We start from the raw sequence: 72,089 nt of genomic DNA on the forward strand, positions 1-72,089 counted from the left end.
CGGCAAGTGAACATCTACCGCAGCAACAAGAGCCTCATCTTGTAGGCTTTGGAATCTCTTCAAGGGTGAGACTCGATACCCCCTCGTTGCTACCGTTTTCTAGATTGCATCTTGGCTTGGATTGCGTGTTCGCGGTAGGAAATTTTTTGTTTTCTATGCAACGTTATCCTACAGTGGTATCAGAGCCGTGTCTATGCATAGATGGTTGCACGAGTAGAACACAATGGTTTTGTGGGCGTTGATGCTCTTGTTATCTTTAGTTTGAGTACTTTGCATCTTTGTGGCATAGTGGGATGAAGCGGCCCGGACTAACTTTACATGACCGCGTTCATGAGACTTGTTCCTCGTTTGACATGCAACTTGTATTGCATAAGAGGCTTTGCGGGTGTCTGTCTCTCCTACTATAGTGAAGATTCAATTTACTCTTCTATTGACAACACTAGTATCACCGTTGTGGTTCATGTTCGTAGGTAGATTAGATCTTACTCGAAAACCCTAAACCACGTAAAATATGCAAACCAAATTAGAGACGTCTAACTTGTTTTTGCAGGGTTTGGTGATGTGATATGGCCATAATATGATGATGAATATGTATGAGATGATCATTATTGTATTGTGGCAACCGGCAGGAGCCTTATGGTTGTCTTTAAATTTCATGTTGAGTAGTATTTCAAAGTAGTTGTAATAGTTGCTACATGAGGTGAACAACCATGAAGACGGCGCCATGAACCTTGACGCTACGCCGACGATGATGGAGATCATGCCCGTTGATGATGGAGATCATGTCCGTGCTTTGGAGATGAAGATCGAAGGCGTAAAGACAAAAGGGCCATATCATATCACATATGAACTGCATGTGATGTTAATCCTTTATGCATCTTATTTTGCTTAGAACGCGACGGTAGCATAATAAGATGATCCCTCACATTAATATCAAGATAATAAAGTGTTCTCCCCTCGTATGCACCGTTATATGAGTTAAATGCGTTTCAAAGCATCTCGTGATGATCGGATGTGATAGATTCAACGATTCACATACAACGGGTGTAAGCCATGTTGCACACGCGGAATACTTGGGTTTGCTTGACGAGCCTAGCATGTACAGACATGGCCTCGGGACAACGGAAACCGAAAGGTTGAACACGAGTCATATGGATGATATGATCAACATGTTGATGTTCACCATTGAAGCTACATCATCTCACGTGATGATCGGTTTTTGATGTAGTGAATTTTGGATCGTGTACTACTTAACAACTATGAGGGATGTTGTATTAAGTGGGAGTTCATTAGTAATTAGATTAAAACATGAACTAATTATCATAAACATAGTCTGAGTAGTATTTTGAATTAATTTTGTAGTATTGGCATCCGTTTACTACTATGCGCTAGTCTTATAATTGAGATAGAAATACTGTTAAAATCTGACAAGAAACTTTACGGATTGGTACCGTATTGTTAAAGAATCAAGAAATTAAGTCCTATTGCAAACTTTTAGTAAACCTCACATTGTTGATTCAAAGAGCTATGGTTTCAATTAGTACCTAAAGTTATCTTGTCTCCGTGAAACTTGAAGTTCAAATCTGTTTGAAAAGTAAGGAGCTGAAAATTTAGTTTTCAGAAATAATCAAGGTATGAGATATATGTGATATCTAAGACCTTATTGCAAGATGATAGAATATAATTTGGTGAGACTACATGAACTCATAAGTTTGATGGGAATGTACGAAGGTTGAAGACGCAAGGCGTCACAATCCTCCAACTATTGGGGCACTAACGATATTCGCATATCCATGAAGTGACCATCCTTAATATGCACCGTTACTAAAACTCGTCGTTTCGAAGCATCACATGATGATCGGGTGTGATAGATTCTACGTGTGCTTACAATGGGTGCAAGCTAGATTTGCACATGCAAATACCAAGGTTAAAACTTTACGAGCCTAGCATGTACAGACATGGTCTCGGAAAGTCGTCATGATATGATGGATAAAATTATGAGTGAAATTGTTCATCATATTACAAAGTTACTAATAGTGAAATCTGGAACACTTGTCATATGATGATCAACTTCAAAGTAAGAACCTCAAGGTTATTGGTATTTGACCAACAAACCTAGAAGTCATTAATGTTGAAGTGTTTTTCTGAATAATGAGGAAAGCTAAAAGAGAAACTGCAAAAGATATTTTGGCAAAAAGAAAAGAAAAGAAAAGACTAGAAAGTCTAGCTCAGGTGTATATAAATGATATACATGTTATGGTTGTATTCCTAGTTAAGTCACACAATGAAATTCTTGGGTATTAGTACCATATTGGTTGGTATGAAGTGTCATACAAAATAACGCAATACAAGAATACAATGGCCTAAGTGACTGACAAGGAATATGATAGGAATGCACGTCTGGAACAAAATAAAGTGTTATTATGTTCGTCGTTGGCATCCTATCTAGCCCTTAGAATTTATAATAAAGAACTTAATAATTGTTATTTTGCTCTGGTCAAATGAAAACAATGAGTTGTTCAAATTATGACATTACTCCATGTACGATGGATAAGTTATTATAAATCTTAATGGTGAAACACACATACATAAAACTGACGCTAAAGTGCCATAAGGCAAATGATTTGAATTCCACTTATTTGTGGAACCGCCATTTAGGTCATGTTAGAAAGGAACGCATGAAGGAACTCCATGCAAATGGATTTTTGGAGTCATTTGATTTTTGAATCATTTGGCGCTTGCAAATCTTTTCTAAAGAGAATGATTAAAATACCGTTCATAGGCCAAGAGTTGAACGGGCAACAAACTTAGTGGAAAAATACATAATGATGTATGTGGTTCACTGGGCATAGTTGTGTGCGGGAGATTCTTCTACTTCATGAAAACTTTTAACAATGAATTGAGTATATATGTGGATATATTCAATAAGGAAGAAGTTTGAAACATTTGAATGGATTCAAATAAATTTCAGCATGAAGTGGAAATCATCGTAATAGAAAAGTCAAATATCTATGATTGGATCATGGTGGAAATATTTGAATTACGAGTTTTAGCGAATATCTAAGAGAGTTATGAAGTTGTTCTACAACTCATGTTTCTTGGAGTATCATAGTGATGATGAAGTATCCAAAAGACGTATCCAAACCTAGTTGGATCAATGATGAGATAAAATATTGATGCCATTATATTTTGTGGATTATGCTTTAGTGACTACCGCTTTTACACTTAATAGAGCATCATCATGATCCGTTGAAATGACACCATACGAGTTATGGTATGGGTATGAATCCTAATAGTCTTTTCTTAAAATTTTGGTATGCATAGCATAAGTAAATAAATTTACAACCAAAATCGGATGAATGTCTTTTATCCCAGAGAATTTAATTGGGAATTCTTCCCACGAGACAAAGACAAAAGTGTTTGTCAATGTTTCTTATTTCCGAGAAATTGTTTCTAGTGAAATATTTGAGTGGGAGGACAATATAATTTGATAAGGTTTATGAACCTGAGCATAATGATCAGAGTAGCGCAGCATCGGAATTGGTTTCGGAAGCGGCCACGACGATCATGGCTCCCATGACTACAAAGTGTTTTAGCCATGGAGATCGAAGTACATATTGAACCTTGTAGGTATGGTTTACTTTGTGATCAAATAAATGATTTGTGGACAAAGGATTGATTGTTAACAATGATAAACCAACTACAAACAAAGAAGTTATGATGGGCCCTGACTCCATTAAAATGACTATACGCCATGAAATCCAAGATAGATAAATACTTTTTGAAAGTAAATGGATCTATAAAATTGATGGACTTGGATGGAATATCCTTAAAGAAGCTCGACTTGTCAAAAAATTGTTTACGACAAAGTTCAAAGAGTTTACTACGATAAGATTAGATCTTCCGTAGCAATGCTTATAGTCTATGTGGATTATTCTAGTAATCACTACATATTTCTTTTATGAGATATGCTAGTAGGATGGCAAAATACATTACTTATCAGAAGTATGTATTAAAAGGTGTATACAAGATACAACCAAGAGTTTTGCTAGTCCGTGGAATACTAGATAGGTATACAAACTTCAATTTGATGAAGTAAGTATAGCGGAGTTTGAATCTTCACTGGATGAAATAGTCAAAGAGTTTTTGATTTCATCAGAGACGATGAAGAGGCTTGCATTTGCAAGATATTAAGTGGGAGCGCTAAGACATATTTATAATACTTTATGTAGATGACATATAGTTGGTTATAAATGATGTAATTATATACTTGATTAAAAAGGTTTCATTGAGAAATTAACTTCAATGAAAAGATATGGACTGAAACAAATTTAGTGTCAAGATCTATGAAGATAGATTGAAACACAAAATAAGTTTAAGTCAAAGTACATAGAATGAATATTGAAATAGTTCAATATAGAAATATTCTTGTCATGTGAAGTTTTAACAAGACTTGAGTGTATCTGACACTCAATGAGTAAAAACACATGAGTGATTATAGATCACGAATAATATGTACACAATCAGATATCATGTGCTATAAAGTGTTATGAGCATATACCAGAATGATTCATATGATGATCATTGGACGACAGTAAGAATATTCTTGAGTACTTTAGAAGAACTAAGGATATATATATATATATATATTTGTATGAAGAAATGACAAACAAATCGCTGTAAGGTGTTACACCGATATTGGTTTTGTCACATATAAAATATAATTTCAATCTCAAATTAGACTAAGTGTTGTTTAAAAGGTAGCACAATGAGCTAGAAGTTGTCTATGCTAGATTTAGAAGAGTTCTAAATATTGTGACGGATTCTACAAAAGAAGGCAGAGTATATCATTGTTTTGACAATGACAAAGGATGTTGAGTCAAGAGGTTCTTTGAGAACTTGGTGTAGTTCCGACAAGTCAGAACTTTGAAGCTATATTGTGTGTGACAATATTAGTGACATATTTCAGACCGCGGAATTAAGGTTCCACCAGAAGACCAAATACATTTAATGCCGACTCATTTGGAAATGAGTGATGCGTTGAGACGCAAATGAATTACAAAATACATACGTTTCTGAGCGTGTCAGATCCGTTGACTAAAACCTCTCCCGTGAGCAAAACATGATAAAGCACCAGAAGGCCAAGGTGTTATATCTTTACAAATGTAAACTAGATTATTGACTCTAGTGCAAGTGGGAGACTGAAGGAGATATGCCCTAGAGGCAATAATAAAAATGGTTATTATTTATATCTCTATGTTTATGATAAATGTTTATATATCATGCTATAATTGTATTAACCGAAACATTAGTACATGTGTGATATATAGACAACAAAGAAGTCCCTAGTATGCCTCTTAAACTAGCTTGTTGATTAATGGATGATTAATTTCATAATCATGAACATTGGATGTTATTAATAACAAGGTTATGTCATTGTATGAATGATGCAATGGACACACCCAATTAAGCGTAGCATAAGATCTCGTCATTAAGTTATTTGCTATAAGCTTTCGATACATAGTTACCTAGTCCTTATGACCATGAGATCATGTAAATCACTTATACCGGAAAGGTACTTTGATTACACCAAACGCCACTGCGTAAATGGGTGGTTATAAAGGTGGGATTAAGTATATGGAAAGTATGAGTTGAGGCATATGGATCAACAGTGGGATTTGTCCATCCCGATGACGGATAGATATACTCTGGGCCCTCTCGGTGGAATGTCGTCTAATGTCTTGCAAGCATATGAATAAGTTCATAATAGACCACATACCACGGTACGAGTAAAGAGTACTTGTCAGGAGACGAGGTTGAACAAGGTATAGAGTGATACCGATGATCAAACCTCGGACAAGTAAAATATCGCATGACAAAGGGAATTGGTATCGTATGTGAATGGTTCATTCGATCACTAAAGTCATCGTTGAATATGTGGGAGCCATTATGGATCTCCAGATCCCGCTATTGGTTATTGGTCGGAGTAAGTACTCAACCATGTCCGCATAGTTCACGAACCGTAGGGTGACACACTTAAAGTTGGATGTTGAAATGGTAGAACTTGAATATGGAATGGAGTTCGAATATTTGTTCGGAGTCCCGGATGAGATCCCGGACATCACGAGGAGTTCCGGAATGGTCCGGAGAATAAGATTCATATATAGGATGTCATTTTATGTGAATTAAATTGACACGGAAGGTTCTATGGAAGGTTCTAGAAGGTTCTAGAAAAGTCCGGAAGAAACCACCAAGGAAGGTGGAGTCCACATGGGACACCACCTCCATGGCCGGCCAACCCTAGTGGGGGAGGAGTCCCAAGTGGACTCCCCCTTAGGGGGCCGGCCACCCCCCCATATGGGAGGTGGAACTCCCACCTCTAGTGGGAGTCCTAGCTTGGCTAGGTTTCCCCTCCACATGGAAGGTTTTTGGTTCGGGTCTTATTCGAAGACTTGGAGACCAACTCTTGGGGTTCCACCTATATAATGAGGGCCAAGGGGAGGGGGCCGGCCACCCTAAGCACCACAAGGTGGCCGCACCACTAGATGGCCGGCGCCCCCCTCCCAAACCCTAGCCGCCCCTCTCTCCTCTATAGTTCCCGCACGCTTAGCGAAGCTCCGCCGGACTTCTCCACCACCACCGACACCACGCCGTCATGCTGTCGGATTTAAGAGGAGCTACTACTTCCGCTGCCCGCTGGAACGGGGAGGTGGACGTCGTCTTCATCAACAACCGAACGTGTGACCGAGTACGGAGAGTCTTTGCCGTTCGTGGCGCCGGAAGCGATCGTGATCAAGATCTTCTACGCGCTTTTGCAAGCGGCAAGTGAACGTCTACCGCAGCAACAAGAGCCTCATCTTGTAGGCTTTGGAATCTCTTCAAGGGTGAGACTCGATACCCCCTCGTTGCTACCGTCTTCTAGATTGCATCTTGGCTTGGATTGCGTGTTCGCGGTAGGAAATTTTTTGTTTTCTATGCAACGTTATCCTACATAAACTAACATTTATTTTACAAGCACAGACCCTAAATATGTTAGACTCACCTAAGTCAACAACAACAACTAGAGCTAAGCAAGATGTGCACAAGATGTATGTAGCACAAGTGATAGCAAGATATATGTACTTCAGACACGATGGCTATCACAAGGAAAGTAAGCTCGGGTATAGAAATAACCGAGACACGCGGAGACAAAGATGTATTCTCGTGTTCCCTTCCTTTGCAAGAAGGTACGTCACGTTTGTAGAGGTGGGGGTCCCACGAAGGATTCTCCAACGCCACGAAGGCTCACCTTCTTCTTCGAGCCAAACCTATGAAGGATAATGGTCATTTCCTTATGGTTAGCTTTTCCTCCACTCCGGAGATGGCAAGCTCCACAACCACTTCACAAGCTACATGAAGGAGAAGCCCGGCCCTCTTCACAATCTTCCTTGAAAAAATCACCGGAGCACCAACCGCCAAGCCAACTAGGAGGTCTCCCTCCAAGAGTAACAAGCTCACCGTCTCTCACTCGAACTAATCGTGGTGGAGAGCTCAACACTATGCAATAATGCAAAGCAAGAACACTAGAGGTGTTCAAATCCTTCACACTCAAATTCCACCAAAACAACAAATGCTAGGATGAGATTAGAGAGGAAGAACAAAGAGGAAATCAACAAATGACTCCAAGATCTAGATCCCAAGAGTTCCCCTCACAAAGAGGATGAATGGATTTGTGGAGTTGTAGATCTAGATATCCTCTCTTAGATCCCTCAAGAATTAGCAAGAATCATAGGGGAATCAAGAGATAGGGCAGGTTCTTCAAAGTCAAAAATGGATGAGAGAGAGTCAAAGAACTTGTTTTGCCAAAGGTGGAAGAAGGCCTATTTATAGCCCAAGCCGAAATCTAAGTTGGCGAAGGTTCAGCTCAGCACAGTCGACGAGGCCGGTCAACCGGGCATGGGTCCGAGCCATCCGGTCCAGAGGCCGGTCAGACCGGGCCACATGCCAGACCATCCAGTCCAAACCGGACCTGGCGCCGGGTCGTGGCCGGGGCGGATTGGGGACATACAGAACATGTCCTCGGTTGTCACCGAAGCAGGAGCTGGTCCGCGCCGAGGAGGCCGGTCCACAAGCCGGCGTGGCCGGGCGTGAGGCCGGACCGGCCGGTCCAAATCGGACCTTACGCCGGGCGTGGAGCCAGAATACGCAGGACCCGTGAAGACCTTTTCTTTTCCTTTAAAATAGAAAATGCTCCCGAACTCCGATTAACATGAAACCAATTTTGTTGATAACGACGAATAGAACCCCAACAAAAATAGGAAATATGGAGACTCCTCACATGATATTTTTAGATGATTCTAGAGAGGTAGTCTCCACCGTCAAGAAATGGTGAAGACGTCCAAACTCGAAAACGCAATAGAAGATGCATGCGGAATCCATTTTTGATGAACTTGGGATTGTTGTAAAGCTAGCAACAAGATCAAGAACCTCTCACAGAGAAACACCAAGAAGTAATAGGGATATGCAAAGTATGTAAATGGTTGAGCTCCCTAAGACGATGTGATCAAGTTACCCAATTGAAAGCCCCTCTTGATAGTGCGGCTATCTATCCTATAATACGGTCTCCCAACAACCACCTTGAGACCGGTAAAAGGAAAACCTAGCAAGACCATGCCTTTGCCTTGCGCATCCCGCTTGATCGTGATGATAACTCTTCAAGCTCCACTCAAGCCAGAATGGCTTACTTGATCATCGTTACTTCGTGAAGACTCACAAATGTTCCCCCATACATCATGATGGGAAAGCTCCATTGATGCACATCTTCACCAAATGGACGGCAAGCTTCAAGCATATGATCCTCTTGAGATGCTCAATTTGAACTTGCCCAACTCAACCTTGATGACGATCACCACTTGACGTCATCCTCTCATGGGCTATATGTATAAAGAATTCTTCATTTGTTTGCATGCTCTAAATCTTAGTCAACCATAGCTCAACTCATGAGACTATCATGACACCGACTTAGAGCCATAACTTGAATGCTTCACTTGGAATCAAGCACTCAAGATCTTGATCAATCATTATTTATCACATAAGCTAGAGCATGGCTAATATTGAGTTCCACATAAGAACTCCATCTTCATTTCTTCTTCTTGATCATATCACATATATGTCTTCAAATCGATGATCTTGATGCCAATACCTAAGGTATATCTTTATCTTCATGGCATCCATCATTGAATCCAACACATGGACTACAAGTAGTACCTATGGAATATTCCTTCATATAAACTCAATGAAAACATTAGTATAGGGGTTGTCATTAATTACCAAAACCAAACATAGGGGCAATATACCCTTACATTATTTAAATAGAAAATCCCAATAGCATCTACTCCAAATACTATAAATACAAAATTTATTAAGAAAGGAAGGATCACATACGGTGCAACATGAGCTGCAACAGCGGCGACGACAAAAAAATGTTTGCATCAGTGTTTTCACCCAAGTTGAAGTTGCCGAAGAGGTCATTGATGTTCAAGAAGAACTTGTCAATGGGGAACTCGTCATCGGATGGCATTGTGTTGCTAGTAGTCGTGCTAGAGCGCTCGCCAAAAACCCGATCGTCCCTCGCCCATACAGGTCTACAAGATGCGGGGTTCCGGAGGCCTACTGTTCCATTCTTCGATGCACGCCAGAAGACAGGATGATGAAGATGATGGTTGTGATGCAACGTTCTGGAAGTATGCAGCCGCATGTGTCTCACACATGCTAGGTTTTTTTAGCGCTTATATAGTGCAGGTCGGGAAGGTCGTGAGCAGCAACCCACGTTTGAGTCGAAAGAACCCGCGAATCAGAAAATCTGAAAACAACTAAGTTAACGCGTCCAATAATGACTCGTAATTAATTGATATAATAATTTCCTAAATAGAAAAAATGTAAATAGGATGCATAGCTAAGAGCTCAGCTCGGCTCACTCCAGCGACCCGCGGAGCATCTTGAAGACGAGCGGGCGGCGGTAGAGGGGAAGTACGTCAGTGCTTATTCTCTTCTCACACCTTAGTGGGAGTAGATAAGGTTCATTTTATAAAACATTCCAACTAGCTATGGAAGACCACAAACAAGTAGGATTTTACGGAGTAGCCACAAACAAATATGAAAGATTTAACAACTCTCAATGGAAGACAACTGAAAGGACATGGAGCCCCCCAGGACGGCGTAGAAGATGGATGAAGAGGGTGAAATGAATGTTGGATGAAGACGGTGGTATGTACAATGTTAAAGACGGATGAAGACGGAGCTTGCCGTCTCGAGTGTAGTGCGCAAGGACAAGGTTTGTGCTCGATCGGATAGTTGGCCGTATCATCGGAGAGAGCTCAAACCTTGCATGCATTGCATCGTCTTTCTTGGTTGTTGTTGGCTCTTATCCATGAGATGTTTTAGAGCTTATGTTCATCCTCATGACAAGTTCTAACTCTTCGAAAGTGGATTCCGGATGCATCTCATGTTGCGAGTTCGAGTTGGATGATTTTCCTGGTTTACCGTATTGAGAGGTTGCACCTCTAGATTCATAGAAAATCATCCTCCACTCATTTTCATGTTTTAAACTTGTGTGGAGGTAGCTCTTGTTGTTCTCTTTTCAGCAAAATTGGTTTCACCTTATTTGGAGTTTCCTATCTCAAGATATGCATTTTACGGTTGCATCATGTTTAGAAAAACAGAAAAAATCATGTTGGGCCGGTACTACCGCCTATCGTACCGGCCCACTACCGGCAGTTATACTGCAAGCATGGGAGCAAATTAGGTTTGGCAATGGGTACCAATGACCCGCGTACTCGTCGGGTAAAAATTCAATAGGAGCACGGATATGGGACAAAATATTACCCATGGATTTGTAAATGGAAATATATCATACCCATCAGGTAGGACGGGTACGGGTATGGGATTGTAGAACCCATACCCACGTACCCATCTACCCATCTAAATTTGACAAGTAGACCGCTGTAATATTCTAAAGTACTTAATTTCCCCCCTAATCATGCCTTCGTATAGCTACGTTGAACCTCACGCTTTCTGATCTCATAATTAGTGGTAGGTTGGTGACGATTAGGCCCCATCTCGAGTCATATTTTTTTTGATCAATTTGATGTGTTATAAGCGCGGTTATTTTTACCTGCGAGTACCCATTTACCGTGCCGGGTGACGGGTATGGGAGTGGGATGGCTCTACCCGCACCCATACCCTGCGGGTGCCATCCCTTGAGCAAATCCTGGTATCAGGCCGGTAGTTGGGCCAAAACTACCGGCCGGCCCATCTTCTTCCCAGCTATTTTCCTTTTGGACCCGAACTGGGCCGGCACAGTTACTTCAGCCCAACTCGCCCCGCCACCCAGCGCCCGCACCTGGGCCGTGCTCACCCAGCCCGCACTGGGCCGCCACCCGGTCGGGCCACCCGCGCCTGGCCTCTCGCCCGCTCCTCCCGGGCCTGCATCGCAGCAGGCCGCCGCCATCGCTCACGCGCGTGCGAGCTCCAATCGCTGCGGCCTCGCTCGCGTGGAGAGCAAGCGCTCGACGCGCTCTCCCTGGACCTGGCCGCACGTGCTTCCTCGCTGCTGCGTTGATCACACTGCTCGCTCACGTGCGCGCGCGGCTCGCTCACTTCGCCGCTGCGCTGCTTCCTGCTAGTGCTCTGCCCTGCTGCCTGCCAGCCACGCCGCTGCGCTGCTGATCCTCGTCCTCTCTCTGTTGCGCTGTTTCCTACACAAGCGGTACTACTGGTCCAGCAGTACCGGTTTTGATCATCTTGTTGGATATTTTTATGACTATTTTCTGCATAGTTTTTCTGAAAGAGGTAATACCGTTTTCACAAGAGGTAGTACCAGTTTTTTAAAAAAGAGGTACTACCGGTCTACCGAGAGGTAGTACCGGTTGGGCGCGAATCTGCCAAGAATTCTATCCCAACGGACATATTTTCGGGTACCCTATTTATACTTTTCTCCCACCTCCGCCCACACTAGTTTTTCCCATCTATTCTCTCTCCTCCATTCTTGATCTAGAAAACTTGATCCTCCTCTTGATCCCTCCATTACTTGTAACACCCCATTTTTCAGAACCTGCATTTTTTTCCTACTTAAAATTTTGAACCAGCAAAAACTTTTCAATTTATGTCTGCTAGAGTTTTTAAATGTGCTCATGCTTGGTCTGGTCTAAAAATTTCCATTAGAATGTTTAAATCAGAGAGTTACCTTGGTTAATATTTTAGTGCCTCATTTTAATCCAGTAAGGTTTGCCCCTAGTATGTTGACACCAACCCTAAGTATCTTTCCCTCTCCACGAAAAACTCTAGTTTTTCTTGTTCACCATCACCACCTTAGCTAGGGGGAACACTTCCCTCTCTTATTTTGGTGATACCATCTCATCACCTAGGGTTACACCACCAACACCAACACCCCTTGTTTGATCATTTGATTCTTTTTCTTCAACACTTGTGCTTTTGCACTTAGTACCAAAACCTTGGCACATGCAATGGCATGGCCCCCTTCTCTCCTTTCACCCCTACCCCTTTATTTTCTCTTTTCTCCTTTTCTCTTTGGAAATTGGCCGAGAGGTGAGAAGAGGGGAGACTTCCCCCTCTCTTCTTTTTTCTTCTCCCTCTCTTCTCTCCTTGCTGGTTTGGGCCGTGACCAACACCACCTCTCCCTCCCTTGCCCTGGCCCAACCCTGGCCCTTACTCCCTCTCTCTTTTCTGGCCCGAAGGCCACCGGCCCCCTCTCTCCCTCGCGCCCAAAAACCCTAGCTCTCCCCATCCCGCACGCCTGGTCAAGAGACATGATGGCACGGAGCCTCGCTCGACGCGCCATCATGCCTCGTCTGCCGCGCAGCGCAGCGCCTCGGCTCCCTCCCCTCGCTGACACTCCAGGGCGACGTCATCGTGGGGCCAGTGCGTGACGCCAGCCCTCGCGCGCCCGTTGGCCATCGCCACCGCCCCACTCCACTGCCTCGCGTCCCTCCGCCTATAAAACCCCACCCAGAGGCATGCCTCCCCCTTCAGCTCCCCCACCCACTACGCCGCAAGGCTGCCCCACTCCACCCCTGGCTGCTTGAGCAGCAGCTCAAGCCGCTGCCACCGCCGCCCGACGCCATCACCGCCGTGGTCACCGTGAAGGTGACGAGGAGGAGCCGTCGACGACGCCACTCCCCTGCCGCTCCCCTCTTCCCTTCACCGCCAACCCCACCACCTGCATCTCCTAACCCCTCTCCCCTGCCCCCGACGCGCAGATCAGCAGCGGAGCGACGACGCCCACGATAAGACGACGCCGCCCGAGCTGCCGTTGACGTCGCGGGAGGAGGAGCAGCAGCCCCTGGACATCGCCAGCACGCGCACGCGACGCCCACCTATGCCGCCACGCCACCGCCAGCCGTTGGTAAGCCGCCGCGTCGCCTCTTTTCTTCCTCCGCGCCGGCGAGCGCCACGGACGTCGTGCACGCGCCGGATCTGGGCCGTCGGATCCAGATCGGACGGGCGCATGGCGCATGCATGGCCACGTCGGCATGCATGGCCACGTCCGCCGGCCTGGCCCGCCACGGGCCCCCGACCCTTTTTCCTTTTTTTTTTGGCCACCGGAGAGCCCCCACCGGGCCGGCCCATCTGCACAGCACCGCACGGCCCAGGGCGTTCCCGCCCATTTTATTCGTTTGAAAATTTGCTAAATAGAAATTAAAAATGGAAATCTGCCAGTGTACTGTTTTGCTAATAAAAATAGTTTGGTAGCTCCTATTGATGTGATTCCAATTGCATTAGAACCAGTATGAAATTATCTTTCAGATGCCACTGGCCTTGTATTTTAGGATTTATATGCGATTTTTAATGAATAAAACTTGATCACTGTTTCTGGTTAGTATTTTGGGTCTCAAAAATTGAAAAATAAATATTTTTGAATGATTCCAATTGTGTTAGTCTTATTTTGTTACTATGCATCTAGGAAAAATACCAGTAGCCTCTGTTAGTGGTGTTTCGTCTCTGGTTATAAGTGTATGTGTGTCACATGCAATGATAGGATTAGAGTTTGATGTTTTTAATTAAACCTTAATACTTTTTGTTTATCAAAATGGCCAAACCATGTTTTGTTACTGCCAAACTACTCCCCTGCATATTTTCATCTTGCTTTTATTATTCTTGGTTCTTGAGTATATGTTGATTGTATGCCTCGTTTATCTTTGCGACGCTAGATACGAACGATGGAGAAGTTGAAGGGGAGGACTTTGGAGAAGGATTTGAGGAGGACCAGGGACAAGCCAACCAAGGCAAGCCATCTTTGAACTCTGTTGATGCCTAGTTGGATGTCATTTGTTGATGTCCTGAAGCATCTTGTTTCCATCTGTGTTGATCTCTCTTTTGTTGTTGTCTATGTATGGTTGTAAGTGGGGTACTCCCTTGTGGGGTTATTCCACCCTTGCTCACATGATGGAGGGATGCATGGTATCATGGCCGTGTTGTTCCCTTTTGTCTACTTGCATGCTCAACTTGAGCATATCTTATTCCAAGATGGAAGCCTACCTCACACCCACCTCTTGATTACATCTAATGGTATCAAAGTCATGAATCTTGGTGTAATTCTCAAAATGAGAGAAGTATGCCGTGTACCCTTGTGAGTGATTGGTGGGATGGTGAATCTTCACCATCCATGTTGTATAGTAGTATTCCAAATCTAAAAAGTTTGATCCACCCTAGGTTGTCTTTATACATGCTTAACTTAAGCAAGTATAGCCCTCTTTGAGCCACTCACACATACCCCTCATGGCGTGATGACCCTCATCTCGCCCATAGTGTTGTATTAGTTCCTTCTCATGAAACTATAGGTTGGGAACCCCTCAAGATTTACCTTGTTGTAAATGTTTTTAAAAACCTTGGGTGAGTTAACCCAAGTGTATGGTTTATGAAAGCAAAGGATCTTGATAAAGATGTTTGGAAAGGATGTGTATGGAGGTTGGTTGGCAACCGAGGTGTTGTGGGAAAAAAGAAATGGTTTCTAAAAAGGAGCACTGCGTATAAGTGTACACCAGCCCAACTTTATTCGCGCAACCACATTATTCAATATGGGCACGGGCTTAGTCCGTAGTTTGTTGAAATTGGCATGAGCACCCTTCACAACTCTCTAGGGAGGGTCACGAGGACCTCCGACGCTGGGTTGCGCTCTGGAGGAGGCAATACACTGTCTAAACCGATAGCCGGACAACTACTGAGGGTCTTCCGTCATGGCGCCGGAGATACGCTCAAAAGGAGGTATGCTGCCGGGGTGCCGGGAAGGGGTAAGCCCGCAGGGAAGGACTTGTGCCAATGGAGACGGGCGAAAGACTATGACTGATTATTCGAGACTCGCATACTTTCGTATGACGATCCGGGGATGATCCCGGCGGATTTATCAGTTCTTGTGGGGAAAGTGCGCAAACTCTGCAGAGTAAAATCTATTCGAATAGCCGCGTCCGCAGTCATGGACGGGTTGCAAAGGTCTACCTTAACCCGGGCTTGCGTTCTGTTTTGACAAATGCTTTGCGAAGAAAGTGTGGTGTTTATGTGTACCGGAAAGGTACGGAAAAAGGGCGTGTGTTGACCATACGGAGATGGTCGTGGAAAAATGGAGACTAAGTGGGGAACTCTTTCCTAAATGTTTCTTGAAGAGGAACTCTTCTTTAACAAAGATATAGAGATGTCATAGATATCTTTTGAAGTATCTTCTTCAATAAAGATATAGGTATGTCATAGGAATTCTCTAGCATCCCATCAACTGAGATGGACTTATGCTACCTCATCTTCAATAAAGATATAGATATGTCATAGAATTTCCTAAGCGTCCCCATCAATTGAGATGGCGGCATGCTACCTTTCCTCCTAGAAGGTTAGCTAGTTGTCCTTGAAACCCCTTAGTGTCTGCATCACTTGAGATGCCGACGTGCTATATCCACAAGAGAAACTGACGCTCTTGTGCATGCTATATCCACAAGAGAAACTGACGCTCTTGTGCATGCTATATCCACGAGAGAAACTATGTCTCTTTCACATGCTATATCCACAAGAGAAACTGATTCTCTTTCCCAAGCTATTTCCACTTGAGAAAATAGCTCTTCCTTCTTGTCTTCTTAGATTAGCACTTGTCGTCTTGCGCTCTTGCAAATTACCTTTCTTGATGGTTTGCGAGTACAATTTCAAATGTACTCACGGCTTTGTCCCTGGCTATTAACTTGGCCAGACTATGAGGAGGACTATGAAGACGATGGAGGATATCAGGACGACTATGCGACCTAGGACGATCTCCAAGTCAGACGCCTATAGGTCTAAGGCATGACTTGGGCCCGATGACGTTGACGTGTATCCGCTGCTATGATTGTGAAATTGCCCGTTGTGGCATTTATGTAAGACTGGGTCATGTGACCCCGCTTTTGTAAGACTTATTTATTCGGTAATGTAATGGATGATGTAATTCTGGATATTCAGTTCGGTTATGTGCTCACGGTGCACTGATCATGGGATCGTGAGTTGAATGCATAACAGGGTATTTCGGACAGCTAGTCCGGGGTCCCCACACTACTCCTCTAATATTTTTGGAGGAAAGGATAGAGAAGATCTAGATCTATTGCTCCACCAAGTGAATCCCTCTCCCTGTGTAGGGATCTTGCTAGATCTAGATCTTGGAGTAATTTGGTGTTTTTCTTCCTATTTTATTCTTCCTCCCTTATTTTCCCAATAGCTTTTGTATCTCTGTTGCAATTTGGGAGAGAATAACGTGTGCATCTCAGTGGTGTTCTTAACCATTGCATTAGGTGCATCGGTTTGGGTTCTCTCCGGGGTTTCGGTCTAGTGTGAGTTCCCTCTAGAGTTCTTGGAACCCTAGAGGGCTTGTTGATCTTAGTGGTGTCGTTGCCTTCGTGGCCTTGTCGCTTTTGTGGCGTAGTAGCCTTTGTGTCCTCGTAGCTATGTGTGGCGTGTTGTAGCATTTGTGGCCTTGTACTTGAGAGCATCTGATGTTGTGGAGTTTGCCTCGGGCTTGATACTTGGGTGTTTTCCCCAAGCTTGTACGGGTTCGGTGACCACCCTCAAGGGTCCCTTAGTGGATCGAGGCTTTCCCACTCGAGGAGAATACGGTGACCCTATCGGCTTATTGGAGTGCCTCATGCCTCCACACCGCTCTAACGGAGAGTAGCACCCGCAAGGGTGTGAACTTCGGGATACATTGTCGTCTTCTCGTGAACCGGTTACTTCTCAACTCGAGCTCCTTTACATATGTGTTTTATATTATGATAGCCTTCGTGTTTGATGTTCTATATCTTGTTTGCTATCACCTTGTTGCTTATCATGCTTAGCATAGGTTGTTGGTGCACACAGGCAAACCCTAGTTTGTAGGCTTTGTGCTTAACAAGTAAACTACAGTTTTATTCCGCCTTGTTAAGCCTTCAAGTAGAAGTTTTACAACTCGCCTATTTACCCCCTCTAGGCGACATCCTTGTACATTCAACAATGACTATAGTTTTGATACATTTTGAAAAAATCAAATAAATAAAATAAAGAGAAAATAACTTGCCCAAATAGTCCTTTCAAGTGTGCAACTTTGTAGAAAAAAATTCCAAATTTGAGTAATGTAAAAAAAAAGAGTGTTCGCAAAAAACGCTGTTATGCACGACTTATCTTGGCTTCAAAGCCAAGTGATCAAGATATGACCATAACACTAGCAAAGTTCATGATAATGTGCATCTTTATTTGGAAAACAATATTTCCAAAGATGGTTTCCAACTTCTTTTTATCACAAAATCGGTGTTACATTTTCTAAGTGTCAAAACTTGCATTATGCAACTGCAAGGAATATTTTGCAAAAGGGAACCATCCCTATTTTCATGAAAATTAGACCATATGGGATGACCAAGATACAACTTTTCTCTATTTTTATGTACTTGTGCCCATTTATACGAGTTTGTTCCTATTTTCGTGAAGTAATTCGAATTTGAACTACACGTGTGCTCTAGTTTGGTTCTAAAAATTTCAAATATCATTTAGAGGTAGCCAAGTAGGATTCTATGCAATGACCATAATTAGGATTTAATATATTCAACGCCTTCCGATGATTGGCCATGGCGGCAATTTTGCGCTCATTTAAAAACAATCGAAGAAAATCAAAAACTTGCACAAAGAGTTTAGTGTCGATGAACAATACCAAACTTGAGTATTGACAATATTTAAAGGAAAGTGTTCTTAATGAAGGCTATAGTGCTTTCAAGCATATTTCATGATAATGTGCCCCAATTTGGTACAACAGTGTATCTTCGCATGAATAATATTTTCATAGGGTGTTTTCAACTTTTTGTCACAAAAATAACACTTCCATTTTTTAAGTGTCAAAACTGGGCTTTTTATTTGTGAATCAAGTGCAAAGAATATGTAGCAAAAAGGGGCCAAACCAATATATATTCATGAACGGTATATTATATAGGATAGCCAATTTCTTAGTGATGTGATGCTTATCCCTTTCTAACTACTTTTTCATATTTAAATAAGTTTTGGTCGATTTTTGTAAGTAGATAATATTTGAATTTACAATCGTGTTCTAGTTTCGCTCTAAAATTTATCAAAAATCAGTTATAGGTACCCAAGTAAGACTCTATGCAGTGGCCACAAATAAATATGATGGATTCAACCCTTTACTATGAATGGATATGGCAAAAAAAATATTGACCCCATTTTGAAGACAATCAAAGAAAATGAAAAAGGTAGTCCTTTCGCATGTAGTACTTTTTATGTGTAGTAGTTGCTAGGAAAAATATCAAACTTGAGTTATGAATCCTTTCACGTGGTTATTTAAAGAAAGTACATACATGATATTAACTCTATTGTTATTGCATAAACTCTATTATTACACCATTTCAATCGTAAAAATTGCATAAACATAAAACCAACTTGAATTTTCCTCATTAACTTATCTAACATAATTATCATAAACCAACAACTAACACTCTCTTCATACACATAAACCAACTGCAATTATTTCTCACTATCTCTACAATTGTCCCTAGTTCACACCGTCGTCGTCATTCACCTCCATTGAGGCCTTGCCCTGCTTGATTTAGCTTGGGGCGTCAAAGAAATGGGCTTGATCCATCTGCATGGCCTCTTCATACTTCATGGCTCTATCTTGCTCCGACGCTTCTGCTTCAACCATATAAGCGTCTAGAGTTTCTACGAGATGTTTCTCCGCGACATGTCTGGCCCATTTTGTGGCGAGAAAGTTTGCATTGGACCAAGTCAGAGCAACAAGCATCTAATAACGGTCCTCTTCGATGTTTCCATCCTTATCAGATTCAAGATTGATAAAGGGAACATGTTTGATATCGAGTGTGAACTAGCGGCTGACATGGCAGCTCCTACTTGAGCTCGAGCTCGGAGGAGTTCTTCTTGAGTCAAAAGGAGCTAAGATCGGTTACAACGCACCACAGCTCGACTCAAGAAACCATGGCCATCTAACGCAGATGCGGTTGGAGCTACGGCCGCTGAGGATGGAGAGGCAGAGCAATAGCAAGAGGGAGTGAAAGGAGCCTGGAGAATGGTACCAAACTAGAAGATGGTCAAGAAGTGGGAGAGGGACATGCTAGATGAAGATGCACTAGGAGAGATGTGCACACTTGATGCTCTTTGGTGATGATAACGCAGGTCCAAGAACTCACTAAGAAGATGATGAAATTTAATGTGGGGTATTAGTTTGATGATCTTTTTTATTGTTAGTTCGGATGTTTTGTAGTTATTGTGATTTTGGTGATGATGTAAATCAAAGATGATGTCGTGCTTAACTGTAATTCTGGTTTGTTAGTGCAAACTAGAGAAGGTGCTCTAATTCTGGTTTGTCGGTGCAAACTACTACTAGAGAAGGTGCTCTAGTTTACCATCATTTATGCCTATGTACCGAGGAAATATACTTTGTCATAGATTATGTACTGAAGATAATATGATGTATAGTTCCTTGTAACTTCGCAAATTCACACACACAAATTCATGCACACAACTTCAGATTTGATAAAAACATTTAAATTCATACAAACTTACTTTACTCATAAAATACATTTATGGATATTTTGAAAATATACTCCCTCCAATCCATAACAAGTGTCTTCGAGTTATAATAAATCAGCGCCACTTAATATGGTTCGGAGGTAGTAATATTTTTAAATTTTGTAAAAGAACGTGCTTCGGGGACTCGAGAGTCAAATCGACGCACTCGCGTTATGTATCCTCTCCCTCCCGATTCCCGAATATCGATTTGATATATTCATCAATGCACCTTTATTTTACATGAGCAATGCCTACTTGGTTGTTCAATTTTATGCCCTAACATTATCTCGAAGCCCAATCATTGTCCAGTCTGCCCTAGTTCACTCGCTCGTACATTAGTTCCAATCTTGTTTGATGGATGTGGGATCCCGTCTAAATACCACTTATAGTAGAATCTTAAATCTGCTACAAATTTCTTGCGGGCATGTACGGGTGTAAAGCCACACCTAAAGTATATAGATGCCTCAACAACAAAAAGAAAATGAGCTAAAGTATGTAATTCCAAACAAGCATTTCATTTCTGAACTTGACATTCTATAACCTTTGCTTTGGATAGTGGTTGGTGTACTAACGTGCGAGACCCGTTTGTTTGAGTGAGCGGGTTGAAACTCCTTCAGATACCAGTTCATATAACTGCATTGCAGGCTTGCAGTGGGAACTTGTACGTCCAAAAAAATATTTTATCGTCCGTGTAATGAAGAATGGATAATCCTCCATCAACAACACTAGGACCATACTTTCAATTTGGCCGTTAGACTTAACACGTTCAATAATAACAACGAGCATATCAACCACTATATTAAATAACATTGACGATAATGAGTAACCTTCTCTAAGCCTCTTCTTAGTCTGAAAGTATTTACCTTTGACTTTAATGACTACACTTCCTCCTGGGATAAAGCTTTGGATTGAAACATGCCACTTATCAAAAAAGCCTTTCAAACGAGCTAAAGTATGTATTCCAAATGAGCATTTCATTTCTGAACTTGACATTCTATAACTGAATTGCAGCGGGAACTTGTACGTTAGATGTAAATGCAGAGTCTGAAGTCATGAGCTTACTCGAAGCTACAGCCATCGGTCACAGTTCCGTTTAGAAAGATGATGCGAGGAGCAGGCACGCAACCGATCTCAGCTTATGTGCTTCTAGTTCTAACCTCTGCAACCATCCAAAATACGCGTGGATAAAATCTTGTCGGGGCGCGTAACTGATCAAAAACCAGCATCGACGTGGCAATCATAACTCACGGTTGCAACTATATCGATCACCTGCCTGCATGGCTGCACAGCAGCATGCCAACTTCCACGATAAGCATCGAAACGTCAACTCGAACGCGATCAAGCTCTGGACGCTACACAGTTGCACGAGTGAATCCATTGTTATCTTTCTAGTTCTACTCCGTAGATCGACGTCGCCCTGTCCTATAAATACGATCGAGGCGAAGCAGCCAGGCAAGGGCATGCACGCAGTTCACCTGCATTCATCTTCCTCGAGTTCATAGCCCTCCCAGTACTGCTCCAGAGTCCAGCCATGGCGTCGCCTTTCTCCGTTCCTTCTCTGGTGAGTGTTTGTTATCCTGTTGTGAATGCATGCGTTCGTTTTGAAGATCATACGACATGCAAAGCGTGCCATTGTTGGGTAATTTTGTTGTCTGACGATGGACGTGCAGATCATGGAGGAGGAGGAAGGGCGGTTCGAGGCGGAGGTGGCGGAGGTTGGGGCATGGTGGAACACGGACAGGTTCCGGCTCACCAAACGCGCCTACACCGCCCGTGACATCGTCCTCCTCCGCGGCACGCTCCGCCAGAGCTACGCCTCCGGCGAAATGGCCAAGAAGCTCTGGCGCACGCTCAAGGCCCACCAGGCCGCCGGCACGGCGTCACGCACCTTCGGAGCTCTCGATCCCGTCCAGGTACGTAATGCAAGCAATTCGTTACCTCGGCGGCGCGGCAAGGTCATGCCGGTCAAAGCGGCGATTCGTTTCGTTCGACATATACGTCTTGCCTAATTTGATCGTGCGTGCAGGTGACGATGATGGCCAAGCATCTGGACACCATCTACGTCTCCGGGTGGCAGTGTTCGTCCACGCACACCTCCACCAACGAGCCGGGGCCGGACCTCGCCGACTACCCCTACGACACCGTGCCCAACAAGGTCGAGCACCTCTTCTTCGCGCAGCAGTACCACGACCGCAAGCAGCAGGAGGCGCGCATGTCACTGCCCCGCGCCGAGCGCGCGAACGTGCCCTTCGTCGACTTCCTCAAGCCCATCATCGCCGACGGCGACACCGGCTTCGGGGGCGCCACGGCCACCGTCAAGCTCTGCAAGCTATTCGTGGAGCGCGGCGCCGCGGGGGTCCACCTGGAGGACCAGTCCTCCGTTACCAAGAAGTGCGGGCACATGGCCGGGAAGGTGCTCGTCGCGGTCTCAGAGCACGTGAACCGCCTCGTCGCCGCGCGGCTCCAGTTCGACATCATGGGCGTCGAGACCGTCCTCGTCGCGCGCACCGACGCCGTCGCCGCCACGCTGATCCAGACCAACATTGACGCGCGCGATCACCAGTTCATCCTCGGCGCCACCAACCCGCGCCTCAAGAGCCGGAGCCTCACCGCCGTGCTCTCCGACGCCATGGCGGCCGGCAAGAACGGAATGGAGCTCCAGGCCATCGAGGACGAGTGGACCGCGTCGGCGCAGCTCAAGACGTTCACCGACTGCGTCAAGGACGCCATCGCCAGCCTCAGCGCCAGCGAGCAGGACAAGCAGCGCAAGCTCCAGGAGTGGAGCAACGCCACCAGCTACGACAAGTGCCTATCCAACGAGCAAGCGCGCGAGGTGGCCGCGAGCCTGGGCGTGGCGTCCGTGTTCTGGGACTGGGACCTGCCGCGAACCAGGGAAGGGTTCTACCGCTTCCAGGGCTCCGTGGCGGCGGCCGTGGTCCGCGGGCGCGCCTTCGCGCCGCACGCCGACATGCTGTGGATGGAGACGTCGAGCCCCAACATCGCCGAGTGCACGGCCTTCGCGCAGGGCGTGAAGGCGGCGTTCCCGGAGACGATGCTCGCTTACAACCTCTCGCCGTCCTTCAACTGGGATGCGTCCGGCATGACGGACGCCGGCATGGCCACCTTCATCCCTCACGTCGCGAAGCTCGGCTACGTGTGGCAGTTCATCACGCTCGCCGGCTTCCACGCCGACGCGCTCGTCACCGACACCTTTGCGCGGGACTTCGCCCGGCGCGGCATGCTGGCCTACGTGGAGAGGATCCAGAGGGAGGAGAGGAACAACGGGGTGGAGACGCTGGAGCATCAGAAGTGGTCGGGAGCAAACTTCTATGACAGGGTGCTCAAGACCGTGCAGGGCGGCATCTCCTCCACCGCAGCCATGGGCAAAGGCAAGTCCCTGCTAATCCTATGCTAGCTGCGGACATAATCTTATTTGCACATGTTCTTTTTCAGAATTATCTTGGTCATGCATGTTTTATATTTCTTCTTGTTCTTCTAGCTCTCTAAGCAAATCTCTGATACTCTGATGTGCTTGCAGGAGTTACTGAAGACCAGTTCTGGACTAAGCCGGGAGCCAAGTCCAGGATGTGATGAGCAGTGGAAAAGAATAACAATTCCTAGGAAGAAAGAAATCTCTACAGAATATAATAAAAGCGGCATCAGATCACATCAGCTCCCGGAATTAGAAAAATTCACAAATCAATCTACTACTATTATTGGCATCGGTGGTTGGTTTAACCATTGTCTAGCTACATTACATACTCCTATCAATTGTGTCAGGCTCCAATTGGAAATCTGAAATTGGGGTACCTAAACTATATTGATGTCTTTAAAATCATCAATGAGTTGTATACATACATCAATTGCTGTTGAGTACTCTTATATATGCATGTAAACTCAACAAGCATGCAACTTTATCTTCCATTAATAAGTGTTCATTTGTTTCGTGATTCTCTTATCAAGATAGGAACTGTTTCTTGGTTCCACTTTAGACTTAAAACTTTATCTTACATATCACTGCAACTAGCTAGTACATGAATAATCGAACCTTCCACAAATAAAGCATATCAGAAAGGCTCCCTGAATTTGTTTAAAGGAAGTTGATGAAGAATATGTTTGCGACATACATCCCGCAAAGAGGGTATATCTTCTTACTTGGCCCAAGGCTTTAGAACTGAAAGCAAGATGATCCCTGCAATGACGAGAAGAAGGATAATAGCAATCATCATACACTTCCTCGACTTCTTCTGCATGCTCTTGGCGCTGCGCAGGGCTTCAGTACCAGTTTGCACATGGTTTACAGCATTCTGAACCTGAAGTTTGAAATGCAACAGCAAGCATGAATGGCAAACTTTCCTGACACACTGTTCAACTTTAAAAAAATTCCTAGTAGGTAAGACTGGCAAGCAAAACAAAAAGAAGTAACGGACCTGGCTCTCTATGTTGTCCAATATCTCTCCTTGTGCGTCGACGAGGGCTGCCATGTCTAAAAAAATCTGAGTGAAAAGACGTATACCATCAGTAAAGCAAGCGTCGATTTGGGTTTTCAGACATGCTAGTTTGTGGTTGCCAAACTGTGCTCCTGTGATGTATGTATTTACTTGATAGTCTACCAGAAGAAATTAGGAGTGGAAATAATTAAATGCTGGCAAAAATATTCAAAATATAATTAGTCCAACAGGATTGTCATATTCCACCATAATGCCAAATACAACCTGAGTCTAGTAATAACTCTATCTATATGTGCTCAGTTATAAGTATATGAGGTAGCCCTAAATACTTCTACAATCTTTGATCTATAAATCTATAATGGAAGAATCATTTGAATTTTTTTTTACCATGTCAGTAGAAAGTGAAAAAACAGAAAGCCAAAAGAAGCACTCTTGCCAAAAAAAAACAACTACCTGTTGCAATTCTATAAGCTTTTTCTCAATATCCATGACCACATCATGCCGTTCCTGAATTTCTTCAACCGTGGCCAGAATCTATCCGCCGACGACAATTTGTAAAAATAAAGTAAGAATCGACAGACTCAATAATATGAGATGAGGAAGGCACATAAATAGTTCGTGAAATAGTAAACGTTAATTGACCTGTCCTCTACCAATTCCTTGAATTGCTTTCTCGAAGATCTGCTCGCTGCTACCGGTCTCAATCAGGTTGTCAATCACCTAGTCATGTTTTGTGGCACACTAAAATCAGAAATGCAATGCATTTCCATGTACCAAATGTAGTAGAACTAGCATCCTCACCTCATCAGAAGGCTTTGTCCCAGTGACTGCAATTTTAAGATTCAGTTTTGCCATGAAAGGGTGCAAAGAAAATCAAATTCGAAACTATAAATCAGCAAGAGAATGAAGCCATAATTTTAAAAAAGACCTGTGAATATCCTTCTCTCAACAACTTCTCGGTATTCTTGTTGAATTGTTTGCCTTAGATTCTGCAGTGAACATGGATTAGTATACCAGTATACTGGAAGACAATAATTTTTTTTGGCACACAAGATGGGAAGTGATTTAGATAATCTAACCTGGAAATCGTTCATCCTTTCTTTGAGTTTCTTCTTAAGTGCACTGCCGTAAGCAAGAACTAGTCAAAGTTCATACTTTTTTGCTGGAACAGGTTAGTTTAAATCTAAGAAGCTCAAATTGTTTAATCAATTTCATAATTCTCCATCCAATGGTTATGAATAAAGATTAAACTTCCCCTAATCCTCTTTTGGATTCTGAAGACCACCCTCACAGCAGGATACCATATGTCTTGGATTCTTTGTTATCTTATTCGAGGGATTTTTACGATCGTGCAGGCTATATTTAGCCTATGTTAGCTTTTGTTGTTTATGTTTTTAAGGGAGATGATTAAGGACCTCATAAGATAGAAGAGAGCGCTAAGTGCAGATTTTTGGAGTACTTCAATGGGGAAAACACTCCCCATATTATGCCTCGAATCATCTAAAGTATCTCCCAATCAATTTTGAATGCCTGATATTAGAAGGTTTTCAGCGCCCTTGATAATGTTGAGATAAGTATGCATGTCGCTAGAACATCTCAAATAAAAAAATACTAAATATATCCATTCCAATATAAAAAAAGGTATGAAATAGGGTTTGCCGGTAATTAGTCTTAGCCACCTATCTAACATAGTGGTAAAAGTTGACTATCAATATGTCTTAAACAATTTGATCTCATGTTTAATGTTTTAATAACACCGTAATAATTATCACCTACAACCTTCTTTTGAAGTATTGATCATTTTTAGACATGAACTATGATTGTTGACTTTATTTGTTTCATTTTACAATGTATTGTAATAAAATGTTACGGTTCTATTTAAAATATTAGTGTTCTCTAATCACTTTTAGATATTTATAAAAATACCAATGTTCGCAATAATTTTTTTAATCCATAGTTCTAAATCTGGTGGCATTATGGGTATGTTTAGTTCACCGTATAGAAGCCGTACGAATATTTGCCAACGACTGGCTTGGCAATAAATTTGCTAGAGATTCCCATTTTGTCCAAATTTTGGCAGAAAGGATGAATGAAATAACCATAATTTGTACAACCAACTACGCAAGAGACGAAATACCATATGCCCCAATTTGGGCACCAAACAAAAATGCATACTCTACACTGAGAGGCACAATTCATATACTGTTGCTAGTAAGCTAAAAAGTTCCTGTGGTTATAATTTCATGTTTATTAGATTTTTTAGATTAACAACATTAAATCGAAAAATAAATGCCCAAATAAAAATATAACTTTAATTTATATTTATCTTTTTTATATAAATATTCGTTCTTTTTAACATTAAAGTTATTTCAGGAATTACTGGTTAAACTGGTAATAGGCCAGCCATCCCAGAAGATGTAGACTGCTTGTTTGATTTTTTCTTTGCGGTGATTGATGGATCAATCGAAACCCTAGTTGGATCTAGATTGTAGCCTCGTAAGTTGTTATGTTTCCTAGAGATAACATAAATGCTGTTATGTTTTCTACTCCCTCCATACCGGATTAATGGGCAAATACGCACTTTGAGAAACAAATTTGACTACTAATTTGGTCAACAAAATATAAAATATATATTAAAAAATTATATTATTGGATACATTTTTTGAATACGAATCCAACGGTATAATTTTTGTGGCATATATCTCATATTTTGTTGACCAAATTTATATTCAAACATATTTCTCGAAATGCGTAATTGTCCATTAATCCGGTATGGAGGGAGTAGCAAGTTGTAATCGTCTTGTATGATTTATCCTAGCACCAAGCAGTTGTACTATGTACTAGTCTGCTGTCGATTATTAAATTTACTCAAGAAAGTGACAGATATCTTACATGGTCATAGACATCCTCGATCGATCTACACTTGTGCCTTTCCCACAACCTGGCTTCTTTCTGTTAGCAAGATTCTGCAAACAGGAAATGAGAGTGAGCGCTGAACATCATCAGGTGAATTCATATGCTGAAAGGTTAATATCAGTCAGTACATTTCTGTCCATTTGCTCTAACTTCACTTTTATGTTACGTGCAATCTTCCCCACTTCGTCAATGTCTTTCTCCATCCGCCCCTTGATTGCTGGAACATGTGTCATATAAATTTTGCGATTAGATTTTACCATTTAGAAATGCAAGTATCATTTGCCAAAAAGAGAAATCCAAGTAGAAATACTAGTCAACGAGTGGAATTCGCACATTTCATTGCGGAGGCTTTAGTCACTGATTTTGACTCCTCATTTGCTTCCTATAGTGAATCAAAAGAAGGAATTTACTCCAATAGTACAAGTTGCAGGCCAGGGTGATGTAGAAGTAGTCATGGGGACTTAGCATTTCTAGAAACAAAATATACCTGAAGTTTCTTGACTATGTTGGACATCTTCTCCAGCAGCATCTCGATCTCCTTGACCTAGATCAAGACACCTTACTTTAAGAACAATAGGGCGAGGAATTTCTACAGATAATAACACTTAAACACCAATTTCTCTGTGGCTGCGCAATTGTGTTGACATAAAAAATTACATCGGTAATAATTTGGTTTTCAAGGAGGACTAGACAACATACAGACCTCCTCGAAGAAGTCCTCGAGTCCATAATCTGATCTGTTCTTGGAGTCCCGACGCCCCATCTCGATGTCCCTCTCCTTGGGGGGTTTCTCGTCCATTTCAAAAGAATCCTACAATTTGATTGATGGAAAAGCGTCAACAGCGATATCAACAACGATCATACAGTAACTGCTTCCCTGAAGAAAGAATCATAAAGTAATTGCAGGTTTGACTCATTTTACTGCAAATTTCAACAAAAAGGACTAAACGCAAGACAATATGAGGTCTCACATTTGACTTATCAGGAAATCAATCCAGGGTTTTGCAGGCGCCCCTAATTAGCAATTACCGACCTATGATGACACCAGGAGAAAAGTAAAACGAACTGTAAAGCAGTTCGCGTGAACTGTATGTACAGTACTTTTTTGTTTGCTGATTTTTACTGCCGCTGGCAGAGAGAAAACGAAACGCACGAAAGAAAAGGAACCGCATCATCTCAACAGAAATGATCTTGTAAACTGAAAAGAACATTACCGTCAGAAGATTGTTCATCTTGACTTCGCGTGGAGAGAGAGACCCAGAAGAAGAGATCAGAGGGAGAGAGAGCCAGAGGAAGAAGAGATCAAGAAAACGTATGCGGTGAGGGCGACATTGGAATGATCGTCTTGGAGTGGAACGCCGGCCAGCGATGGAACCAAATCATTAACTAGTCCAGGACAGCCGGATTCAGTAACAAGTTAAAAGCGACGTTAATTCCTTTCCTTGCTTTGGGAGGGCTCCACACACCCGTCAGGGCAGTCCCGAAACAGACCCTCCTTCGCAGCGAAGGCAAACTGGCCACAGGACCTATTTCCTGCCCAGCTGCCGAGCGGATTAAGGGCATCTCCAAACCAGGCTACCCAAACGGACAAACGGACATTAGATTGGTCCGTTTGGGTAAAATCTGCTCCCAACGGGCCGACCCAAATTAAAAACGGGCAGACGTAGCGTCCGGCACGACCCAAAGCTGGACCAAATTTAGGAGTCTTTTGGGGCGAGCCGGACGAACGCGGACGTCCATTGTATCCGCCTGTGTCCGCGTCCTGGCCCATGTGACAGAGACACAAAATGCAACCGCATGGTCCCAGCCTTCTCTCTCTCCTCTGTCTTCCTCTGTTGCTTTTCCTCCATGAAAAACTTCAACGCTACTCGCCGGATTGGAGCTCACCTAGCCGAGCTCCGGCGCCACCCTCGCCTGGAGACCCCTGCCGCCGCCGTCTCCTTTTTTTTCAGTCATGCTGGAAGTCGCCGGAGCAGAAACGAGCGCCGCCGAGCAAGACGCGCCGCCGGGCAGAGCACGTCGGCCGCGACGCCGCCCTGTGCCGTGCCACGACGCCGCCCTCCGCCGCGCCACGACGCCGCCCTGTGCCGCGCCACGGCGCGCGCTGTGGGAGGAGGTCTCCGTCGAGCCGCATCGCGGGTGCGGCCTCCGGCGAGGCGAGCACGAGGCGCGGCACGGCGTCCCGGCCTCGGCCTCCGGCGTGGCGCATCGCGAGCGCGGCCTCCGGCGAGGCAGGCACAGGCGCGGCCTCCGTTGGAGCCGGCTGCCCCGCGCTACAACTACGCCCACGCCGCGCCTTCGCCATGACGCCGGCCACCGGCCGCCTCCCGCGAGCACGTCCGCTGCGAGCCCGCGCCTCGCCTCGATGCCGCCCCGTGCCGCGCCCACCACACGACGCCACGCGCTCCAACCGCTCCCGAGTCCCGCCGCATCGCGCCGCATCGCGCGCACGCCGCTGCGAGGGCCGACGTGCGCATTGTTCTCCTCCAAAGGCGATACGGATGCCGGGCTTGCTGCTGGTGCTGGTGACCGAGTGCCCACGCAGCAGGCCGGTGATGTCGAGGACGAAGCCATGCGGCCGCTGCGGGTGCTCGCGCGCGCAGCCGCTGCTGCTGTTTGGGCGCGCCCGGAGACGGGCAGCGCGCGGCGGAGACGGGGCAGCGTGCGGCGATGGCCGGCTGGGCGCGCTGCGGACGTCGGAGAAGATCTTCTTGGTGCACGGCCGCGACGCGACGGAAACGAGCGGCAGAGGCTGGCCACAGGCGGGGCCGGAGCTGGCCGTGCGCGCGGGCGGGGCGGAGGCCGAGCTCCTGCACACCGATCGCGTCGCAACCCACGCCGCCGCGCGCGTTCCACGCCGCCGCGCGCATTCACGCCCCGCGGGCGCCGGCAGGGCCAGGCCGCGCCGCACCTCGGGCCGCCTCTGCGAGGGCCAGCCGCGCGCGAGGAGAACGGGGCAGCGGGAGGGAGCGGATGGCGGAGGTCTGGCCGCGCGGGGCTCGCCTCGCCACGGCTGCGCCTCTCGGCGGCGGGACTCGCGCGCCTCGCCATGGCCGCGCCGTCGAGGGGCTCGCCACGCACGCCCTGCCCTCGCCGGCCTCGCCTAGCCGCGCCATGGCCGCGCCGTCGCCCTAGCCGCGCCACGCCGGCGCCGTCGAGGCTCGCGCCGAGCTCGCCGCCACGGGCTGCTGCGCCGTCGCCAGCCTCGCCATGCCCGCGCCGTCGCCGGCCTCGCCCGCCACGCAGCTGCGGAGCGCCGCCAGCCCCGGCCCCAGCCTCACGGAGCGCCGCCAGCCCCGGCCCGTCCTCGTCGACGGCACAAGCTCTTCAGCGAAAGAGGGCTTCGGTTTGGGTCGTCTGTGGCGTTGGGGAATAAAAGTGGAGGCGGACGTGTGTGCGCGTCCGCGCGATATCCGTGTGTCCGTCGCACGACCCAAACGGATGAAAAACGCTGTCCGTTTGGGTCTCTGCATTGGAGATGCCCTAACCCCCACGCGCGTGCGGGGGCGCGGGACCCGGCCCATCAGGGTTGGTTTTTCTGCTTTTTCGTTTTTTCTTCGGTTCTTTTTCTGGTTCGGTCGGTTTTTTGTTGGTTTTGTTTCTTCTATGTACCTTCCCCGGAACCAGACCGGTAGCCCAGCCGGTAGTACCGGGCCTAGGTCCGTATCGAGCCGGTAGCCAGACCGGTACTAACCGGGCCAGGCCATCGTGGCATTGGAGTGCCTTGTGCCTCCACGCGGCTCCAACTGAACTTCGGGATACATCATCATCTCTATGTGCCTCGATTACTTCTCTACCCGAGCTTCTTTACTTATTCATTTTACTTTGTGATGACATTTATGTTTGATGTTATATATCTTGCCATCGTCATGTTGCTTATCTTGCTTAGCATAGGTTGTTGGTGCACATAGGCAGCCACTAGTTTATAGGCTTTGTGCTTGACAAGTAAAACTTAGTTTTATTCCGCACTTGGTCAAGCCCCTAACATAGAAGTTTTTGAAGCCACATATTAACCCCCGCCCTTCCTCTAGGCGGCATCCTTGGTCTTTCAGCGGAGATTCGTTCAACTATCTTCATTCGACAACACAAAACTCCATCCAAAAGATGATAATTACTGCTTGCATGTGTCTACACGACTACATCCGTGATAGCAGCATGAGGGATCAATATTTCAACATATTTGATACCAGAGGGTATGTTCATGAGAAGAGTGCTTCGTATCCTAGTGGTCCACGTGGTATTTACATAGTAATGATATCGCTATGAGTGTGTTTCCTTAGAATTATTAGACCCTATTTATGTCTTCTATTTAACTTGTAATCAACTAACAATGACCTCCTATTTTTAATTGCAATGTTGAAATATGATGTTTGAAATAATAATTTATGATCATATATACAAAAAAGAGTACAAAACAACTTTAAAACAGTTTATCAGAACACAAATTCATCTTGAGGGATTACAGACTTTTCATCACACAACTGCAACAATATGCTAGGACAGGAGAAGTTGACATCACACGACGGAGACAATAAGTTAGGACAGGAGAAGCTGAAAAGAACCAAACTGAGCTTATTCTCACCACTATTTCTCTGGTAGCTATAGCCAGTGTGACTTATGCGCAAGCCTAAGCCCAAAAGAACTGATCCTAAATATAGTCGGTTAGTTGTTAGAAAAAGAATTTCAAGTCCATGATTTCAAATTTCCATGTCGCTAAATTGAGGTAGGGTTGAACTACTGTATTCAATCGTGAAAACAAGTTTCTTGGGAAATGAATACCGAAACAATGCTCAAACTATGTCACAGCGAGCTATAAAAAGAGACGCAGGAACTGCATTAGGAGCAACTTCGACCACTTCAGCACATTAAGAAAAGGCAGCTATATAAACGCATATAGTATGTTACACCTTTGAGGAACACCCATTGCGTAGTTCATAGCAATGCTAAGAGAAAGATGAAGCTGTATGTAAATAGCATACCAAGCATCCTTCGTAGGAATAAGCATGCAAAATTGGAGCCAACACCTACTGTAAGCCGGCTCCTTGTTTGTTGCGGCAAATGGGCTTTAAACACTCCTCTCCACCCCAATCTCCTCTTTATCGGCATAAACAGGAAGCCCAGCTGCCAATTAGATGGGTTGCGGAGCAATAGGGTGGCGATGGTAGACAGGCATACCACAATGCCAATCCGCTCACTAACTGGGCTCAAAACAACATAAGCGCCCAGTGCAAATGCTGCAACCATACTTCTCGTCGCCTGCTCCATAGACATTACAGAGAAGAACATGTAGAGTTTACGAAGCAGTGGATGAACATGCTCTGATCCAGCATAGGTGAGCCAGATGGTGGACAACGTGGAGCCGACAAATGCAAGTGTGTTCGCCATCACAAATGCCTTGAAGGTGTATCTGTGTGATAAAATTGGTGCACCAGCATGTGGATGACCATCAGATATGTTACCACCGGGTAGAGTGAATACTGCTGCAAATGTGACTGTTGAGACAAGCACCGAGCCAACTACTAAATTTTGTGCAATGTTGCTAAATTTCTTTAGCTCGTTTCCAGAGGCTCTCCCAATGTGGAACTCATCTATGAAATGATCCAGGCGGCGTGGAGTAAGGACAGCTCCTGTCCATGCTAAACAGCGTAGTATAATGACCTGTGGATTCTATCAGAAGAAATCAAAATTTCAGAAAAGCAAAGCAGCTGGATTGCAAATACTTTACAGAAAACAACAATACACTATTGTGCTTGTGGAAACAAGAACAAATTGGTAAGCTTAAGAATATTACCAGTGTATAACTGATCCCTTTATCAGTGGCTAGTACCGCAAGATCTAAGGCAGTGAGGCCGTGGTTGTTCACTATATTTGGCAGTACACCTTTATTTGACATCAGAAGGCTCACTATCATCTGATCTGCATTCTTGACTGCAAGGTGCAGAGCTGTATTCCCTTCATAATCCATGGCATTCACCATTCTGTCGAGTTCTGGGGTACCACAGAAATGCCAAACGACTTTCCATTTCTTATGCTCAACAGCAATATGTAAGAAGTTTCTTCCTTTACTGTCAAGCTTCTCATCAAAATCTGGGCAGTGTTTGGAGAGTTCATAGATCAGTTGACCATATCCCATTTTAGCAGCAATATGTACAGGAAACAATCCATTTGAATCTGGGACATAGGCTGGAGAAGTATCATATCTCAATAACAGCTTCAGTGCGGAAATGTTTCCAGCAGATGCAACATAATGGAGAGGAGTACTTCCTGAACTGTCAACTTCTTTTGCAAGTGCTGGATTCCACTGCAACAGTTCCTGTGTCATTTCTGGTACTAAAGAACTTAGTAACTATCTCAGCTTCACTAATTCGACTTAACATTCTATCAAAATACTACTATGAGAATCCACAATAAGCTTGTGTTGAAATAAATGTGAGTTGTTGCCATTCGAGAGAAAAACATTTATCGTCCAATTCATGCTCACTGGAAATTAACTCAACCCAAATAAATTAAAATGGACTGTTTGGTAAAGTAGGAGAGATGCAAACAAAACAAAAGTAAGTAGCTGATCAAAGGTGTCACTCAAACACAAACGAGAAATAATGATGAACCTTGAAGATTCAGAAAGCAACTTTAGCATGTCAAGCTCAATGAGGAACATAGTTTTGAGGCTGACATGATAAAAGAATCTCTACTTGGTCCCTCTTTCATATTCTGGCTGGGCCACATTTATCAATAAAGAAAGAACATAACTATTTGGATAAATACGGATATGAATATATGTGTAGTATATTGAGGGCACTCTGTGAATTTAGGTACTTGCACTATAGCTCCTCTGTTTGTGCAATTGTTTACACAATATTTTGTTGACCAATTCCAAATGGAAGGAGATATGTATTTCCCAATCTATAGTCATGTGTCATACTCAAATGCAGATAAAGTATCAAAATGGTTCCAAATTCACAATGAATTTGATTTCTCGATGCTAGACTCAACTTTGGATTTGAATGGTAGATTGGTAGTTTACAAATTACCATAATTTAATGAACTTAAATAAAAAAATTGACCTATCATGTTTTAGTCAATACAAGTCCCAGTCAAGTTCCACTCTATCTGATTGTAAGAAACCCACTTTCTATCTATCATGCTCTCAACTCATGCCCATTCACACCCTTTAATTTCTCCAATAAATTTCTCTTTTATATAAACACAAATTTCCAACATTCCATGCTTAGATATCCTTTTCAATAAGAATATAGGTTACTTTTCACACAGATACTCTATATTTTTCTCATGAGCCACCCTGGCATGTGAGGAGTAATGAACAGAGTCAGATCCTGCAGCGCCACACACACTAAAGTGCCTACCTGCACTAACCCCACTAACGCAAATCAATCATGTTACCCTTGACAACTTGCTTCATGACACCCACACCCCGATCCAAACATTGCTATCACTACTCCCAGTAGGTTCGACTGTGGGATGTACTAGTTGATAACAAGTGTACAACCTACTCTACAATTTAATTATTTATTTTCTGAAAAAATCAAGCTAAATCAGTTTCATCACGTGAAACCTAAACCTCAAAAATACTGCATCACTTGCTTTACCAGCAATTATCTACTAATTCCTAATCTCAACTGAGTTGTAATGCAACCACAGATTATTCCAGTAAATTAAAGGCGACTTAAAGCAAGCATCTTGCATCACCTCAAGTTGCCAATGACCAACAAAATAGTAGTACAAACGTCTAGAGAACCAACCTAAGGTTGGGTGGTTAGGAGGGTGGTTGTCTTTCACCACTAGAGTTAAGCGGGTTTGACATCTGTGTGTCTCATAAAGGCGGAATATTCATTCAGTGGGAGGCGACGTTCCCGTCGACAGCGAGGCGCCTGTGGTGACTTCGTCAAGTTTCAAGATCTAATCCGCTAGCTCAGTCTTCCGGAGGTGCTTATAGGGGTAGGGTGTGCGTGTGTGCGTTCATAGGGGTGAGTGTATGCGCGTGTATGTGAGCGTCTGCGTTTGTACTGTGTTTCTCAAAAAAAATCTTGAAATTAAGGCTATATCTCGGCAGGCACTCACCGTTGCTCGTGAGCGCAGCGGCGTGCAGCGCCGTGCGCCTGCCCGGACCAGTGCACGAAGCCACTATGGGCAGCTTGTCATCGTCGTCTTTGCTGTATGACTTCAGAAGAATGCGCACCATCCCAAGGGATCCTCCCGCCGCTGCCATGTAAATGGGCGTCTCCCCCGCGCCGCCGCACAGCCCCGCGAGCCCCGAGTCGGCAGCGGCCAGCGCACGGGCGGCGGCCTCGTGCCCGCCCCGCACCGCCTCGTGAAGCGCCGTCTCGCCGCGCTTGTTAGTGGCGCGGGTGAGGGCGCGCAAGGCGGACGAGGTGGGTGGGGAGGACGCGACGAGGAGAGCGACGACCTTGTGGGCCCCGGCGCGAGCGGCGAGGTGGAGCGGGGTGTCCAGCGCGGCGTTGCGCGCGGCGAGGAGCCCGGGGGCACGGCGGAGGAGGAGCGTCGCCAGCGCCGCGTGCGCGCCGGACGCGGCCACGTGCAGGAGCGTGTTGCCTCCTGCGGTGGCGGCGGTCTCGAGGTCGGGCGCGGACGGGTCCGCGAGGAGCTCCTTGACGAGCCGCCGCTCGTCGCCGCTGCGCGCCGCGCGGAGGAGCGCGGGGCTCAGGGTTGGCCCGGCGAGCGGCGGCCGAGGCGTCGCGCAGGACATGGTGGACGGTGTCGACGGCGGCGAGGTCTCTGCCTGGGCGGGCGAGGCCATCGTGCATTCGTGCTTCGTGTGTGCGTCGGTTGACGAGAGGGGGGAAAATGGGTGGTTTACTTCGGATTCATGTCGGTACACACTCGTGATTCGTGAAGTGGTACTGGTACAATACAGTACTACTAGTAGTAATCATGGAACTTGACGTGGCAACGGCCAATAAATGGATACAGATCATTTTCTTATTTGCCCCTGGATGATTTAGTAATTGTGTAATGTACCACATGTTCTTTTATTCAACGCCGGTTTTTTTTTTTGGAGTAGAGTTTTTTATTTTTGCTCCAGACAGTTATATTTACAAGTTATAAAAAATCAAACCTAGGAATTTTTTTTTGCATATATGAGGACAACACATTATGCAAGTATTAGGATAAGACTGGGATACTTTTGAGAGGGTAAATGGGAACTTAACTGATTAATTGCACTTCCTCCCAACCAGCTTAACAGGCTTGTATATAGTTTATAAAACATTTTAACCATTATTTTAATCAATATAATATGAATTATATGTTACACAAAATATATCATTGGAAAATTTTGTGAAATATGAATCTAACAGTATAGCTTTTGTAGATAACTAGATATATAATTTATATTTTATTAACCAAATTAATAGTTAAAGTTTATATTAAACAGTGTGTGCGTCTGCCAAATTCTAAGGGAGGAGTAATAGTCTTCTAATGTAAGCTTAAGCTTTTACCAAATAAAAAGTACAGAGGCGTTGTTGACTTCTCTAGAAAAAATTGAGACCCTCTCGACTTTTCACGATCTTTGATGCACAATGACTTACCAAATTATATAAATTGAGCATGTGTAACCAGTATTATTGTATTTTATGTTGTGAAATACTTTTATTTTTATATTTACCCTAAAATTATTTAAAAAAATTATTGTAAATGTTCTGCCTTGAAGAATATAAAATCCTGGACTAAAAAGTTCTTTAAAAATTACCTAACAATTTTAAATGGTGGAAATTTATCAGAATATTTTCTGAGAGTTCATCCTTAATCATTTAGAAATGATCCACCTTTTTATTTGGTAAAATTCAAGCATATGATTTATAGAAAATCTAAACAATGTATAGAAGATTGCCCTAGAGATTATGTTGTCAAAACCATAGACTTGCAAGCTATACAAAATCATAAATAAGCATGCAACATTGTACATGTTGGTTACATAACTATGTTGTTAGTTTGCCTTTATTTTTTGCACTCTTTCATATGCGTTGTGGTCGTCATATGTGCACAATCGACCTATACCGAGGATCAAAAAATCAAGGAATGACAAAGACATAAAGATTTGTTAACGATGTTTGCGGAGATTGTCCACTTGATGTGGCATGACTACGGGTGACTGCAACACCTGACCGGCCTAGGTACCATCACATGCCGCTGGCTCCTCGAATACCTATCAAATCTTCATCATGGGTTACATCGAGTGACATTATATAGGAGATCAAGACTACAAGCATAGGCGGAGACAGGGGTAAGTGCTAACTACGCGGAAAAAAACCCTATATGACCCAGTTTGGTACGACCCAGCGGTAGACCCAATCTGACATCTTACACGTAGCAAAAAATATTTCAATCAGGTAACGGAAGAACAAGTGGGCACAAATATGTGGCGTCAGATGTGGTCTACCACTCAGGTCTTACCATATTGGGTCGTATATGATTTTTTTTCCTAACTACCCAAGTAAATAGTGTACTTCGTTAGTTCTTTTTTGAAAGTAACCTGCTAGACTTTATATTGATTCAAGGCGATGTTTACCGGTATAGTTAGAGAGTTAGGGATGTGAAGCCACAAATGGTGGCCAACTCCATGCGGTAACAAAAAATACATTACTAATACTATTCATTATAGTACTACTCAAAGCCCATGCCTAGTACATTTGCCCATGTACGCACCAAAGCCCAGCCCAGTCTAGGCCATCCTCTTTGAGCTTGATTTTTCTTACCTACGGTGTAAATGGGTGGAATTGGATTAGATATTGCTATTTTATAGTATATTTTATGGCGGTTTTGGATTAAAGCAGATAATGATCGGATGCGGATTATATCGGACTATGGATAACGAGCAGATTCGGTGCGGACTCAGATCAACAGTGGATAATTAAATAAATACACACACGCAAAATTAGAATTTTGTTTCTTCTGTATAAAAACATGATTAGAAAATAGTCAACACTAAACTATATCTAAATATGCACACTTATTCGTTCAACACAACATTTTACGTGCTAAAACAACATCATAATAATTCTAAGAAAGAAGGACACGTTAATAATGAGTGATAATAATAGTATAAATGTGCAATAGGGATACTAGCATGACATGGCGCGAGGAGCTACCATGCTTAGTTGGGGCGATGAACTAACTAGTTTGTCCAACTATTTGGAGTTGGACTAATTTTTATCGGATAATCCACTTTAATGACCTCGCATAACCTGCAAAAATGTCAGATAATTGGTATCTATTGGTTATTATCAATAACATATCCATTGCCGTGATATCCTCTTGACCAATATCCACATTCAGTGATGAAAACGGAGCCGATACAGACATAACTAAGTGGTGCATTTTTGTTTTCACATTTTTTTTTGCGGAAGCTAAAACGAATATAGAAACCCTGGATAGAAAAAAGGATCATGCGCACCATGTTTAGAATAGTACTCCCCTGTGAGTGTGGCATTTTGTAGCTCGGGCTATTAGCCCGTTTTCTCAAAACTTCGAAAATGGTATTTTATAGTTTCAAAAAATTAGGAACAAAAATTCTATAGGTAGCCAATGATGTACTCTAAGACTCTGAAAAAGAAGCAATACGAAAAACTCAGTATTTTGGGATGTGCGAAATTTACAAATCCATGGATCTGAAAATGTGAACAATGTAGATTTTGAAACCTCCAACATTTGTCAGAATTTATGTGTAGCCTATAATGTAACATATTTCATCCTAAAAATTTGCACAGTGGTAGAGTACATCATTGGCTACATTCAGATTTTTTTCAGATTTATTTGAAACTTTAAATATTGTATTCGAATTTTGTAAAAAAAAAGGCTACATGTAGCTCGGGCTACACTTTAAGTTTTCCACTCCCCCGTTCCGTAGTATAAGGAATATAACTTTCTTTAAAGTCAAACAATGTAAACTTTAACCCAGTTTAATTATTAAAAAAACTATTAAAAACAATGATACCATAGAGTTGATACAATATGAAGACATATATCATGATGTATGTAATGACACCGATTTGAAAAAAAGATGTTGATAGTTTTTTTCTAAAAACTCGGTGAAAGTTCACATTGTTTGATTTTTGAAAAAGAAATGGCTTATACTACCGAACTGAGGGAGTATTGCTTCCCGTTTGGATCGGGACTGCTAAAGTTGAACGAATTGCAGCTAAAAGGTAGTGGTAGAAAGTAATTGTCTTGATGTATATGGTTCAACATGCAAATGTGCTTGCGAACAGGGCTCTACGTGAACAGTTTTTTTTTTGCGAGAAGATAACAATTTCATAGATAATTCGATCTTACAGAAAAGTCCAAAAAATAGTAGATATTACAAAGCAGTCCTTCTAAGCTCCAGTATCTCCGGTACCCCGAATGAGAGGAAGATGCGCCGCCCGCTTGTGCTTGTCCATGCGCCTTGGATCGACGAAAGGATCCCCGAGGCAACCGGGAAGTCCTCACTCACCGCCACCGTAGAGGTACCGCCCAGGAACAACGGCTCCGCCGCGAACCACCGTGTAATATCCCAGGTATTGGGGTTACAAAAATAGAGGAAACAGATGTGTGCATTGCATTCATGCATAGAAAATCTGGGGAATTTTCGCGCTTTAAAGTAAAACAGTCGCAGTAACTGAAGTTTCACTTGATCTTGGTGGAATTGAAGTAGCTCTTCAAGTCAAGCGCTATAAACCTCAATGTGACTTTGTTTAAAACCTTGTTTTGGGTAGAGATGATTTGATGTAAGGGTTTAGATCAAATGGAGTTAAAACTAACACAACAACACTTTAATCAAGGATCAATTACTTGATCTTATCAAAGATCATAACATGTTATTTCTTGTCATAACATAAGAACATCTAATCAATTACAAATCAAGTAACCAGAAATGGTGAAACTATTCTTGACATATCTTTTCCCTGTCTTAAACTAATCCTTGATCCTACCATGAACCTCATGATATCTATTCTACTTTATTCTTGGAATCATGACAAGGAGATCAACCCTAGGAATATATATTCTTCTCTATTACATATTATTATACATCAAACCTAGAGAGGTGAGAGTTCTATGTTATTTAGTAGAGAAGCAATGACAAACCTTGAGCTAAACCTTGGATATACATCCAAAGAAGACCATTGTTGGTATCAGAAGACCATAGTTGATATAGGATCAATACTGCGAGATAAAGTAGAAGATGTCTCGTCCAGTTGATCAGAACCTATAATAGAGTTCATCTTTAGATAACAAATAGCCACAATTGGTATCAAGCAGTCCATAATTGGATTATTTGTACCAAGAGGTGGTGAACAAATAAAACCTTATTAGCCAAATAACAATGACCTATAAACATTTAGTCGAAGGATTCACATTGGATGTCCACAATTGAGTGGATACACCACTGATATTCTTCGTAAGACCTTAGAAGAGTACAACCCAGAAACTAGACCTAGACCAATATCCTAACCATAAGTCCAATGGTTGGAAGAATAGGAGTTGAAGACCATAAGAAAACTCAAAGGGGTAGAGTAAAGATTGAGTTGGATGTACAATGACTCAATACTTTGATAAAAAATAGGAGAAGAAGGTCTGAACTGAGAGGAAGTTCGATCTTATTTTCATAAGATTATCGAACATTACTTTCAGAAGGATGTCAGACCAGAAGTCGAGGTTTATACCTCGAGGAAGTAAGAAGTGGACTATAACTTGAGAAAGTGAGTAGTATTTACTCAGAAGTACGAAAGCTCAAGTAAGCTAAGTTCAATGAAGTAGGACGAAGGAAATACCTGACACCAAATAAAACTCAAATAGGCCAAAGACTGAAGGAGATTGACCATACCAAAACTAAAGTCCATTTGAAAGATTCCTTTCATGGAACCTAAAGGAACCACAATAGTTATAAGTATCAACCATAACCCATGATTGGATAGACTAAGTGAGTCTAATCCATTCATAGTGAAAATAAACTATAAAGACCATTTCCATGGTAAGTACCTTACCAAGTACCATTATTGCACTTTTGGTAGTAAGGGAAAACAAAGACCTATTTACCAATTAGGAGTATGTTGTTAAATTAGTCTTCAGTTGAGACTAGCAGCATCAGAATAAGTCTCAATCATTGAATCTTTAATGAGAAAGGAAACAAGCTTATAGAGTTGGAAGAAGTCAAAGAATCAAAGTAAGAACCATGGTTCAGAGACAGACAATAATGGATTACAGGAAGAATCTGGACAAGGGATATATTCAAATATATCCAACAAGATCAATACGGAGTTCGAGAAAAGATATAGTCTGCACAAGTCAGATCCACACTCCGGAAACGTGAGAGAGATCAAACTTCGAGGATGAAGTTTAGTTTAAGGGGTAGAGACTGTAATATCCCAGGTATTGGGGTTACAAAAATAGAGGAAACAGATGTGTGCATTGCATTCATGCATAGAAAATCCGGGGAATTTTCGCGCTTTAAAAATAAAGCGATCAGCGATAGCTTGAAGTTTCACTTGATCTTGGTGGAATTGAAGTAGCTCTTCAAGTCAAGCGCTATAAACCTCAATGTGACTTTGTTTAAAACCTTGTTTTGGGTAGAGATGATTTGATCTAAGGGTTTAGATCAAATGGAGTTAAAACTAACACAACAACACTTTAATCAAGGATCAATTACTTGATCTTATCAAAGATCATAACATGTTATTTCTTGTCATAACATAAGAACATCTAATCAATTACAAATCAAGTAACCAGAAATGGTGAAACTATTCTTGACATATCTTTTCCATGTCTTAAACTAATCCTTGATCCTACCATGAACCTCATGATATCTATTCTGCTTTATTCTTGGAATCATGACAAGGAGATCAACCCTAGGAATATATATTGTTCTCTATTACATATTATTATACATCAAACCTAGAGAGGTGAGAGTTCTATGTTATTTAGTAGAGAAGCAATGACAAACCTTGAGCTAAACCTTGGATATACATCCAGGTGTCCATATCATCATCTTTAAGAGGAACCTTAGGATGTTATTCAAGACAATCCCTAGAGAGAGAACCCATTTATGTTAACCATAGATATTGGTGACCACATCATTATCCTTGGAGCATAACCTTAGGTTATTACTAAAGTCTTTCCCAAATGAGAGAGATCAATCATACTAATCCTAGCTCTGTCTATTTATGAATAAAGGACAACCTTTGAACTAAAGTCTTAGGTTGTAAACCATTTCATCTTGGAGTGGTGAAATAACCAAATACCAAATGGAATAAGACTATACCCATGAATTAGTGAAATAAGGATAGGACTAAACCAACTAAGTTAGACAATTGAATCTTTAGCTTAGCTATCTAAATAAATATTAGGAGTACACCATAAACCCTAGAATAACCATTCCTTTATAAGAGCCAAGCTATGGTGTTACACCCAAGTAGTTGAGGTAACACTTGAATGTGAGGGAGAGAATTATCCATATACCAGATGGTTATATCATCATTGATTAAGTAGGACCCTAACATAATATCTCAGGCATTCTCCTAGGATATAAACTTAAGAGGCAACCATAATAGCCCATCCTAAAAAGTAAAATAGAAGTGCTATACCTGAGTTCATCAAGACAATGCTTGATCATGGAAGTGAGAAACCCATTTAATGAGAGATACCTTAGGAAGCCAAACCTTGATCATTATAAATTGAGTGATGATCATAAACTCTTAGAATCTGAGGTAAAGAATATTAAGTACAAGTGGAGCATGCTTAAACCATGATCATGCTCTTTAGATATATGAGGATAAGTTAAACCTTAATAGGATAAGTAGATATCAGTCACCACATGAAATCATAGGGAGGTAAGTAGTAGGCAACCCTAGGCTTATATCCCAACCTTAACTTGTGAACCACTTAATGATCATAAGTAGAATCCTAGCACATCTATATTTCATTCATTTCTCAATTAAAGAGCCTAAGAAAACCTTAGAGTCAAACTCTATAATTTATATGGTGAGAAACCATCCATCCATATGACCAAAGTTAACTATAAAAATAACTATAACAACTTTAGTTACTTTAACAATAGACTTATGATATAATAGAAATCTATTGGTGTAAGATAAAACCAGTTCTCAAGTCCTTAGTAATTAAAGGAGAACAGAAACAATTAAGCAAGTAATCATATTACTTTGGTTAGGGGAGATTAAACCCTAGCAAATGCAATATGATGCCATCTCACTTCTACAAACTAAAATCATATCTCAACCCTAACTATTGTATCACTATGGAGATAGCAATATAAACCTAGACCATAATTGAGAATCAAACCCATGGCCATTATGTAAATATCATTAGAACCCTGGTATGGCATATTAATGAAATCTTATGCTTCACTTGTTACACCTGAGAAAACCCTTGTGATACAACTTATAAATAAGACAATAAGTATGATTATCAACCACTTACCTATATAATTAAGACCCAACCTTGAGGAGAGTAATATTTACTCTAGATATTTCAAAGGATTAAGAGACCATAACACTACTGTTAGTTTTAATATGGGTTACCATCAAATCTACAAAACCTTAATAAAATGTTGCTCACATGAAATAAATGCAAGTGATTAATTCCTCAAATGGAAACCAAGACATAATAACAACCTCTGAAAAACTTTAAAATGAAAGTATCCACTCTCATAATTCTAAACAGAATTGGTTGCATAGTGATGTCTACGGGTGCTTCTATTCTTGTAGACAGTGTTGGGCCTCCAAGAGCAGAGGTTTGTAGAACAGCAGCAAGTTTCCCTTAAGTGTATCACCCAAGGTTTATCGAACTCAGGGAGGAATAGGTCAAAGATATCCCTCTCAAGCAACCCTGCAACCACAAAGCAAGAAGTCTCTTGTGTCCCCAACACACCTAATAGGTGCACTAGTTTGGCGAAGAGATAGTGAAATACAAGTGGTATGAATGAATATGAGCATTAGTAATGGCGCCAGAAAAGTGCTTGCTAGCGTGCAGTTGATGGTAGTTATATTTCAGGAAGTAAAGATGCAGAAAAACAGTAAACAAACAGCGATAGTAGTATTTAGGAACAAGGCCTAGGGATCATACTTTCACTAGTGGACACTCTCAACATTGATCACATAACAGAATAAATAGATAGATGCTAGACTCTACACCCTCTTGTTGGATGATGAACACCACTAACTGTGTAGGATTACACGAACCCTCAATGCCGGAGTTAACAAGCTCCACAATATTCAATGTTCATATTTAAATAACCTTAGAGTGCATAACAGATCAACATAACCAAACCAAGTACTAACATAGCATGCACACTGTCACCTTCACGCTACGAAAGGAGGCATAGATCACATCAATACCATCATAGCAATAGTTAACTTCATAATCTACAAGAGATCACAATCATAGCCTACGCCAAGTACTACACGATGCACACACTGTCACCATTACACCGTGCAGGAGGAATAAACTACTTTAATAACATCACTAGAGTAGCACACAGATAAATTGTGATACAAAACACATTGCAATCATAAAGAGATATAAATAAGCACTTTACTATGCCATTCATAACAGCGAATAAGTATTCTGTGAAATATAGCCTAAGAGACCCACACGGTGCACACACTGTCACCTTTACACACGTGGGACAAGGAGTCTCTGGAGATCACATAAGTAAAACCCACTTGACTAGCATAATGACATCTAGATTACAAGCATCATCATATGAATCTCAATCATGTAAGGCAGCTCATGAGATTATTGTATTGAAGCACATAGGAGAGAGATGAACCACATAGCTACCGTTACAGCCCCGAGCCTCGATGGAGAACTACTCCCTCCTCATGGGAGACAGCAGCGTTGGTGAAGATGGCGGTGGTGTCGATGGAGAAGCCTTCCGGGGGCACTTCCCCGTCCCGGCGGCGTGCCTGAACAGAGACTCCTGTCCCCCAGATCTTGGCTTCGCGATGGCGGCGGCTCTGGAAGGTTTCTCGTATCGTGGCTCTCGGTACTGGGGGTTTCGCGACAGAGGCTTTAAGTAGGCGAAAGGGTAGGTCAGGAGGCGACGCGAGGGGCCCACACAATAGGGCCGCGCGGCCAGGAGGTGGGCCGCGCCGCCCTGGCGTGTCGCCGCCTCGTCGCCTCACTTCGTTTCCCTTTCGGTCTTCTGGAAGCTTCGTGGCAAAATAGGACCCTGGGCGTTGATTTCGTCCAATTCCGAGAATATTTCCTTTGTAGGATTTCTGAAACCAAAAACAGCAGAAACAAAGAATCGGCTCTTCGGCATCTTGTTAATAGGTTAGTGCCGGAAAATGCATAAATACGACATATAATGTGTATAAAACATGTAGATATCATCAATAATGTGGCATGGAACATAAGAAATTATAGATACGTTTGAGACGTATCAAGCATCCCCAAGCTTAGTTCCTACTCGCCCTCGAGTAGGTAAACGATAACAAAGATAATTTCTTAAGTGACATGCCATCATAACCTTGATCATACTATTGTAAGCATATGTAATGAATGCAGCGATCAAAACAATGGTAATGACATGAGTAAACAAATGAATCATAAAGCAAAGACTTTTCATGAATAGTACTTCAAGACAAGCATCAATAAGTCTTGCATAAGAGTTAACTCATAAAGCAATAAATCAAAGTAAAGGTATTGAAGCAACACAAAAGAAGATTAAGTTTCAGCGGTTGCTTTCAACTTATAACATGTATATCTCATGGATATTGTCAATGTAAAGTAATATAACAAGTGCAATATGCAAGTATGTAGGAATCAATGCACAGTTCACACAAGTGTTTGCTTCTTGAGGTGGAGAGAAATAGGTGAACTGACTCAACATAAAAGTAAAAGAAAGGTCCTTCAAAGAGGAAAGCATCGATTGCTATATTTGTGCTAGAGCTTTTATTTTGAAAACATGAAACAATTTTGTCAACGGTAGTAATAAAGCATATGAGTTATGTAAATTATATCTTACAAGTTGCAAGCCTCATGCATAGTGTACTAATAGTGCCCGCACCTTGTCCTAATTAGCTTGGACTACCGGGATCATCGCAATACACATGTTTTAACCAAGTGTCACAAAGGGGTACCTCCATGCCTTTGTACAAAGGTCTAAGGAGAAAGCTCGCATTTTGGATTTCTCGCTTTTGATTATTCTCAACTTAGACATCCATACCGGGACAACATGGACAACAGATAATGGACTCCTCTTTAATGCATAAGCATGTAGCAACAATTAGTGTTCTCATATGAGATTGAGGATATATGTCCAAAACTGAAACTTCCACCATGATTCATGGCTTTAGTTAGCGGCCCAATGTTCTTCTCTAACAATATGCATGCTCTAACCATTAAGTGGTAGATCTCCCTTACTTCAGACAAGACGGACATGCATAGCAACTCACATGATATTCAACAAAGAGTAGTTGATGGTGTCCCCAGGAACATGGTTATCGCACAACAAGCAACTTAATAAGAGATAAGGTGCATAAGTACATATTCAATACCACAATAGTTTTTAAGGCTATTTTGTCCCATGAGCTATATATTGCAAAGGCGAATGATGGAATTTTAAAGGTAGCACTCAAGCAATTTACTTTGGAATGGCGGAGAAATACCATGTAGTAGGTAGGTATGGTGGACACAAATGGCATAGTGGTTGGCTCAAGGATTTTGGATGCATGAGAAGTATTCCCTCTCGATACAAGGTTTAGGCTAGCAAGGTTATTTGAAACAAACACAAGGATGAACCGGTGCAGCAAAACTCACATAAAAGACATATTGTAAACATTATAAGACTCTACACCGTCTTCCTTGTTGTTCAAAACTCAATACTAGAAATTATCTAGACTTTTAGAGAGACCAAATATGCAAACCAAATTTTAGCAAGCTCTATGTATTTCTTCATTAATGGGTGCAAAGTATATGATGCAAGAGCTTAAACATGAGCACAACAATTGCCAAGTATCAAATTATCCAAGACATTTTAGAATTACTACATGTAGCATTCCCCGATTCCAACCATATAACAATTTAACGAAGAAGATTCAACCTTCGCCATGAATACTATGAGTAAAGCCTAAGGACATATTTGTCCATATGCAACAGCGGAGCGTGTCTCTCTCCCACACAATGAATGCTAGGATCCATTTTATTCAAACAAAAACAAAAACAAAAACAAACCGACGCTCCAAGCAAAGCACATAAGATGTGACTGAATAAAAATATAGTTTCAGGGGAGGAACCTGATGATGTTGTCGATGAAGAAGGGGATGCCTTGGGCATCCCCAAGCTTAGACGCTTGAGTCTTCTTAAAATATGCAGGGGTGAACCACCGGGGCATCCCCAAGCTTAGAGCTTTCACTCCTCTTGATCATAGTATATCATACTCCTCTCTTGACCCTTGAAAACTTCCTTCACACCAAACTTCAAGCAAACTCGTTAGAGGGTTAGTGCACAATCAAAAATTCACATGTTCAGAGGTGACACAATCATTATTAATACTTCTGGACATTGCACAAAACTACTGGACATTAATGGATCAAAGAAATTCATCCAACATAGCAAAAGAGGCAATGCGAAATAAAAGGCAGAATCTGTCAAAAACAGAACAGTCCGTAAAGACGAACCTGGAAGGGGCACTTAACTTGCTCAAACGGAAAAACTCAAAACTAATGAAAGTTGCGTACATATCTGAGGATCACGCACGTAAATTTGCAGATTTTTTTGATTTTTTACAGAGACTTCTGTGCGAATTCGTGACAGACAGCAATGTTGTTTCTGTGCAGCAATCCAAATCTAGCATCAACTTTACCATAGAGACTTTACTTGGCACAAAAACATGATAAGGAGAGGTTGCTACATTAGTAAACAACTTCCAAGACTCAAATATAAAAAAAAGTACTGTAGTAAAAACATGGGTTGTCTCCCATAAGCGCTTTTCTTTAACGCCTTTCAGCTAGGCGCAGAAAGTGTGAATCAAGTGTTATCAAGAGATGAAGCATCGGCATTACCTTGGGCTTTACCCTTACCTTTATTGTTCTTTTTCTTACTCTTTGATTTAGGAAATATGTGTCTACCCCCGGGTGTAGAGGTGAATTTTAGGGTGCCTTCTCCCATATCTATGACTGCTCCCAATAGTTTCAGCAGGGATCTTCCGAGTGTGATTTGTCCTGTTCCTGCACATTCAATAACAAGATAATCAATGGATATTGTTCTTCCAAGAATGGTTGTATGCACACCCGCAGCTATTCCTTTAGGAATTATAACAGAGTTATCAGTAAGAGTTATTCCTTCTCCCCCTTCAATGAATCCCCAAAGTTGCAAAGATTCATGAATACTCTTAGGCATTAAGCAAAATTCAGACATAATATCACAATTGGCATGAAGAGTTTGATCACCGATAACAATTTTAATAGTAGGATCCCATAATGAAGGTTCAGAGTTCACTAAAACTTGATCAAGACGGTTACGAACATATCTATAATTTTCATTCAAGCGAGATGCGCTTGTCTCAAGAGTGTTTAATCTATTATAAATGCTAATAAGGGCTAAATCAAAGTTATTAGCTGAATCATGTGATGCAACCAACTTTTTTATGGCATTAAAAGCTTGATCCCCATTGCAATGAAGGAAATCTCCTCCCACTACAGCATCCAAGGCATATCTATAGCGAATCATAAGACCAAAATAAAAATTACTAAGGAGCAAACTTAGCGTCATTTGAGGTTCAGCTTTACGATAAGAAGTAAAAATTCTCGACCAAGCATCCTTAAAACTCTCCTCATCCCCTTGTTTAAAAGTAAAAACTAATTCCTCAGGTGAAGAAGTAACAGGTGCAGAGCTAGACATGATAACAAAAGTAAACTAAATGCAAGTAACTAATTTTTGTGTGTTTTTGATATAGAATGCAAAATAGTAAATAAAGTAAAGCTAGCAACTAATTTTTTTGTATTTTGATATAATGCAGCAAACAAAGTAGTAAATAAAATAAAGCAAGACAAAAACAAAGTAAAGATATTGGATTGTGGAGACTCCCCTTGCAGCGTGTCTTGATCTCCCCGGCAACGGCGCCAGAAAAGTGCTTGATGTCTACGGGTGCTTCTATTCTTGTAGACAGTGTTGGGCCTCCAAGAGCAGAGGTTTGTAGAACAGCAGCAAGTTTCCCTTAAGTGTATCACCCAAGGTTTATCGAACTCAGGGAGGAAGAGGTCAAAGATATCCCTCTCAAGCAACCCTGCAACCACAAAGCAAGAAGTCTCTTGTGTCCCCAACACACCTAATAGGTGCACTAGTTCGGCGAAGAGATAGTGAAATACAAGTGGTATGAATGAATATGAGCAGTAGTAATGGCGCCAGAAAAGTGCTTGCTAGCGTGCAGTTGATGGTAGTTATATTTCAGGAAGTAAAGATGCAGAAAAACAGTAAACAAACAGCGATAGCAGTATTTAGGAACAAGGCCTAGGGATCATACTTTCACTAGTGGACACTCTCAACATTGATCACATAACAGAATAAATAGATAGATGCTAGACTCTACACCCTCTTGTTGGATGATGAACACCACTAACTGTGTAGGATTACACGAACCCTCAATGCCGGAGTTAACAAGCTCCACAATATTCAATGTTCATATTTAAATAACCTTAGAGTGCATAACAGATCAACATAACCAAACCAAGTACTAACATAGCATGCACACTGTCACCTTCACGCTACGAAAGGAGGCATAGATCACATCAATACCATCATAGCAATAGTTAACTTCATAATCTACAAGAGATCACAATCATAGCCTACGCCAAGTACTACACGATGCACACACTGTCACCATTACACCGTGCAGGAGGAATAAACTACTTTAATAACATCACTAGAGTAGCACACAGATAAATTGTGATACAAAACACATTGCAATCATAAAGAGATATAAATAAGCACTTCACTATGCCATTCATAACAGCGAATAAGTATTCTGTGAAATATAGCCTAAGAGACCCACACGGTGCACACACTGTCACCTTTACACATGTGGGACAAGGAGTCTCCGGAGATCACATAAGTAAAACCCACACTACAAGAAAAGTTCTGATAGACAACGTCTCAAAATCGTCCGCTAAGGGGTATTTTTTGTCGCCTATGGGCCTAACCCGACGATATGGGTTCTGTTGTGGAAACTGCGTCAGGCAAAGTCCTATGATGATTTTTTCGGTCCTTCTCGCTTGGGCGCCCTTCCGCCACGGAAAATCGGACCGTTGCCCAAGTGTTTCCGGGAGCCCGTTGACTGCTGACGTCATGCAAACTGACACGTGGCAGACGCCGTTAACTGGCAGTTAACGGCGTTAACCGGCTGAAACCCCGTGGTAGATGGTAGGCCCACACGAGGCCTGCCACGTCTTAAGCGGGCCGACCCATTAAGTTTGCGGGCCGGGCCAGCCGACTTAGTTTGACCAGTCAACTATATAGCTGGGCTGGTCCATTAGTTACGTGGGCCGGGCCTAACCTCTAAGGTTGACTGGCCAAAACTTTAATGGGCCGGCCCACTAAGTATGTGGGCCGGGCCGAATGCACTCGTTTGACCAGGTCCAACGGGCAAAGGGCCGGCCCACAAGACATGTGGGACCCACTTTCTGATATCGGGCGGCCCATTTACAAAGTGGGGTCCACATTAAAGCAACTGGGCCGGCCCAAGAAGTTATTGGGCCGGCCCAATTAGCATGTGGGTCCCACTTTCCTGCTATCGGGCCGGCCCATTTAGTACGTGGGGTCCACATTTGATCAAATGGGCTGGCCCAACAAGCCGATGGGCGGGCCAAAAGCACCTGGGTCCCACTTTCTGTTAAAGGGCCGGACCCATTTAGTATGTGGGGTCCACCATATAGCAAGTGGGCGGCCCAACAAGATAGTGGGCCGGGCCAAAAACACAGTGGGTCCCACTTTCCGGTTAAAGGTGGCCCATTTAGTATGTGGGGTCCACCATATAGCAAGTGGGCGGCCCAACAAGATAGTGGGCGGGCCAAATCATCAGTGGGTCCCACTTTCTGTTAAAGGGCCGGCCCATTTAGTATGTGGGGTCCACCATATAGCAAGTGGGCGGCCCAACACGCTAGTGGGTAGGGCCAAAAACACAGTGGGTCCCACTTTCCGGTTAAAGGGCCGGCCCATTTAGTATGTGGGGTCCACCATATAGCAAGTGGGCCGGCCCAACAAGATAGTGGGCCGGGCCAAAAACACAGGTGGGTCCCACTTTCGTCTTAAAGGGCCGGCCCATTTAGTATGTGGGGGCCACCACAAAAGCAATTGGGCTGGCCCAACTAGTTAGTGGGCCGGCCCAGTAGTGGGTGGGGTCCACCTTAAAGCAAGTGGACCGGCCCAATAAAAGTGTGGGGTCCACAGTAAATCAAGTGGGCTGGCCCAATAAGTAAGTGGGCCAGCCCGTTTAGTTGCTGTTTATATGCCGGCGTAATAGGCGCTTTAGGATTTTGCGGGCCGGCACATATGTGATTTCGCTTAATTGGGCCGTTTAAGGGATGGGAATTCGTGATTTGGATACTGAGAATATTTACGCAGCATTGATTTCTGTCGGATAGCCTCACTTACCATAAGCACCAAAGAAAAAATGCGCGAAAGAACTATAAAAACTAACTAAATATTACATCAGCTGCAAGGCATTGAAAAAATATTATAGAACCCAGAGAAATTGAATGGTAATTAAACCTAGCAATACAATGAAGGGATCCGGCAATCTTTTAAGTTGTCCATGCAGCACCTATATCCGAAACAAAGACATTACAAGTTAAGACAGCAACAATGGAAAGGCAAAGACACTACAATATTGTTTGCCAAAGAATTTGGAACTCATCATTTCGTCGTTATAACAAGATCATTGTAATGCGCACAATAAGCAAACAAAGAGTGCATGCCGCATACCAACGACCAATATAACGAGCATGTTAGAATGAAACAAATGAGACTTACTACTGTCGAGTCCCATGCAAACCAACATGTTCAGGGAGTACAAAATTGACATGAACAACATAGTAGCAGGCTATAAATTTTGTAACAACGACTGAGCAAGATGAAGTTATGATGGCTACATCTACAGAGCAGGGAATGTAAACCAAAAATAGAAGTTACGATGGCAAAAGCTAAAGAGGAGGGAATGTGAACCAACATGTGCCAAGTGCCATTACACTTCATGGTTACTCATCTCAGCTGCAAAAACGTAACGGCGCGTCGTTAGCACAAACAGGTTCCCCCAAGATTAAACAAGAACTTGCAGGCAAGCAATAGAAAAGCGACAGTAGAAGAGTTTAGATCATGCACGGCGCCGGTGAAGCAGATCCGGTTCATGCACAGCGGTGTCGGTGAGCAAGATACGATGCGGTGGACGACGGATCCGGCGAAGCGGCTCCGGTGGGGTGGATGATACCGCAGCTGAAGCGACTGCGGTAGACTACTGGATGAGCATATGGTTTCAAGGTTCGGCGGGGATGATCCGGTCCGGTTGATGATGGCGTCGATGAAGCGGCTCCGGCAGGCAGCCGGATGACGAGGATCGCGAGGGCTCGGGTAGGCCAGGGAAGTCCGGCGGGGATGTTCCGGTGCGGTGGTCGTGGAGGTGGGAGAGAGGGACTTGGGAAGTTCCGGTGGGTGGTCTGAAGGAAATGTATTTTTTTTGGGAGGGTTTCTGGGCTAGGGAGGTGGTGATCCAAAAAATGACGGGCGGACCCCCACCAACCGACTTTGCTGCCATCTCCACAGGGGTAGAATAGGAATTTGGAAGCGTGTGAAATTTTTGTATTTTGTGGGCGGCAAGTTTTGCCGCTATGAGATTTTGAATTTGGCCACCGTCCAAGTATAATGATAAAAAATTGTGACACCGTACTAGTACCTCTGTTCAAGGCCGAGTGCAAAATCAAATCATCATCACGTTGAATATAGGTCACTACCATGATCATGATCTATCTTACGGGACGGAGATCCAAAGGTTCCCACGTTCACAGGGCACAACGTGACCTGAGGCTTCCCATCCACCATTCGTTTCAATCCAACGGCAAGGAAAGCAACAGCGTGACCCGATTAATTTCTGCTGAGCTGAAGAGCTGCTATGTTCTCTCGAACCTGAAGAAATAGAGAAGGGAACAGAAGATGATTTCGGTTCCGAGCGCATCTGTCCGGGCCAAAAATGTATCTGGTACAAACTCCAGCGGGACGACGCATAGTGACTGGGCCGTTCGCAGCGACGCAAACATGCCCAAATATGTGTCTCGGATCTGTCGCGCGGACGCTGCGTGGACGCGTAAAGTGTCCGCTCGCGTCTGGCGAACGTTTCATCGGGCCCGCTTGGCAGTGACCCAGCATCGATGCGTCTTCTCAGCGGCGCCGCTTCGGCAGTCTGCGGTCGCGTAAAATGGCGATGCCTCGGGTGGCACGCGTCGTCACCTACCTCTGCGAATGGCGATGCCACGCGTGCAGTGGCCGTCGCGTGCCTCCGACCTATATAAACAGGAGCATACGCATATCATCTCCTCCCACACTAAACCCTAGCCGCTGCCGCTCAACCTCCTACTGGGTTTTGTATAGAACTAGAACGCATAATTTAATCTCAAGTTTGATGTGCCCTGTGAACGTGGGGGCACTGGATCTATGTCCCTATCTTCTTAATCCCAATCAAAAATGCGTTTGAAATATTTCAGGATTGGTGGGAGATTTTGCCGCCCGACTGAGATTAAATTAAACCACGCGTTCGAAAATTCAAACTTGAGACCAAGGCTATGATACCATTTAAGTTCGAACTGATTGAAAAAGGCTATGCAATTAATTTATATAACATCCACAGGAACAACTACCAAGTTGATCCCAACCGCAGATAAATGCATCCACCAACAAAAGTAGGAACGGTGCCTTATTCTAAGGAAACATTTCACAAGACCAATGTACTCACTATGTAGTGTTCATCTCCAATTATCTATGGCATTTTCTAAGTCTTTGGGAGATTATAACGAACTTGATTGGCCTCGTGCAATAGGGCATCACATGCTTCTAATCTCGATCTCAACATGTTAACTTTTGTTCTTAGCATAGCTGTTGCAACTCGTTCTACTTGGAGTTGTTCCTCCAAAACTTGAGCGAGAAAGACTTGGACTTGGGCTTCAAAACCCAGCATTTCGCAGGAAAGAGATATCTTTATCTTTCCCATGTTTTGCCATCTCGAATTTCATATTAGCATGACAAGTTTTGAGTTGTGTAAAAAGAAAAGTTATTACAAAGAAAAATGCAGATGGTAGATTTAATGTGTACGAACTACTTTTAATCATACAAGTTGGCATGCCTGACTATAATAAGGACCGTCTATCTTGCTAGAAGGCATAATTATTAAGGTATTATTAATGGGCTACCATGTTCATAGTCTTTGAAGAAACAACCTTTATTGCATTACGAGCAGAAAACAGTTCACACGTGCGCTCAGATTCAAATTTTCAGCATGCAGCCGATTTATGGTTTAATTGAAGTACACATCATTATATTATTTCACACAAAATACAGCAGCCACATGGAACATATCTAATTTTAATACAACAACAAAATTTGCAATTATTACAGACCAGGAAATTTTGAACGAAATTTTGAGCGATAATTAATTACAACATTGGCATCGATCCACTTGGTGAACAACGAGAATCAAAGTTTATTTAGACACCTTCAATTCCCGGACACATCACAAGCTGGCTTACCATGACAAGTGCATAGGAGATTCTTTAGAACATTTTTGTCAAAGTTTGCCTATTTTTCAATTCATGTATCTCTTGGCGTGTGTTGGCAATTATTTCATCAAGCATCTTTGTTTTCCCGCCCAAATATATCAAGCGCCTCTTGGAGTGCATCCCCCAAATCTCTTTGTGCCGGATTAAGTTGAGCAATAGATACCATGGGCCTATGCGAGCAATATGCACTCTCACTGCTGCTTTGTGAAACATCAATACTTGAGGCATTGGCCCTTGCTTCTGGCTTTGTAGCTTTATTTGAAGCCTGAAATTTAGATAAAACAAGTTACAACATCATATGATGCAATAAAAGACCTCCAATTTCAAGAGCATCATTGAGCTGATATAACATAGCAAGCAATCCAAAATAGAGCCTCGTACATCTATTTCTTACGGAACGGTTGGTGTCTTGGACTCGGTGGACCAATGAGAGCACGTGCCACATCCTTTGTTGCTCTGTGAAATGACCGCAACACTTGATAAATGGGTTGTCCCTACGACATTACAGCTTTGTTTGCAGGCTGAAACTAAGACAAAACAAGTTAAAATGCAATACAATACACGGCAAACAAACAAAGATGTTGACATAATTTTGAAAGAACCATGGGCAGATATAACAAAGAAACCAGTTAAGCCACATGCCTCTTAGAACAAACCAAACTAGATCATGGCGATGATGTATACAATGAACCAAGCAACTAGACATCATGTGCCCAATAACGAAGCCAGAGTCACGACGAAGAAATCTAGCAAATAGCCAAATACGGTCAAAACATGTGCATGTTGGATTGGATACAATTAGGAAAATAATGTATGATTGATTTAAGCATGCTCGAGATAGTGCCTTCGACAACGTAGAAGGTCAATGCAACAATTAATTGTATGGCTTGTATGAAGTGCCATAACATTTAAATTAAGCATAACGAGGCATTGCTTAATCGAGAACCGAGTGCTAGCTTAGTGGCAAGGCTTGCGAGTGCACGGCCAGCCCACCGGGTTCGAGTACCAACAGGACCGAATTAAACAAGAATGAAGCGAGATGTCAGTACAAGTAGTGGCAATAGAAATGCAAAATCCATAACAGGGCCAATGACAACATTCACTTGCCAACAAAATCTAAGGATTTAGGGTCTGTTTCTTTGGGCTGCAGCTTTTGAGAAGCAGCTGTAGCTGGTGGGCTGTGAAAAAGCATTTGTGAGAAGCATTTGTTGGAAGCAGAGATTTGATGTCTGGTTGAAGTGCTTTTTATGGCTGTGCTGCTGTTGGTTTAGGAGTGAAATGTCTGAAATGCCCTGAGTCTTGAAGATGTTGAATATATGCAGATTTGAAACGAATTTGCTATTTATAATAGTTTCATTACATAATTATCATGTTTAATAACCCCAAAATACTTCAATTTATCTTTCTTTTTTGCTAAAATAATTTTGAACACTTTTTGTATCGGAATATTTTGGAGTGTTGTTTAGAATTAAATATAGCTTTTGGCTTCTAAGTTAAAGTTTTTACGGCTTTAAAAAAAGTGTAAACAATATCACAAGACATCTCACTAACCGTTAATTGATCGATCATCTTAATTTTAGGAATTAATCAGTCGATTGTTAATCAGCGAGGTTGCTTTAAATGGGCAGGCTCTAAGCTCTAAAATATGCTACTGTATATTGAAAAGTAATATTTGCAAAATAGCGCACAAAAGGATTTTTGCAGAAGTATTGCCTTGATTGCTTGAAGTAAACGATGACATCCAAAATAAAATATATATGAATAGGATTGTCAAATCCTTCTCATCTTCACCGTCATGTGAAACCGGTAGCTACCATATACAAGACAGAGAGGAAAATAAAATTGCATCGCATGAACACCGTGCTCTGTACCAAACTACCAATTACTCTGTACATCAATACTTCAATACTATGGATTGGACGGAACTGTGGAGGAAGAATTTCCTGCAGCAGCCGAGCGGATAGTGAAGAGCCTCGCGCCGGAGTGAAGATGGACCAACCGATGGAAGAGCAGCTCCAGGCGGTCTGCTGAATGAGAAATTGCGACCCCGCGACGCCTCGAGCACCTCCTATCGCCGGCGGCCGTGCTCAGATTCCTCCTCCTAGGTCGCGCCTCCCTGCTCAGCGTCCTCCTCCTAGGCCGCGCTTCCTGCTTGTCCGCCTACGCGCAGAGGAGGCGGTCGACCTGGCCCTCGGCCTCGAGGCTGACCATGGGGCCACGCATGCTATCGCGGCGGAGGCGCGCCCCTGCTGCAGGAGCTCCTACACCATGCTCTCTGGCGTTCCCGATGAGCTTGCAAGTGGGGACGGACTACTGGGACGGTGGCGGCGGATACTGGCGACGATGCCGGCCGGAACGACGACGGCGGCCGGGTAGGAAACCCTAACCCTATCCTTTCATTGAACGGGACAGGAAGAAGGGGAAAATGGGCACTGGGCTCTCGGGCGGGGAACGATTGGAAGGGGCGGGCCAGAGTTGTACGTGAGGGCAGTTTTTTCATTGTTAGCAGCAAGTGTTAGGGGCATTTTGGTCCACCGCCGCTCGGGAGCAGAAGAAGCTCGGGAAGCAGGTCTCGCCCAACTTCCGGATTGCTAGTTCATTTAGGCACAGCGCTTCTTCAAAGCGCTTTTCTAATTGTTGGTGTTTGTTTGGGCTGCTACTTTTGGACCTCAAAAGCTCTAAAAGCGAAGCGAAGCCCAAACAAACAGGGCCTTAGCTTTCATATACCCTCAAAATTTAAAATAGTGTAATCCCCCGAAAGTGTATCATGGTATCATTTAATCTCAGCTATCTCACCCCTAATACCAAACATGTATCATTTAATCTCAGCCGTTCTTTTGTTTTACTCAAGAAAACATTTTTATTTTGGGAGTTTATAGAAGCACAAGCCATCGTCTACATTGGCACTGTGTTATGAAAAATTTCATCTTCATCGTACATGGTTATGTGAAGATATTGATATATAATTCTGTGCTAGGAAAACAAATAGCAATTACTATGTTACAAGAACCATCTTCAAGCTCGAAGATACGAAGTTCATTGGTCCACCAACCAAGGCTGATAAAATATTATATATTAATTTAGTACTAATATTTCGTATTTACTCATATTAAGGTCTAACTTTTTCCCCATGACAACCCAGTTTGATATAAAATCTAACGGTGGCCATGTGTGGGTCACATAAAAAGTATTGAGGTAGTAAATTTATACATAGATATTGGATAATGTATTTTAAATTTCAAAAAATATGGTAGAAATATATAAATTAGATAGTCTTGCCGTGCAATATGCATGCCGCAAAAGGTAAGATAGATCCTTAAAAATTCTCGACTCTAATCACAAAAATATACATAATCCTAATGGGGTGTCCATGAAAAAGTTTTGTCACTTTCGTATTAGGGTATACTTCTATGGCCTACTGACTAAAAAACTTAATTGTAATGAACTCACATATTACTCCTTCCATTACTTCTTTTAGGGTGTATTAGTTTTTCAAAAGCCAAACTTTAGGCTTTGTGACTAATTTTAGCAAAAAATAATAATTATCAACATCAAATAAAATATGGAAATATATTTTAAAATTATATATGTCGTGACGTGCAAAGCACGTGCTACTTACTAGTAGATTACTAGAAAATGAATGAAGCAATTGAACATGGAGCGTATTATATAAACAGCCAGATCATTTGAATATGGATATACCACATCATGTCAATGGGACTCAGAAAAACAAAGCTAGACATTTAAACAAGTAATATAACTATTTTTTCACAATGTTTCAAGTAGAATAGGAAGCTAGGTTAGGAATAAAGCAATCATGTTTCAAGTAGAATAGGAAGCTAGGTTAGGAATAAAGCAATCATGTTTCAAGTAGAATAGGAAGCTAGGTTAGGAATAAAGCAATAAAAAAACACGAAGTGCATCATTTCAGCTAGGATCATTTCTATCAAACTTCATGCACTAGCCATGGAACAACAGGCAAACTCAATGAAGCAACAGGCAAAAAATTAACATAATAGAATTTTAGGACTTGTTTAACATAGCCAAATCATGTAACTTATACCTAGGCATGCCGGATGCCAGATGGGTCAAAGGCAGTGTGCAATGTTCCATATGGTCATTGTTTATATTTTATTAGATTCCATTAGGCAACTTAGGTAGTGCAACATACAGAAAATGATGCCATTGAACTACGCAGAGGTAAATTAACATTCCAAAAAAACGAGGGAACTTACGTGAGCTTTTTTTGAGTCACACGGACCTCATCAGGTACTTGGGCAGAAGAACCTGGTGCCACACTGTTTCTCCTCTACATGAAGGAGAGGCCAATTGTAAACAGAAACAGGATCCAAGATATAGAAGTTTGCATTAAGCAATATACAAAAAACAGCAGGTACTTACATGATTATAGGCGAGCTTTACTCTACGTTTCTGAGTGTAAGATGTGCCAAATGCACGTGTAATAACAACAAACAGTTACGAGTCAAGGATTTGCTATAATTAAATTGACACCAAACAGTAGTAGAAACATTATGACGTGCATAAACATGTAATACAGGATCACAGAAAGATATCAAACATGATGTAACTAGAGCAGTAGCCTACGGCCAAATAGTGAGAAATTGTAATCGTGTCAATGGTGGACTTGTATAGCCTACCCCAACTTGTTTGGGAATAAAGCTTTGTTGTTAGTGGTGTTGTTGTTGTTGTCAATCGTGGACATGTAGAGCATTCAACGGCTCATGATTGGTGGCTCATATTTTGTAGAGCTCAGCGAATGGGTGGGTTAGGTCACTCAGACCACGACACTCTGTATTTATATCATCTGAGTTAGGGTTACAATACCACTGGACATGGGCCTCTATGGGCCTCACACTTTGGATACAATATTACTACAGCGCTACTACTAAACTCACTCATGGTCCAACACACCCCCTCAAGATGATCATGGGTAAACAACCATGGCCATCTTGCAACAACATGACACATATGACAACTACGAGTAATGAACTTTCAGCATAACTCCTAGGATACATGACAGCATTGCACTTTCCATCATCTTGTCATCTCGATTCATCTCTTCATCAGCAGCGAAGACATCCAGCTTCAACCATCTGGGATACGCACAACTCCTAACCATACACATCCTCAACAACCCCGGCTGCCTCACCACACAAGTTCCGCAGAACCATCCACACTCGCCTCAATGTCCTCAGCCTCTCTTCTCCACTCTGCCGACCCGACCTCTTCCGTCTCTCCCACAAACCCCCGGCCAACTCCTGCCTCAACCATCCACTCCTCAAGCACCCATGCCTATCCCCGGTCGAGGCCTCAACCGATCTCACCTCGAGCACGCATGCCTTTCCCCTGGACATATCCACAACCATCACCATCACCACTAAACCGCAGCCTCATCAACTCCATCACGACTCAATCGCAGCCTCATCAACTCCATCACAACATATCCTCACAGCCTCACATCTCCATTTTCTCCTCACTTCCACTCGGATGGCGCCTCGTCTGCGCGCCACAGCCAACTTTGCGGACCGCACACCAGCCACATCGGCCGGCTCGCGCTGGTCAACGTCCGGCACCAACCTCCGGCTCCGCCCTGCGCTCAAAGGCTCGGCCCACTCCGCACGCCTCCAACATCTCCCCCTCGCACGGATCCGGATCTCTGCCACGGATTCACTTCCTCTTCTCTCCTTTCTAAACCAAAACGATCTTGACCCTCTTCTTTGTCCCCGCACGAGCAGCCGCCGATCTCACACAACTCGCATCGCTGTGTGTGATAGCCGCAACCCACGCAGAGCACCTGATGCGGCCTCCCGCCGCCTGGATTTGTACATCTCAACGGTGGTTTTTGTGGTCAAAGGAAGAACTTGTATGGTACTGTTTGGGGCGGCTAGCACTAGCAGGAAGGAAACCTAGGCTCTGATACCATGTAGAGTTTCAGCAAATGGGTGGGTTAGGTCACGAAAAAAAAATACTTATGCGTCGTGTTTAAATCTAAAGGATGAGGTGGTTACAAACGAAAGCACTTGTAAGTTAAAAATATACTAGCACGAATTCAGAAATACGATCAATTTGCAATACTCCTAACGAACAAAACGCGCGGGGATGTCTGGTTACCTATTTACGGCGGCGTTTAGACGTGTTCCGCGTTCTTACGGGTGACGTGGAGGTCGGCGAGGGGATTGCTGTTGCGGTGGGTGCCGGGGAAGCAGATCTTGGGGGGTCGGAGAAGGACATGCTGGGCGGTCGATGAAGTGTTCAGCGCGCCGGCCGAAGTAGAAGGTCGGTGAAGCAGATGATGTGCAGTGCACGGGGATGTCGGTGTCGGCGAAGCTGGTCAGGTGCGGTGGTTGATAGAGTCGGCGAACGAGATACGGTGCGGTGGACGCCGGAGTAGGTGCAGATCAAGCGGATAGGGCAGCCTCGAGGTTTGAAGCCGTGGCAGCTTGAACGGCGAAGTGCGGCGGTGATTTTCTGGTGCGGCGGCCGTGAAGGTGGGAGGTAGGTAAGAGGAGCGGTTTCTCTGAGGGCTTGCGGGCGAAACTAGGGCGAAGCTGGGCGATAGAGGAGAAAAAGGGAATTTCGCAGTCCTTCTTTTGAGGGAAAAAAATATTCGCAGATCTGAAACTTTGCGGCGCGAGATATTTGGGCGTTGGCGGGGAATTTTATCGCTCGATCAGATTAAATTTTGCCTGCAGTAGGTAATAATAATAATAAATAGTAGGCCCTACTAGTAGTACTGTAAGTCTGTTCAGTAATCCAAGGGGGTCGAGGTAGAGGAATCCATTATGTGAATCCACATTTCAAAGTGTCCAAAAATTCTAAACTGAAATTTTACATGTATATCTAGACATTTTATGTTGGTACATAAGTTTTTTTAAAAAAATATGTGGCTCCTTTAAAAAAGACAAATTTTGATGCTGTAACACGACTACGTACATTTTTTGCCTTTTTTGTACACACCACACAAAATGTTGTTTTTCCACGAAAACTTTTGAACGAACATAGGATGTCACAATGTATACCAAAAAATTTATGTCAGATTTTTTTAACATTTATATAATTGTTTTTTATTATTTCCAATAATCGGTGCATATGCACGTGTGTGCCAAAACGCCACCTCCAGGGGCTAGGAGTTTCTAAACTTCTTATGGCACATCAAATAAAATGTTGTTCAATCAATAATAATAATGTGCTTTAAACTAGGGTTTTGCCCAGTACTACAGATCAAGGTTCAAAAAAATCCAACTACGGGGTTCGAACAACCCCATTTCTAATCAAAGAATTTTTTTGACGTCATCCAAATGGCCTCAAACTATAGCATGGGCGGATCCAGACTATAGCATGGGCGGACCAAGATAATTTAAACAAGTTTAAAACATGAAAATGAAAAGGGAAGCTTGTATCCTTCTTAGTCACTCTAAAATGAAGTTTGGGGAGGTTTTTGAAATTTCCATGCTTGAAACCAAAAACCACTTCTCTTCATGCTTGACTTCATAAGACAAAGTTTAGGGTTAGGGGGTAGATACATGATTTTTCTGGTTTGAATATGTCTAGACCTTGTTATCAACTTAATTGAATGCTTACTATATATATGACATAAGAAGAACGACTATGTGCATTGGTTTTTCATTTTATTGTTTTTTTAAATTTTATGCCCATTTGAATCTTGGTCAAATCCTAAGTTTGACCATGATTTAAACAAGTTGAAAACATGAATATGAAAAATTAAGCATATGTCCTTCTTAGTCACTCCAAAATGAAGCTCTTGGGAGGGTTTTTGAAATTTCCATGTTTGAAACCAAAAACCACATATCTTCATGCTTGACTTCATGAGACAGAGTTTAGGGTTAGGGGGTAGATACATGATTTCTCTGGTTTGAATATGTCTAGACCTTGTTTATCAACTTAATTGAATGATTACTATGTGACATAAGAAGACTATGTGCCTTGATTTTCCATTTTTTTAAATTATGCCCATTTGAATCTTGGCCAAATCCTAGGTTTGACCATGATTTAAACAAGTTGAAAACATGAATATAAAAAATTAAGCATATATCCTTCTTAGTCACTCCAAAATGAAGCTCTTGGGAGGGTTTTTGAAATTTCCATGTTTGAAACCAAAAACCACATATCTTCATGCTTGACTTCATGAGATAGAGTTTAGGGTTAGGGGTAGATACATGATTTCTCTGGTTTGAATATATCTCTAGACCTTGTTTATCAACTTAATTGAATGCTTACTATGTGACATAAGAAGACTATGTGCCTTGATTTTCCATTTTTTGTTTTTTCTGAATTTTTATGCCCATTTGAATCTTGGTCAAATCCTAGGTTTGACCATGATTTAAACAAGTTTAATAAAACATGAATATGAAAAATTAAGCATATATCCTTCTTAGTCACTCCAAAATGTAGATCTTGGTAGGGTTTTTGAAATTTCCATGTTTGAAACCAAAAACCATGACTTCTCTTCATGCATGCTTGACTTCATAAGACAGAGTTTAGGGCTAGGAGTAGCTAGATACATGATGTTTCTGGTTTGAATATGTCTAGACCTTGTTTATCAACTTAATTGAATGCTTACTATATGACATAAGAAGACTACGTGCCTTGGTTTTTCATTTATTTTCATTTATTTTGAATTTTTATGTCCATTTGAATCTTGGTCAAATCCTAGGTTTGACCATGATTTAAACTAGTTTAAAACATAAATATGAAAAATTAAGCATCTATCCTTCTTAGCCACTCCAAAATGAAGCTCTTGGGAGGGTTTTTGAAATTTCCATGATTGAAACCAAAAACCACTTCTCTTCATGCTTGACTTCATAAGTCAGGGTTTAGGGATATATAGGGGGTAGATACATGATTTTTCTGGTTTGAATATGTCTAGAACTTGTTTTTCAACTTGAGCTTGTCTAGAGCTTGTTTTTAAATTTTTTTATACCCATTTGATTCTTCGTCAAATCCTAGGTTTGTTGACCTAGATTTGAACAAGTTTAAAACATGAATATGAAAAGGTAATCATGTATGCTTCTTAATTAGTCACTCCAAAATGAAGCTCTTGGGAGGGTTTTTGAAATTTCCATGATTGAAACCAAAAACCACTTCTCTTCATGCTTGACTTCATAAGTCAGGGTTTAGGGATATATAGGGGGTAGATACATCATGATTTTTCTGGTTTGAATATGTCTAGAGCTTGTTTATCAACTTAATTGAATGCTTACTATATGACATAAGAAGACTATGTGCCTTGATTTTTCATTTTTTTAAATTATGCCCATTTGAATCTTGGTCAAATCCTAGGTTTGACCAAGATTTAAACAAGATTAAAACATGAAAATGAAAAATTAAGCCTTGATCCTTCTTATTCACTCCAAAATGAAGCTTTTGGGAGGTTTTTGAAATATCCAGGTTTGAAACCCAAAACCACTTCTCTTCATGCATAGTTTAGGGTTAGGGGTAGATACATGAATTTTTGGTTTATAGTAAGCATTCAAGTTGATAAACAAGGTATAGACATATTCAAACTAGAAAAATCATGTATATACCCCCTAAGGCTAAACTCTGTCATATATATGAAGTCAAGCATACAAGAGGAATGGTTTTGGGTTTCAAACATGGAAAATTCAAAAACCCTCCCAAAAGCTTCATTTTTGAGTGAATAAGAAGGATCCATGCTTACTTTTTCATTTTCATGTTACTGACTTGTTTAATTCTTGGTCAAACCTAGGATTTGACCAAGATTCAAATGGGCATAAAAATTCAATAAAGAATTCAAAAAATGAAAAACCAAAGCACATAAGCTTCTTAAGTTATAGTAAGCATTCATGTTGATCAACGGAGTCTAGACATATTTAAACATTAAAAATCATGTATATACCCCAAACCCTAAACTCTGTCTAATGAAGTCAAGCACGAAGAGAAGTGGTTTTCGGTTTAATTTTTTTTTTTGAATTGTTATGCCCATTTGAATCTTGGTCAAATCCTAGCAGGTTTGACCAATATTTAAACAAGTTTAAAACATGAAAATGAAAAGTAAGTTTGGATCCTTCTTATTATTCACTCCAAAATGAAGCTTTTGGGAGGTTTTTTTAATTTTCCATGTTCGAAACCCAAAATGATATCTCTCCGTGCTTTACTTCATAAGACAAAGTTTAGGGGTAGGGGGTAGATACATGATTTTTCTGGTTTGAATATGTCTAGACCTTGTTTATCAACTTGAATGCTTATTATGTGACATCAAAAGACTATGTGTTTGGTTTTTTTTGAATTTGTTATGCCCATTTGAATCTTGGTCAAATCCTAGGTTTGACCAAGATTTAAACCAGTTTAAAACATGAAAATGAAAAGTAAGCCTGGATTCTTCTTAGTCACTCCAAAATGAAGCTTTTGGGAGGTTTTTTAAATTTCCATGTTTGAAACCCAAAACCACTTCTCTTAATGCTTGACTTCATAAGACAGAGTTTAGGGTTAGGGGCCAAGTATATACATGATTTTTCTTGTTTAAATATGTCTAGACTTTGTTTATCAACTTGAATGCTTACTATATGACATCAAAAGACTATGTGTTTGGTTTTGATTTTTTTGAATTTGTTATGTCCATTTGAATCTTGGTCAAATCCTAGGTTTGACCAAGATTTAAACCAGTTTAAAACATGAAAATGAAAATGTAAGCCTGGATTCTTCTTAGTCACTCCAAAATGAAGCTTTTGGGAGTTTTTTCAATTTCCAATGTTTGAAACCCAAAACCACTTTTCTTCATGCTTGACTTCATAAGACAGAGTTTAGGGTTAGGGGGTATATACATGATTTTTCTAGTTTGAATATGTCTAGACTCGTTGATCAACTGTAATGCTTACTATATGACATAAGAAGCTTATGTACTTTGGTTTTTTTTTTGATTTCTTTTTTGAATTTTTATGCCCATTTGAATCCTGGTCAAATCCTTTGTTTGACCAAGATTTAAACAAGTTAAAACATGAAAATGAAAAAGTAAGCCTGGCTCCTTCTTAGTCATGAAAATGAGTTAACTTGGCTTTCCAACCCTTGAATCCATAAGAAACTTTGTACTAATGCAGTATAATAATCACCCGAGTTTTTACACCAACAGGTCTGTCACTTACATGTGGTGCCCATGCGTGAGGTCCCAAACTTCAGTGAGCACAAGTCACATGTGGTAGGCAGGCAAAATACCCGATCAATCCGGGCGGTGGCTGTTCAGGACCCGATCGCATTTCTTGCTTTCAGACTGGGGTCTACCATGTAAAAGTTTGTTCCTTTTGGATGCATCACTCGTATTTGCAAGTTTTTTGGGGGTCCCGCAAATTCAGGGTAGCATCATGCCCCCCTTCCCACGCCAACACAAACAGAGTTCAACACAACCTAATTAAGCAAGGTTCAACACAGACATAGTTCAACAACCCCTAATTAAGCTAATAGGTTCACCACAAACGCTGCTGAGCAGCAAACATAAACAGAGTTCAACAAAAGATGCTGCTTTTGAAGCAGTAGGAGAGACAAACATGCACAACAGTTACGGAGTATATTTACCATCTTCTTCCTGTCGCCTCCTCCCGGTCCCGCTTCTTCTGCTTCTTGCTGCCCATACCTTTAATCTTTGGTGGCTTGGGCTTGGGAGGAGGCACACGACCGGTCTCGATAGCTTGGTTCAATTTCTTCCTTAGGAATAGCCCATAGGCCATGTGGTTGGCTATGAAGCCGGATCGGTTAACAGTTTCCCCAACTTTGAGACAGCCGGACCCACCGGCTTCGGCATGCTGCAGGACGCTTCGAAAGTCAACCTTTATGCTCTTTGTGCAGAAGGGGCAGCTGTTCCTGGCACCAGTTCAAGGTTCACTCCAATACTTGTCGAACTTCCCCGCCTTAAGCTTGTTGAGAGTGGCCCTGGCCTTCCTATGACGCGACTCGACATCGCTGTCAACCTCATCAGTAGCAACCTGATACATGCCAAACAAACAGGTGAAGCAAATATGTAGCAGTTGCAACTAATAATGAATATGAATCTAAAAAGATTCTGACGCTAATTCAAAACCCTATAGCGCAAAAAAAAGAGGGAGAGACCATAGAGCAAATTGATACAGGGCTATGTTGAATAAGGGAGAGAGGTGAATCGGATGTGAAGCAAATATGTAGCAGTTGCAACTAATACTGAATATGAATCTAAAAAGATTCTGACGCTAATTCAAAACGCTATAGCGCAAAAAAAAGAGGGAGAGACCATAGCGCAAATCGATACAGGGCTATGTTGAATAAGGGAGAGAGGTGAATCAGAACATACTTCCTCCCCCTCGTCGACGATATTCTCGTCGAAGGTCGGTGGCGGCGGTTCAAAGATGAGTTCAACCTCGTCCTCGTCATCTAGGGGATGCTTCCCAAGAGAGTGGACCCATCTACCAACAGCATCAGATGCCGATGAGCGACCGATGGCCCAACCTTCGGCAATGGCCTCCGCTTCGTCTTTGGCATCCGCTGCGGCGATGATCGCCACCGTTGCGGCCATGCGTGCCACGGTCGCGGCTCTGGACGCCTCCTCTGCGGCTAAGGCCAGCCGCGCGGCTTTCGCTTTCGCTGCGTTGACGGCGTCGGTTGGGCTCTCCATCGGTGGAATGGGAAGGGGAAGTGAAGAGAGGGTTTTTTCCTAGTCCGTGGAGAGAGGAGAAGTGTGGACGTGAAATGGATAACTGACGATATTTCAAGATTTGGGAGACATAGCACGAACGGGCAGATGACAGCGCGTGGGTGCATTACCTCATACTGCCTCTGTCCTAGAAAGAGCGTACGTGTGGGTTTTCAAGGCATATTAAGGATTTTATTATTACCCACACACATTTGTTTTGTACTTCTCTACAATGTTGACCGTGCTACTACTATTTGTGTTAGTGCGCCAAAAACAAAATGTTATTTTCTAAGTGCCAAATTAATCTAGGGCGTTGGTTGTGAACCGGTGAACAAAAAAGAGATAGCCCAAAAGAGGAACACACCAAGGTACAAAAACTAGCATATATGCATGTTTCTATGTACATATATATGACCCTGGGTTTGTAGATAAAAAACATTCATATATGCACTTACTATTAATATACATAAGTTTATGCTGATTCTCTTGGTTTAGGTATATATATGGTTAGGCATCACTACTAATTCAGAAAAAACAAAAATGTAACCCTTCAAGTGAAGTCATTTTAAGTGACCTAACAACTAAAATTCATATATAGGATTTGTATAGGAATTATGTAGGATTTAGATCACATGTGAATTTTCCCCACACTAGTTGTTTGATTCATAGGAACATATCCTATAGGAATCTTGCAGTGCAAATCCTATAAGAATAAAACATTAGGTCATACCTCATGGAAAATTTCCTTTGGCACAATCAAACACAACTCATCTTCCTATATGATTCAACTAGCCATTAAATCTCAATCCTATGTTTTTCATATTTCTATGGTTTTCCCATCCTATGAATCAAAGGAGACTTAGGGCTTATATCTTTTTTTTAGAAAGGCAAACTATGTTAAGATTGGCCAAGTTTTACGAAAAACCTTTAACATGCAAAATACAAAGTTGAGTCATTTTGTTTGAATCGGAGGGAGTACATTTGACGTTATGGTACTATTTGACAGCTGCTTGGCACTGTATTTTTTTCCGAACCAAACTTCCCCCTTCATGAAGCTTTTATTTTAGCTTCAGTGACTTGATACATCCATATATCTAGACAAAGTTGAGTCAATTCATTTGAATCAGTGGGAGTACATTTGACTATATGGGTATTGTTTGACAACTGCTTGGCACTGTCTTCTTTTTTGAACCAAACTGCCCCCTTCACGAAGCTTTTATTTTGGGATAGAGCTTCACTGACTTGATACTTCCAAGTCTCACAGTGACTTGGTGCCACCATCCACCATCCATCTCAGATCCAATGTATGCAATCGACTTAGAATTTAAACTAAATAATTATTATAATTGCTCAGAAATATTTCAAGAACTTCCAGTTAATCGTGCATATTTCGATTTATATTTTGGTGAAGTTTCATTCGATTTGAATCAAAGGTTTGTGAGCAAATATATACTCCCTCCGGTTCATATTAATTGACTCTAATATGGATGTACTAGACACATTTTAGTTCTAGATACATCCATATTGAAGTCAATTAATATGAATCAGAGGGAGTATTTAGTTTAAACTAGTGCTCGTATACGTAAAAAGCTCTTTAATCACAAACTAATCGTCCGAGTGGGATGAAATATTCACAGATTTTAGAACAAGGCATCTACATTTTACTGGATTTTTTTCATAATTTTTGTTTTTAGGTTCGAAATAAGAGATAGTTTGGAACGTTGGATCTCAAATGGTTGGTAGATGGTGGCACCAAGTCACAATGAGATTTGGAGACTTCAAGTCACTGCAGCTCTGTCCTTTTATTTTGACAAACTGTAGAGCCGCTGGTGCATCTATGGTTGCGTACGGCCGACGCCGTTTCTTAGCAAGGAAGTTCTTCCTATAAGTAGTAGTATCCATACTCCACTCCAAGGCATGTATAAAAAAAAGAACCCATCCCGTTCTCGTTTTCCCGATCACTCTTCTCTGAAGATGGAGGAGGCCCTCTTCTTGTGCCCCCTCTGCCTGCTGCCCTTCAAACCCCCCATATCCAAGGTCGCTCCCTTCCGATTTCATTCTTAGGTTCACCTGTGAGAAATGTCAATGACAACTGATGCCACGTATGTTGTTCCGTGCAGTGCAAGGGTGGTCATATGGGCTGTCGGCGCTGCGTCGGCGAGCTTGCGCCGAACCCGTGCAAGAAGTGCGAGCAGCCGGCGAGGTTGCCGCCGTCGAATCGATCTGGGGCAAGATTGCCGCCGTCGAATCGATCTGGGGCAATGGTCAAGTGCGTCGGCTGCCAGAGCTTGGTCGCCTCCACGGAGTCCTACAAGCACTATATCGCGTGCCCGCATGGTCCGTGCGGCTGCACAGAGGCCATCAATACCGGCTGCAGCTTCACCGGCCCGCCGCGGGAGCTCCTGGTACACCTCCAAGCATCCCACTCCATCCCAGTGTTTACGTTCCAGTATGGCATACCCGCCTGGTGCAAAGTTCGTGTTCCGGTACAACCGCGGGGACACCTGTTCATCAGCAGTGGGGAAGAAGATGGTAGCGTGTTCGCCATCACTGTTGGCGCGCTCGGCCCGACCACCATTGTGTCCTGTGTGTGCATCAGGTCGGCCGCGTGCTTGTTTCCGATGTACAAGGCGCAGCTGCTGGTGATTGGTCCGCCGGCGCCGGCGACGGTTGGGACCAGTGACCTCTCGACGGACACCTTGATGGCGGTAATCGAGCCGACGAGCTCCCCGACGCCTAGCTCGATCATGTTGCAGCAGCTCACTTCTTTCCTGGCGGTGCCGCCCCGTTACGCGAAGCAGAATGGAGGGCAGCGTGTGTTGCCTATCTGCGTTTGCATCAACAAGAAGGTTATACAATAATCTTCGTTTAGTCATACTGCAATGTAGTTACTCGAAGATCGGAGGGAGTAGTTTAGTTCGAAGTAGGGTTCGTTCAGATGTATTTTGGACTTGTATAGTAGTACTACTACTCCAGAACTATTAGCTAGCTAGTTGGAGTGCTAGAATGCAGCTCGGAGTATTATAGTATTTTGGCAGTACTACTAGTATATGTATGTGACTGCAAATTCAAACTAAAATGGAGTATTTCTTGCTAATGTTGTTCTTTTGGAGTCATCAATTTTACTCTCAGTGTTACATATGCTATTGTCTAAGGATTCGTTTAGATTTCTTTTGTTGAATTCATATTTCGTCTCTTCCTAATTTGGCAAAACTGCACTTTGTCATGGGCATTCTTACAAGGTCGCTGAAGTTTCGAAGTTTCTTAATGTATATTGCGTAGGGTGTACCCCCTTAACATGGATCTGTTGCATTTTTGGGTTGTATTTTTTTTGGCAATTTTCAGGACCATAAAATAGCACGCCTTCAGTTGAAATTTGAATTAGTGGCCGATACTAGCATGGAGTAGTAAAGTTTTTGTACTCCTCGGTCCCACCAAAAGTGTCTCACCTTTGTTAAAATTTAGATGGATAGATGTATTTTTTTTTTGGGTGTGCCTATGTCTCAGTTGACTGAGATTTTCTTAAGTCTCGATCACCTCGGAAAAGTGCAAGCTGCAGTTCAAAGAAAAGTGCAACTCGGTCCGATTGCACATTTACGGTAGAAAAGTGCAATTGCACTTTTTATGAGAAAAAGTGCAACTCAAAGCACTTTTTGTAAGTGACTTAGACTTAAGAAAATCTCGGTTGAGCGAGGCATAGCAAAACCGTTTTTTTACAAAGTTGAGACAACTTTGGTGGGACGGAGCCACGGAGTCGTAGTTGATGGCGAGAAGGTTGATGCCTTGCTAGGTTGGTGTACGTTGCAAAAAGAACAAGGTTGGTGTGTATTTGTTTTATTTGTTCACCATAATACCGACATGGCCATCGATTTGATTAGACAACACAAGCACAGGATGTTTCACTTATTTATTGTCGGAAGCACGATTAATGTTACGTAATGATGGGGCTACTCCTATAGTCCGTCTGCTCCTACTCGGGTGTCGGGTCACGGTCACACTCTCCTCTTTTTTGAACACATTCACACTCTCCTCTTTTTTGAACACATTCACACTCTCCTCGAAGCTGCAGTAGGCGGTATATGCATAAGAGGAGGAGCATCTCGGTTCACCTCCGTCGTCTATCCCCACTCCGCCCGGCTTCCATAGCACGCGCTGCGTCTCCGCCATGGCGCTTTCGCATCCTATCCAGCGGTGTCCGGTTTGAGAGCC

General features: G+C 42.7%; 3 protein-coding genes across 4 annotated transcripts; 1 reads left to right on the forward strand and 2 right to left on the reverse strand.

Moving 5' to 3' along the window:
- Window positions 1-21,472: 21,472 nt before the first annotated feature.
- Window positions 21,473-24,012, forward strand: LOC127333272 (isocitrate lyase). Its single transcript, XM_051359649.2, has 4 exons — window positions 21,473-21,628; window positions 21,738-21,980; window positions 22,094-23,456; window positions 23,606-24,012. Exons 1-4 carry the CDS (start codon window positions 21,599-21,601, stop codon window positions 23,656-23,658), a joined length of 1,689 nt encoding a protein of 562 aa, XP_051215609.1. The 5' UTR covers window positions 21,473-21,598; the 3' UTR covers window positions 23,659-24,012.
- A 140-nt stretch (window positions 24,013-24,152) lies between these two features.
- LOC127333273 (syntaxin-132) lies at window positions 24,153-28,871 on the reverse strand. Its single transcript, XM_051359650.2, has 13 exons — window positions 28,649-28,871; window positions 28,138-28,245; window positions 27,922-27,978; window positions 27,768-27,816; window positions 27,563-27,651; window positions 27,411-27,484; window positions 25,598-25,640; window positions 25,447-25,507; window positions 25,320-25,345; window positions 25,161-25,238; window positions 24,972-25,052; window positions 24,498-24,563; window positions 24,153-24,380 (listed from the first exon to the last, which is right to left on the reverse strand). Exons 1-13 carry the CDS (start codon window positions 28,664-28,666, stop codon window positions 24,219-24,221), a joined length of 912 nt encoding a protein of 303 aa, XP_051215610.1. The 5' UTR covers window positions 28,667-28,871; the 3' UTR covers window positions 24,153-24,218.
- A 3,428-nt stretch (window positions 28,872-32,299) lies between these two features.
- On the reverse strand, window positions 32,300-36,459 carry LOC127333274 (protein ACCELERATED CELL DEATH 6). 2 transcript variants are annotated; one of them, XM_051359652.2, is made up of 3 exons: window positions 35,514-36,459; window positions 33,226-33,758; window positions 32,300-33,092 (listed from the first exon to the last, which is right to left on the reverse strand). In XM_051359652.2, the coding sequence occupies exons 1-3, from the start codon at window positions 36,208-36,210 to the stop codon at window positions 32,367-32,369; spliced, it is 1,956 nt and encodes a 651-aa protein (XP_051215612.1). In that variant the 5' UTR covers window positions 36,211-36,459; the 3' UTR covers window positions 32,300-32,366. The 2 variants fall into 2 exon arrangements, with proteins under 2 accessions (XP_051215612.1, XP_051215611.1); XM_051359651.2 differs by having other exon boundaries at window positions 32,300-33,101; window positions 35,514-36,456.
- Window positions 36,460-72,089: the final 35,630 nt, after the last annotated feature.

Source organism: Lolium perenne, chromosome 2 (genome assembly GCF_019359855.2).
Source record: "Lolium perenne isolate Kyuss_39 chromosome 2, Kyuss_2.0, whole genome shotgun sequence".
NCBI classification, from domain to species: domain Eukaryota; kingdom Viridiplantae; phylum Streptophyta; class Magnoliopsida; order Poales; family Poaceae; genus Lolium; species Lolium perenne.

Bases quoted from the DNA above. Each gene is read 5' to 3' on its own strand.
- LOC127333272 (XM_051359649.2), top strand. From the start codon at position 21,599: ATGGCGTCGCCTTTCTCCGTTCCTTCTCTG. The intron at 21,981-22,093 runs GTACGTAATGCA...TCGTGCGTGCAG, and splicing joins GAGCTCTCGATCCCGTCCAG to GTGACGATGATGGCCAAGCA. The intron at 23,457-23,605 runs GCAAGTCCCTGC...ATGTGCTTGCAG, and splicing joins CACCGCAGCCATGGGCAAAG to GAGTTACTGAAGACCAGTTC.
- LOC127333273 (XM_051359650.2), bottom strand. The intron at 25,346-25,446 runs GTCTTTTTTAAA...TTAAAATTGCAG, and splicing joins TGAGAGAAGGATATTCACAG to TCACTGGGACAAAGCCTTCT. The intron at 24,381-24,497 runs GTCCGTTACTTC...TTCAAACTTCAG, and splicing joins TGGACAACATAGAGAGCCAG to GTTCAGAATGCTGTAAACCA.
- LOC127333274 (XM_051359651.2), bottom strand. From the start codon at position 36,210: ATGGCCTCGCCCGCCCAGGCAGAGACCTCGCCGCCGTCGACACCGTCC. The intron at 33,759-35,513 runs GTGAGTGCCTGC...CTTTAGTACCAG, and splicing joins CGCTGCGCTCACGAGCAACG to AAATGACACAGGAACTGTTG. The intron at 33,102-33,225 runs GTAATATTCTTA...TTCTTCTGATAG, and splicing joins AAGGGATCAGTTATACACTG to AATCCACAGGTCATTATACT.